The sequence below is a fragment of the Salvelinus namaycush genome, unplaced genomic scaffold (assembly GCF_016432855.1).
Source record: "Salvelinus namaycush isolate Seneca unplaced genomic scaffold, SaNama_1.0 Scaffold951, whole genome shotgun sequence".
In the NCBI taxonomy this organism is placed as follows: Eukaryota; Metazoa; Chordata; class Actinopteri; order Salmoniformes; family Salmonidae; genus Salvelinus; species Salvelinus namaycush.
Genome location: NW_024061699.1, coordinates 1085 through 73173, shown reverse-complemented (window position 1 = coordinate 73173; position 72089 = coordinate 1085). Strand labels below are relative to the sequence as shown.

At 43.0% G+C, this 72089-nt stretch overlaps 1 protein-coding gene across 1 annotated transcript; it reads right to left on the bottom strand.

The window, feature by feature from the left end:
• Nucleotides 1–53436: 53436 nt before the first annotated feature.
• On the bottom strand, nucleotides 53437–63205 carry LOC120043547 (angiopoietin-1-like; the record flags this gene model as incomplete). Its single annotated transcript, XM_038988105.1, has 5 exons — nucleotides 53437–54569; nucleotides 55402–55532; nucleotides 58835–59001; nucleotides 62291–62392; nucleotides 63059–63205. Coding segments are annotated over 5 exons (708 nt in total), but the record flags the coding sequence as incomplete, so codon positions are not given.
• Nucleotides 63206–72089: the final 8884 nt, after the last annotated feature.

Sequence of the window (72089 nt, the reverse complement as noted above, 5' to 3'; positions counted from 1 at the left end):
GGTCCTTCTAGTCTACTGCTTCCTCTTAGAACTGTATTTATACCTGCTGAACATTCCATCAGCTCTAGATGGAAGGTGCATGACAAGGAACACCTTTATTAACTTACTATAAAATGAATCATGAAACAATTACAAAGATTTTACTGACTTACAGTTCATATAAGGAAATCAATCAATTGAAATAAATAAATTAGGCCCTAATCTATGGATTTCACATGACTGTGAATACAGATATACATCTGTTGGTCACAGATACCTTGACAGAGTTGATCAGGCTGTTGACTGTGGAATGTTTGTCGCACTTCTTTTCAATGGCTGTGCGGAGATGCAGGACTTTGGCGGGAACTGGAACACTGTAACGTTCGTCTTTCGGGGAGAGAGTGGACCAAGACGAAGCGGGTGATAAATACATGATGATTTAATAGACAAGACGAACACTGACACGAAAGACACTTGATCATTTACAAAACAACAAACAACGTTAAACAGACCTGAACTTGTGAACTACATATAACGAAGAACGCCCGAACAGGGAAAAACGAAACAGTACCGCGTGGTGTAACAAACACAGACACAGCAACAATCACCCACAAACAAACAGTGAGAACAGCCTACCTTAATATGGTTCTCAATCAGAGGAAACGTCAAACACCTGCCTCTAATTGAGAACCATATCAGGCAACACATTAAACCCAACATAGAAACACAATAACATAGACTACCTACCCCAACTCACGCCCTGACCAACTAAACACATACAAAACAACAGAAAACAGGTCAGGAACGTGACAAACACGCTGTCATGCACGTTGATCGGGGGCATTCCAAACATGCTCTGTGGGTGACATGTCTGGTGAGTATGCAGGCCATGGAAGAACTGGGAACCAGGAATTGTGTACAGATCCTTGCAACATGAGGCCGTGCATTATCATGCTGGAACATGTGGTGAAGTTTGCAGATGAACGGCAGGATAAAGGGCCTCAGAATCTTGTCACGGTATCTCTGTGCATTCAAATTGTCTTTGATAAAATGCAATTGTGTTCGTTGTCCATAGCTTATGCCTCCCCATACCATAACCCCACATACACCATGGGGCACTCTTTTCACAAAATTTACATCAGCAAACCACTCGCCCACACGACGTCATACATGTGGTCTGTGGTTGTGAGCCGGTTGGACGCACTGCCAAACGATCTAAAAACAACGTTGGAGGCGGTTTATGGAAGAGAAGTTAACATTACCTTATCTGGAAACATCTCTGGTGGACATTCCTGCGTTTAGCATGCCAATTGCATGGTCCCTCAAAACTTGAGACTTCAGTGACATTGTGTTGTGTGACAAAACTGCACAATTTAGAGTGGCATTTTATAGTCCCCAGTACAAGGTGTATCTGTATAATGATCATGCTGTTTAATCAGCTTCTTGATATGCCATAGATGACACATGGATGGATTATCTTGGCAAAGGAGAAATGCTCACTAACAGGGATGTAAACAAATTTGTGCACAACATTTTAGAAAAGTAAGGAACATTTATGGGATCTTTTATTTCAGCTCATGAAACATGAAACCCACATTTTACATGTTGCATTTATATTTTTTGTTGAGTGTAAAGTAGTTAGTTCACATAAAGATGTATGTAATTCATATGAATGAAATCATCAACATGTATTGATCATATCTTTATTAATGCGGCAGAAATTAACTTTAATGCAGTATCCAAATCCATATGATGTATTGATCACAATATAATAGCCATATCTAGGAAAACCAAAGTGCCAAAGGCTGGGCCTAATATAGTGTATAAGAGGTCATACAATACGTTTTGTAGTTATTCATATGTTGATGATGTAAAGAATATTTGCTGGTCTGTGGTGTGTAATGAGGAGCAACCAGATGCTGCACTTGACACATTTATGAAATTGCTTATTCCAGTTACTACTAAGCATGCACCCATTAAGAAAATGACTGTAAAAACTGTTAAATCCCCTTGGATTGATGAGGAATAGAAAAATTGTATGGTTGAGAGGGATGAGGCAAAAGGTATGGCAAATAAGTCTGTCAGCCCAACTGATTGGCAAACATACTGTAAATTAAGAAATCAAGTGACTAAGCTTAATAAAAAGAAAAATAACCTATACCATGAAACAAATATAAATGATATAAAGAATGATAGTGAAAAGATTTGGAGCACCTTAAATGACATTTTGGGGGAAAAAGCCAACACGGCTCCATCATTCATTGAATCAGATTGCTCATTTATCACAAAACCCACTGATATTGCAAACTACTTTAATTACTTTTCAGATAAACAAACTAAGGGATGACATGCCAGCAACAAACGCTGACACTACACATCCAAGTATATCTGACCAAATTATCAAAGACAAGAATTGTACTTTTGAATTCCGTAAAGTCAGTGTGGAGAGGTATTTAAAAAAAATTGTTGTCTATAAACAATGACAAGCCACCGGGGTCTGACAATCTGGATGGAAAATTACTGAGGAAAATAGTGTACGATATTGCTACTACTTCAAATTAAGCCTACTAGAAAGTGTGTGCCCTCAGGCCTGTAGGCAAGCTAAAGTCATTCCCTACCCAAGAATAGTAAAGCCCCCTTTACTGACTCATATAGCTGACCAATCAGTCTGTTGCCAACCCTTAGTTAACTTCTGGGAAAAATTGTGTTTGACCAGATGCCGGGGTGGTAGGTAACTTAGTGGGTAGAATGTTGGTCCAGTACCTGAAAGGTTGCTGGATCGAATCCCCGAGCTGACAAGGTAAAAATCTGTTGTTCTGTCCCTGAACAAGGCAGTTAACCCACTGTTCCCCGGTAGGCCGTCATTGTAAATAAGAATTTGTTCTTAACTGATTTGCCTAGTTAAATATTTGTATTTCATTTTTTAAATACAATGATATTTCACAGTAAACAAATTGACAACAGACTTTCAGCACGCATATAGGGAAGGACACTCAACAAGCATGGCACTTACACAAATGACTGATGATTGGCTCAGAGAAATTGATGGTAAAATGATTGTGGGGGCTGTCTTGTTAGACTTCAGTGCAGTTTTTGACATTATCGATCATAGTCTGCTGCTGGAAAAACATATGTGTTATGGCTTTACACCCCCTGCTATAACGTGGATAAAGAGTTACTGTCTAACAGAACACAGAGGGTGTTCTTTATTGGAAGCCTCTCAAACATAGAACTAGGTAGAAGCAGGAATTCCCCAGGGTAGCTGTTTAGGCCCCTTGCTTTTATCAATCTTTACTAACGACATGCTACTGGCTTTGAGTTAGGCCAGTGTGTCTATGTATGCAGATGGCTCAACACTATACACATCAGCTGCTACAGCAACTGAAATGACTGAAACACTTAACAAAGAACTGCAGTTCGTTTCGGAATAAGTTAGTCCTAATTATTTTTGAAAATAAAAGTTTTGTATTTGGAACAAATCGTTCACTAAACGCTAAACCTCAACTACATCTCATAATGAATAATGTGGAAATTGAGCAAGTTGAGGTGATTAACTTCTCTAGGGTAGGGGGCAGCATTCGGAATTTTGGATGAAAAGCATGCCCAAATTAAACTGCCAGCTACTCATCCCCAGAAGATAAGATATGCATATTATTAGTAGATGTGGATAGGAAACACTCTGAAGTTTATAAAACTGTTTGAATCATGTCTGTGAATATAACATAACTTATTTATCAGGCGAAACCCAGAGGACAAACCATTCAGATTTTTTCTTTTTGATGTCACTCTCTTTTCAATTAATTTTCATTGGGAAACCAGATTTCTAAGGGACATGCTTGCAGTTCCTACCGCTTCCACTGGATGTCAACAGTCTTGAGAAATTGGTTGAGGTTATTCCTTTGTGTAATGAAGAAGTACGGCCATTTTGAAAGAGAGTCACTCGACGTGTCCTGTTTGTTAGAGGCGCGAGACCAGAAGGCACGCTACAGTTTGTTTTAATCCTGTATTGAACACAGATCATCCCGTCTTCAATTTTATCGATTATTAACGTTAAAAAATACCTAAAGTTGTATTACAAAAGTAGTTTGAAATTTTCTGGCAAAGTTTACAGGTAACCTTTGAGATATTTTGTCGTCACGTTTGAGCAAGTTGGAACCTGTGTTCTTCTTGATCAAACGCGCCAAATAAATGGACATTTTGGATATATATCGACGGAATTAATCGAACAAAAGGACCATTTGTGATGTTTATGGAACATATTGGAGTGCCAACAACAGAAGCTCGTCAAAGGTAAGGCCATAAATTATATTTTTATTTCTGCGTTTTGTGTCGCGCCTGCAGGGTTGAATAGGCTTATCTCTCTTTGTTTACAATGGTGCTATCCTCAGATAATAGCATCGTATGCTTTCGCCGAAAAGCCTATTTGAATTCTGACATGTTGGCTGGATTCACAACCAGTGTAGCTTTAATTTGGTATTTTTCATGTGTGATTTAATGAAAGTTTGATTTTATAGTAATTTTCATAGTAATTCATTTTTATTTGGCGCTCTGCATTTTCTCAGGCTTTTGGCCAAGTGAGACAGTAGCGTCCCGCCTAAACTCAGATTTTTGGATATAAATATGAACTTTACCGAACAAAACATACATGTATTGTGTAACATCTCCTTAACTTTAGCCTGCACCCCATTGAGTCCAGATGCCATGACTGCTGCGCCATCAAAACACTGTGCCACAACTTTATCCAGACTACATTCATTTTCCTCCAAGAAACGGAAAATAAGAGCGGCAATGTCATCAGCTCGCTTGCCGCTTGTCACATCTTCAAATCGGATAAATCGCTCCTTGACTCCTGTGTCTGTCACATAACGCAGGACGAGTGAGAGCTGTGCTGCATTTCCCACATCTGTTGTCTCGTCCACCATAACAGCAACAAAGGGAGCTTTTTTAATCTCCATTTTGATCTCTTCTCCCATCACTTCAGCAATAGCATAAATTAGGTCATTTTGTATTTTGCCTGACGTCCCAATGAACACTTTGTTAGTGGACAGGTGGTATTGTAAATCTGTGTTGCTTTCAGAAAGAAAAGAAAGAAGCTCCACGTAGTTCCCTTTGTTTGTGGAGTCAGCACTTTCATCGTGTCCCCTAAATGAAAGTTCCTGTTTACCCAAAAACATGACACAATCAATGAGTCTTTTCAATATTTCCCTATTTTTCTTCACCTTTTCATTGTCTAGCTCCGTTGCCCTGCGCGCTTGTTCGTTGAGCTGTAGATCCACTCAGGTGTCCCCAAAAGTTTTCAAAAGCACCATTGCTTGTAAGTGCCCAGCCGTACTTTGGTGTCTCGTTGCTGCCTTGGTTAGACAACTCAAGTTTGCAAAGTGTCATGAATGTCCTGATCAGGTCAGGTTACAGGAGACCACAACCCTACAGATTATCTCTCAACCCCAACAGAGGAGGAGAGATCTAGGGGTCTGAAGATGTGGGGGTTTTATGACCCCTCACACCCATGGTAATTCTGAGACCACGGACAACATTCCCTTGTCCCTTCCCTCTCACTATGGAGAACCAGCCTCAGAACTGTAAACATGCAATAAAGGGACTTTGGAACAATGGTTTCCGTCAACTACAATGGTGGTCATGACGATAGATGGAATATGAAAATGTATGTCATTTTTGTTTTGTTATTAAAGGTTAATAGATTACGTTATTATGAAAACATTGTAACGTTAAGAGTTTTCCTCGTATATGCTTGATGTTTATACATTGTACGTTGTCTGGAAAATGTCCAAATCAAAGAGAATGTTTCGGTAGAGATGAAATGTGAAGTTAGTTGTCTAAAATTGGATTTGAGTAAAATCTATACCTTGCCCCTCAAACTTGGTACGCCCAGAGAATTGCCCTGAAGGTGGTTACGCCCACTTCTGACCCGAGGGTATAAAACCTGTGAGTGCAGAATTAACAGATTAGACTAAGTGACCCGAGCTGCAGCCAAAGGTCTAAAAGGTCAACGAACCCAAAACGCAACAAGTTTGAAGACAAATAAATATTTTTCTACCCAAGCTACGGATGAGTAGCGGTGTCTAAGCGGGTGAATACAAGCCGAACCACCTAGCCTCCACTCCCCATCGAATCGTGGTATCTACACTCTTTCATCTTTACGCTGTGAGCTCTGGGCTACAGAGCTATCTGTCCTCCGAAGACCCCTTCCAGAGCGAGGACAAAGGAACAGGCCAGTAAAGCCAAAGGACACGGACATCGTGAGGACACCTAGAGAGGTGCGCAGGAGAAGTGCGTCATTGAGCAGCTTGAACGGTCCACGCGGGAAAATCGACGGAGACCCTCCACAAGTAATTACATCATTATATTCTGACTCATAACAGCGGCAGTTTGGGGCAAAGCTAGGGTTAGAATGAGCATAGCTGACAATTTCACCCAAATGTATATTCCTCTTGTGTACTTTCTCTCTTTCTCTCTCTTTTAAATCCCCATTTTGGGTAACACGCGCCCTAGTGTGTTGGCCCGTTATACTAAGTTCTAATCAATAGCTTAGAATGTGTTTTTGTGTATGTGTATCTTTTATCATCATTTTAGCTTTTTAGTAAATAAACATTCAACTAAGATTGGTGTGGTGCGAATTCATTAGTGAGACCCGAGTCCGTGCAGAATCCCGGGCTATACGACGTTCAGAACGAGACTGTTAGAGGCAACTGGTTAATTAGCGGCTGTGGTAAAATCGATATTCTGATATTCTTTGAGTTAATTTGGGAAATAGAAACTCAATAAAAACTAGTTTTCCCATGGTGCCCCAGGTTAATGAGTTAATAATTGCTTGATTCAGTTAATCAAGTAATTAGAAACTTGTAATCATTCGATGAGCAACAGTCGCCACATTAACTAATACAACGTCACGACAAAAGCCAGTGTGGCTCCAAACACCAAATCGATCACTTGCAAATAATAGGCATTCCCAGCAGTACAGTTTGCAGTGCTTCTCGGAGCCTGTGAGCCATTGATAGAGCTCGTAGTTGGAACTTTGAAAGTGGCGAACGAACCCCTTTCCCGCCTGTGACAGGCTTTGTAGCGTCGGCGTCGGGCGACCTCTCCTTACAATGTCTAACTTTTCTTGAAAAGTTCGTCTTGAGAATGGCGTTATAATTATATCCTCGACCAAATCGATATCTTCTCCTCCTTCCGCCATTGTGGGTTGTGTAAGGAATTGTATTAGATATTGGTAACTTGTTTTAACAACTTCTCAACATTAGCTATGGTTGACACAATATACACACTCCCTTTTATATTGGACATAAGCTGGACTCATTGGACACATGCACGACACCCACAACTCCCCTCCCCCATGACAATCACTCAGACACACACAACTCAGGGTTGGAGCTCCAGACAAAGAACTACCTCAGGAACCAATGGAACGTGGACACCAGGCCTGTACAGGAATACCCAAGACCCAGATCGTCCAATCGGAAGGCCAGACTCGCAGATCAACCTACTTTGCTTGTTGTCTATATATAAAACTGTACTACTGTGGAAACTCCCTCTTTTCCTGACGACCCCATACGGATCAGATAGAAAGAGCCGTGCTGCACGCTTTGCATAATATTTTTACACTTGAATAAACCTGCCTTATTATAAAATTATCCACCTCGTCCTATTGTCTCCTCTTGTTCTCCTGTCAACAGTAAACGTTTTACTAACAAACTTGGTAAGCAGAGGATGGTCAAAACATATTTGAATTCGGCCCAATAGAAAATTCATCGGACAGGAGACGAGAGGGAGAAAGATTCAAGAAGGAGAGGTGACCCGCTCGAGGGAGACGTCGGCGATTCAACTCACCCAGGAAACTGATCAAAGAGCTCGAAAATATTAAGGTAAGCAGAGCCGGTTTAATCAAAATCTGCATATTGTATTATAGCCAATATCTAAATTTAATGATCAGAAGTACTGAGGTGAGTGAATTGTTGCTAAATTTATGTGGAATTGTTTAGAATCTAAGGCATTGTGTAAAGATATTTGCGAAGTATAAAATCAAGTCGAATTAGTAATCTGGAACTAGTTGAATTATTCTTCAACTAGGAGTATCGGGGATAAATCTAAGCTTGAGGCTGATCAAGTCGAATTAGTAATCTGGAACTAGTTGAATTATTCTTCAACTAGGAGTATCGGGGATAAATCTAAGCTTGAGGCTGATCAAGTCGAATTAGTAATCTGGGACTAGTGGACATGGCACACCACTAGGAGCATCGGGGATAAATCTAAGCTTGATATAGGAGTAATGGTATTAAACTTGAAACTCAAAGTGTTGAAATGTAATGACGCCGTTCAAGTCGAATTAGTAATCTGGGACTAGTGGACATGGCACACCACTAGGAGCATCGGGGATAAATCTAAGCTTGATATAGGAGTAATGGTATTAAACTTGAAACTCAAAGTGTTGAAATGTAATGTAGCCTGTTCAAGTCGTATTAGTAATCTGAGGCTAGTGGATATGGCACTCCACTAGAAGCATCGGTGATAAATCTAAGCTTGGCGTATTGGGATTCAAGTCGCATTAGTAATCTGGGACTAGTCGAAATATTCTTCAACTAGGAGCATCGGTGATAAATCTAAGCTTGAAATAGGAGTAATGGTATTAAACCTGAAACTCTCCAAATTAATGAGAGTGATTGAACGTTCCACGAGACCGATTGCTACTAATTAGCCATATGCTAGGTTGAGGCTGTGTTTAAGTGACCGCCGAGTGATGTTGTTTAATGATGGGGTTAGTGTACAGGCCACAATCTCATAAGTCTCGTGGAACGCGCCAATCAAATGTATGTGCAGGTTTGAAGTTGATTTGGGTTAAAGTCCTGCCCCTGGCGTTGCTGGCCATGATAGCCTCTCCAGGTGCAGGCACCCATCTCTCTCCTCATGAGACAATGGCTGGAGGAGTCATGCTGGGTTCACCAAGGAAGGGAGGTCATATGCCCGCCCTTGATGTACAACAAATTGTAATGTTTGATAATTGACGGAACTTTCTGCAGCTCTCTCCACACAGATTCACAAGGTCCAACGGGGAAGCAGAAGGGAGATCTGGCACACGGAAGGTAAAAATTGGTGACTGGGTGGGGTTAATGTCCACAAGAGAAAGTGGCTAGAACCCAGGTGGACTGGACTGTACGAAGTGGGGGAGGTTACTTCACACTCAGTCCAGGTCAAAGGTAAATCAGGCGCACCTTGGCACCACCTCACACATTGCACTCCAGCCCCAATCCCTTCTAGAACACTGACAGAAGTCAGAGCTGATTTAAACAGCTTAAATTCGATTCCAAAGGAAGACATTCCTGACTCAGGTGATGCGGAATCAAACTCCGTCTCCCCTGATAAAGGAACCTCGCCCAGTTAGAGGGATATTTCTCCCTCCCTGGGCAAGGCTAGGGATATCTGGCCCCTTATTTGTGATATTCCTACTGATATTTGGGGTGTCCCTGGGCACTTTCACATGGTTAATAGAATAACTATAACCGGATCCCCATGGATGTATGTCACGGACACTCTAGTCTAACTAGGTAATAATAGATTAAAAAATTTAAAAAAAATTAAAAAATTTAGAAAACAATAGTTAAAATAAGAAACTAAAATGGCTCAAATTGAGAAGGTTGAATAAGAGGGGGTGGAGAGCTGTGCAGAGAATGGACAGAAGATGGCAGTATTGCAGCACCCAATGGTCTCCCAGCCGACTGGTTGAATGCTGGTGACATAATTTTGTTTTTTGGAGTAAACATTAAGGTTAAGGGTTTCCGTGTACTCAGAGATAAGATATCTTAAAAGAATACACTCATATGGGAATAGGAGTTTTACTTTCTGAGTTTTATTTAGGCAAGGGACTTTGAGAAGATAAAGGGTTCTTTTGGTATGTTTAGATATGGAACACGAATGTAGGTGTAACATTTTGACCTGTTTTCTGTTTCCATTGCATTTTCCGGCGACTTGATCACTCGCGGGGAAATGTGGTGAGAATAATGAGATTGTGTCATTTGGGATACTAGTTTTGAGGTAAATTGATTATAATAGAGTTTATAACTCTTGACCATAAGGTAAGCATTTGTATTGGCCATTAGAAGATAGAGATAGGTTAATTAAGGTTATGTTAGGACTTTAAAGGTTGACACTATAAGACCTGTTGTTATTTTTAAATCCATGCAGATAAAGTCAAAACAGTGAGACACTTAGTTAATATTGTAAAGGAACACATAGAAAAAGGCAGACAGATGGGTCTACCCCGCACTGTTGAGACCTTGAAGGTTTGAGAGCAGAGTGGGGAGGGTGGACCAGGAAATGAGCAAGGTGGGCTGTGAAATAAGATAGGAGGGAAATGGGTTAACATATATAAGCAGCACAGATACATTTCAAAGTAGAAAGGTCACTTGACAGAGAATTGGAAAAGAATAGATATGGATGTGCGCCCAGGGGAGAATTGGATATGCGGGGAATAGAAGGGACGTTCCTATAATATGATGTACAAGGTTATTATTTAGAGTAGGTAAGGTTGATACCTGGCCAGAGCCAGGTATCAAACGAAGGAGGGTACATTGTGGACTGGGAAAGGATGGGGCCCATTGGATAATAAACTTATTTAAAATTAAACATTTATAGCTAAAAAATTAGGCATAGAAGTTAAATATATAATCAGAAAGAACAAATGAGGAACTGTTTGTTAACCAAACCTGTATGTCCAAGAGTTTATACATTGCAGGTGAATCAAGGGAGAAGGTGAATCACTCGACCTGGGGGCATATCGCACTTGGAGGGTGAGACACACTGACACTGCCGAATGAACACAGAGTTAAGGAGAAGAACCGTTGCTAATAGAGCTCGGGGATCAACTCCTTAATGAAGAATTCCTGACCCTGACCTCTCAACCCTGTGTACGTTCATAGAAGTGAAAGTGTTGCTTGATCTCTGGCTGATGATGTGTTCTCTGGGAGAGGGTGGGGTTTTACAGGACTGCTTGTAGTCCTGAGCTGTTTGATCAGGATACGATGGGGATGTTACCATCGCGGTGCTGCCAGAACCACCACCAGTTCCAACGGACCAGGGTTCAGCCGGTCTCCTCCACCACTTCAAGACCAAGTCCCACGCCATCACCTAAGCTCTCCAATCTGGTACAGATAATAAATATAAAAGACATTTCAGATAGTGAACATTTGGGGACTGAAACTGGTTATGAGGAAAGGGAGAATATGTGGTTGGCCTACAAAACACTTAATAGAAAGGACTGTGTCGTATGTGGACATGCCAGACCTATTCTGGCTGCTCACCCATTTGTCCTAAGTAATGGGGAAGGTTGGATGTGCATATTGGAAAAGTTCAAGCCAAATTCAACCCTGTGTAAGACTCTGAGTCTTGTGTTCCCAGTGGTCCCTCCCCAGAAGGTACCGTGGGGAGTTAAGGCATATGGGGGACATAACAGCTGTATCACTGGTACAGGTAGAGGTATAGACTATGGAAGGCTCCCTGCTACTACCTGCATCACTAATACCACTATTAACTAGAGGTGTTGCTGATGTATGGTGGATGTGTGGACCTGCCAGGCGGTTGACCCTATTTTTGAAAGGAAATTGTCGTTGCTCATGTGTTTTGGCCAGTCTGATACCACCATTGCCTATTATTATAGCTAATCAACTTCTGGGAGCTACACAGGACACAGAGGCTTGGGACCAACCCAGGAGACGGCAGAAACGTGACGCTCCTTGGTCCGAGGGTACAGATAACATGCACACCAACCTGTTGGGGGTCCCAATAGGGGTCCCCCACGAATTCCAGACATTAACCAGGAATGATGGCCTGTGGCATCTGATGCCCATCATTGGCCCAGCTATTGTTGATGCTAAAACAAAAGGTCTGGATCAATTATATCTACTATAATTAATGATGATTTGTCAAACACACCCACACAGGACTTACAGGGATGGCTGAACAATTGGATGCTGCCTCACAAACCAGTAGACACAATAGACTAACACTGGACATAAGTCTGGCCAACAAGGGAGGTGTAACAGTGTTGCACGTTTGTTCCTAACAATACTAGTCCGGATGGGAGCATTTCAAAAGCTCTGAGTGGGTTGGCAAGGTTATCAGTGGAGATGAAGGGTCTTGCAGGTGTGGAGGAGAGTGGACTGTTCCCCTGGCTGGGTGGTTGTTTTGGTAAGTACACTGCAAGGACGATTACTGGATTTCTGACACTAGTTGTGGTTTTTCATTTCTGTGTTGCCTGTATCATACCTTGTTTGAAGAAGTTTGTTACAGATGTGTAAGGGGCCTCTGGTTGATGCTCCAGTTGGAGAGGCTGATACGAAAACGAGCTTCCGCAGGAGAGTGGGCTGACAGAGGAGGACCCTTGGTTTGCTGTAGATGATGTTGTTGAATGAATAAAAAGTGATGTTTGTCCTCCCTGTTGTGAAGGTTTGAAGTTCCCGGGTGGCGACGAGCCCACCTGGTACAGGTTGTATAGAGGGATGGACCGGAGGGTTTAACATATTCTCGTTTTTTGGTTTACTAATGTGTGGTTGGCCACTCCAGGGGTAGTTATTGGAGTGGTCTCCTTTTTGGTCCTTGCTCATTTACGACTCAACTTACATTGATGCTATTGGTGCCCCTAGGGGGTGCCAGATGAATATAAACTGGTGGACCAAGTGAAAGCTGGGTTTGAATCTTCTGTCTGTTGGTGGTGAACAGTTAATAAAAATGTGGACAGAATTAACTACATTCATTTTAATGTCCAGAAACTGGGCAATTGGACTCAACAAGGCTTCGAGGCGGTCCATGGACAATTGGCAGCTACGTCCCTGATGGCATTTCAAAATAGAATCGCGGTTGATATGTTATTGGCTGAACGGGGGGGGGGTCTGTGCAAATGTTTGGTGAACAGTGTTGTACTTTCATTCCCAATAACACAGCTACGGATGGGAGTCTGACAGTAGCATTGGAGGGACTTCGTACCCTTAATGGTAAGATGAAACAGCATTCTGGAGTGGACACTACTATGTGGGACTCATGGATGGATGCTTTTGGTAAATATAAGACGCTGGTTTCCTCCATCCTAGTATCAATTTCTGTTTTTGCGGCCATTCTTGTACTTTGTGGATGCTGTTGCATTCCATGTGCGCGCACGCTTGCTAGCCGTGTTATAACTGCAGCCATAGACCCTAATCAGGAAAGGGCCCAAATGTTCCCATTGCTTGAGGATGGGGAAGCTGGACCTGTCTATCTATTTGAGGACTAAGATACTTTTATGTCACGTCTCTTGTGAGACGTGAAGAGAGGGAATTAAAAAATTTGTCCCTTAGCTTTGTCTTTTTATATACTTTTATGTCACGTCTCTTGTGAGACGTGAAGAGAGGGAATCAAAAATTTGTCTTCTGACAAATTTTATCCTTTAGTTTTGTCTTTTTATATACTTTATGTCACGTCTCTGGTGAGACGTGAAGAGGGGGATTTGTAAGGAATTGTATTAGATATTGGTAACTTGTTTTAACAACTTCTCAACATTAGCTATGGTTGACACAATATACACACTCCCTTTTATATTGGACATAAGCTGGACTCATTGGACACATGCACGACACCCACAACTCCCCTCCCCCATGACAATCACTCAGACACACACAACTCAGGGTTGGAGCTCCAGACAAAGAACTACCTCAGGAACCAATGGAACGTGGACACCAGGCCTGTACAGGAATACCCAAGACCCAGATCGTCCAATCGGAAGGCCAGACTCGCAGATCAACCTACTTTGCTTGTTGTCTATATATAAAACTGTACTACTGTGGAAACTCCCTCTTTTCCTGACGACCCCATACGGATCAGATAGAAAGAGCCGTGCTGCACGCTTTGCATAATATTTTTACACTTGAATAAACCTGCCTTATTATAAAATTATCCACCTCGTCCTATTGTCTCCTCTTGTTCTCCTGTCAACAGTAAACGTTTTACTAACAGTTGAAAAAACAGCTTAGTAGTACGCGAATTAATTCGTTTATCAAATTCAGTTTCATAGTTCTGAGGTTCTGCATAGACCTGCCCATAGGACCTGCCTCTCAATATTGGTAATCCAATCAAAAGACGTGCACGCACTACGCCTGCTAGCTGGCTCCTGTGTGACACTGGAGCCAGCCAGCAGGCGTACAATAGCCAACTCTAAAGCTGATTGGTTGACACTAAATTTTCATTTCCATTCACTTTAAGCTACAAGCGCCCGCACTGTTGATTCTGAAGGCCTGAGGGCAGATTTTAGACCCCTGGCAACACATGATGGCTGAATATGATTGGATAAAAGATCTAACATAAAGACCAGCCCTCCAAATCTCAACCTGGGGCTGGAAGCAGAGCAACCAAGAGGAAAGCTATGAAATGAAGAATATAACTCTTACTCTGGGGAATAATTTAATACATATTTGTGGGAAAATATATATTTTTTAAAATTATATTCTGATGATGTTTAGGCCAGCAGAGAAGGCCTTGCTGGCCCTGACGGCCCACCACTGGCTAAAATAACATTGGCAATATATTCACTATATTAATAATAAAAATGTATGTATACATCATTTTAATTTTACCAACACATTTCTCAAAGATCTTTAAATTTTGAATAAAGTGCAGATTAATTAACTAAAGCACATTCTGCAATGATTGAATCCATCAGTTTTGTCTCACGCATTGCCAAGCAGCTGACCAAGAACACTGACGGAGTGGAGGCTGCTGAGGGGAGGACTGCTCACAATAATGGCTGGAACTGAGCAAATGGAATGGCATCAAACACATGGTGATCATGTGTTTGTTGTATTTGATACCATTCCACTAAGTCGGCTCATGCCATTACCACGAGCCCATCCTCCCCAATTAAGGTGCCACCAACCTCCTGTGGTGACAAACAAGATTGAGAACATTCTGCCGAAGATAGTCATCATTACAAAGGACCGTTCATTACACTCAGTTTCACTTTCACTCCATTTCACTTCAAATGGTAAAACTTGAAATAAGTTTGTTAATAATGTTTTTCATTGTAGTTCACAAAAACAAGTGAGTCATTATACCTGTCAGGTCAACCACCCCTAGGGGGGAAAAGAAAATACACTTTTTGGAATTGAGAAATGTGACCTAACAAACAACATTTACACCTGCTGAACATTCCATCAGCTCTAGATGGAAGGAGCATGACAAAGAACACCTTTGCTAACTTCCTATAAAATGAATCATGCAACAATTACGAAGATTTTACTGAGTTACAGTTCATATAAGGAAATCAGTCAACTGAAATAAATAAATTAGGCCCTAATCTATGGATTTCACATGACTGGGAACACAAATGTGTTCACTGTCCATAGCTTATGCCTGCCCGTACCATAACCCCACCGCCACCATGGGGCACTCTGATCAAAATCAGCAAAGCGCTCGCCCACACGACGCCATACACGTGGTCTGTGGTTGTGAGGCCGGTTGGACGTACTGCCAAATTAACATGAAATTATCTGGCAACAGCTCTGGTGTACATTCCTGCATTTAGCATGCCAATTGCACACTACCTCAAAACTTGAGACATCAGTGATGTGTGACAAAATTGCACATTTTAGAGGGGCCTTTTATTGTCCCCAGCACAAGGTGTATCTGTATAATAATCACGCTGTTTAATCAGCTTCTTGATATGCAATACGTGTCACATGGATGGATCATCTTGGCAAAGGAGAAATGCTAACTATTTTTGTACGTATGGAACATTTCTGGGATCTTTCATTTCAGCTCATGAAACATGGGACCAACATTGTATATGTTGCTTTTATATTTTTTGTTCAGTGTACAATAGTTAGTTCACATGAAGATGTATGTAATTCATCTCTAATGAATAAAACAACAACATCTGGACATTCTGGAGTCCTACATTGACAGTAAAATATAAGAACTATAGTCTGTTGTCAACCCAAAGTTTGTGACAATCACTGGATTATGTTGCATCATGCATTCCTGCTTGGACATGTTAGATGAAACAACTTGAATTCCCCAGTAGTTTATTATGTATACTTCTTAATAAAGCAATAAGAATGACTCAATAAGATGATTACTCGGGGCTGGTGCCCCCAACTGTAAAATGTTGTGACACCAGAGGAAAATGTTAGTCTGGAGCTCTATAGTAGTAACACTTAGGATAGATGTTCAATCAGGGGAACACAGGATTTAAAATATAGCCTAAGTTGTTAGATTTGCTTTTATAAAGTATAAGGCTTAAGCAGACAGCCAGGTAGACTGAGAACAAGAAGAAGCACAGAGTGACAGCAGAGAAGATGCCGAGACAGATAGACAGCACAACAGGAGGCAAACCAAATGTGACTCACCACCTGGATTCGGTCTTATGTAGCAACATTTGAAACTGGCCTTTTTACATTGGTAAAAAGTAGAGACTCAGAGCTACAAAATGATATGTCATACACTGCATTTTTGAGAAACAATGGGAAAGTAATTATGCTTTGAAAGCTGATAAACTTGTTAACTCACTTTTGAGAAAAGGGACTTTTAATATTTTGGTACCTACTGGAGAACTCTCCTTTGTCTACACCCATTCAGCATTGTTCACACACTCTTAAGCCAGCCCCACCCATCTCTTTAAGGATTCACATGTGAGGTCATATGCTAAACAGTGAGTAATGTAGTAAAGATTAATACTAACAGTGGTAGTAACCAACAATATGGAAACATTCCAGGTAAACAGAAAGTGTCCAGATAAAAATACTTAATAGATATTAGATGACTCTTACCCAGACACACTTGTCTAAATTGATTGGTCATGTGAAAGAAACGCTATAACCCCCAGCCACATCATGTTGTGTAAAAAGTATTAGTGTCATACTTGAGTAAATGTAAAGATACCTTAATAGAAAATGACAAAAGTAAAAGTCACCCAGTAAAATACTACTTTAGAAAAAGTCTAAAAGTATTTGGTTTTAAAAATACTTAAGTATCAAAAGTAAAAGTATAAATCATTTCAAATTCCTTATATTAAACCAGACGGCCCAATTTTTTTATTTATGTTTTGTTGACGGATAGCCAGGGGCACACTCCAACACTAATGTACAAATGAAGCATTTGTGTTAAGTGAGTCTGCCAGATCAAATGCAGTATGGATGACCAGGGATGTTCTCTTGATAAGTGTGTGAATTGGACAATTCTCCTGTCAAAATGTAACGAGTACTTTTGGGTGTCAGGGAAAATGTTTGGAATTATTTTCTTTCGGAATGTAGTGAAGAAAAAGGAAAAGTTGGCAAAAATATAAATAGTAAAGTAAAGTAGATACCCCCCAAAAATACTTAAGTAGTATTTTAGACTGTGGTGGAGCTTGTGCATGGTCCGCCTGGCACAATACCAGAGCACAAACTTGTTCTTGTTTTGGCCACTACAGTTATCCCAATTCAGGTCCAACTGTGTTTCCCCAACTCTGTAGTTGGTGACGAAATGGTGCATGCAGTTGTGCTGCTGCCTTTGGTGGATGACAAGCCTTCATCAATCAAGTAGTTGACTTGTTGTGGTATTCCTTCACAGCAGACACCAAACAAGCCACACTTGCGAGGAGTTAAAAAGTAGATGGGACCTGGCTGCATAGGGTCAGACGGATAGTGTGCCTGCAAACAACAAAAGAACATTGTGATAAATTACAATTAATTGTCTCACCCCTGTCAATCTGTCTTTACAAAGCTCAGTGAAAGGTATTTTCCTGCCTCCCATATATATATATATATATATATATATATATATATATATATATATATATATATATATATATATATATATATATATATATATATATTTGGTGTGTATATCTATCTAGCCATCTATGTCCTTAATCAGTTTAAAGGAGGAAATGTTGCTTACTTGTTGCTTACTTACATGCAAAATCAAAGCTGTAATGCATCCTGATGACTTTGCTTGCTGGTTCAGTAGGGGCCCCCAGAGACAACTGCAGGTCTTGACAGGTGGTCTTGCAGTCAGAAACCATCTTCTGGTCGACAGACCGCTCACTCTGAACAAGCAGGAGATGCTGCTCTTGCTTCTTCAGCTTGGCTGATTTAACAGCTTCTGGCAGATTGGCAGATCTGAGGACCTGATAGTTGTTCATCTTTCACTGCCAGTAGAGGTCTGTCCTGGTCTTATTGCTCGAGATGTGGGGCAGCAATTTTCTCCACAGATTCCTGAAGGAAGACAGCCAGAATACACGTACCTCTGGAAAATACATAAATAATGTGAGATCAATAAAAGTAGTGCCAATCATGTTGGAGGTCAATTAAATAATCAAAATGTGTTTATGCTTTACATACCAAGTATTGTCATCGATTCCTTGTAGACACGTATTGGTTAGAGCCTGTAATTAAGCATTTCACTGTAAGGTCTACACCTGTTGTATTCGGCGCACGTGACAAATAAACTTTGATTTGATTTGATGTTCAGGACCAGTTTATTACTGGCCACCGATTCCAAAACAGACTGCAACTCTTTGTTAAGGGTTTCAGTGACTTCATTAGCTGTGGTTGCTGATGCATATAGAGTATGGTTGAATCATCAGCATACATGGACACACATGCTTTGTTTAATGACAGTGGCAGGTCATTGGTAAAAATAGAAAAGAGTAGAGGGCCGAGAGAGCTGCCTTGTGGTACACCACACTTCACATGTTTGACATTAGAGAAGCGTCCAAAAAAACATCAGAGTTATATTAGATAGATATCTCTGAATCAACGATATGGCAGATGTTGAAAAGCCATAACACATACGTTTCTTTAACAACAGGTTATGGTCAATAATATCAAAGGTTGCACAGAAATCTAACAGTACAGTACCCACAATTGTATTTAACCAGATAGGCCAACTGAGAACAAGTTCTCAATTACAACTGCGACCTGGCCAAGATAAAGCAAAGCAGTGCAAAAAAAACAACAACACAGAGTAAACAAACTTACAGTCAATAACACAAAGGAAAATAAATAGAAATGTAAATGTACAGTGTGTGCAAATGTAGAAGATTAGGGAGGTAGGCAATAAATAGGCCCTAGAGGCAAAAATAATTACAATTTAGCAATTAAACAGTGGAGTGATAGATGTGCAGATGATGATGTGCAAGTAGAGATACTGGGGTGCAAAAGAGCAAGAGGGTAAGTAATAATATGGGGTTGAAGTAGTTGGGTGTGCTATTTAAAAATTGGCTGTGTATAGGCACAGTGATCAGTAAGCTGCTTTGACAGCTGATGCTGAAAGTCAGTGGGAGGTATAAGTCTCCAGCTTCAGAGATATATTCAATTTGTTCCAGTCATTCCAGTCATTGGCCAGATGTATACAGAATGGTGTGGTCTGCGTAGAGGTGGATCAGAGAATCACCAGCAGCAAGAGCGACATCATTGACATATACAGAGAAAAGAGTCGACCTGCGAAGTGAACACTGTGGCACCCCCATAGAGACTGCCAGAGGTCTGGACAACAGGCCCTCCGATTTGACACAATTAACTCTATCTGAGAAGTAGTTGGTGAACCAGGCGAGGCAGTCATTTGAGAAGCCAAGGCTATTGAGTCTGCCGATAAGAATGCGGTGATGGACAGAGTCGAAAGCTGCTCTGACAGCTGATGCTTAAAGTTAGAGAGGGAGATATACGTCTCCAGCTTCAGAGATTTGTGCAATTCATTCCAGTCATTGGCAGCAGAGAACTGGAAGGAAAGGCGGCCAGTTTCTGCAGGGGGTGCTGAGATGTTGGCCACAGTAGGGGTAGCCAGGTGGAAAGCGTGGCCAGCTGTGGAAAAATGCTTATTGAAATTATCGATTTGATTATTGACAATCGTCTTATTATCAATTTCTTTCAACCATTCATCAGTAATTTGTGTCAGCGCAACACATGTTGAGTGCCCTTCTCTATTAGCATGCTGGAAGTCTGTTGATCATTTGTTTGCAGAGAAGTAGCATTGTATTTGGTCAAACACCATTTTTTCTAACAGTTTGCTAAGAGCTGGCAGCAAGCTGCTAGGTCTGCTTTCAGAGCCAGTAAAGGCTGCTTTACCACTTTTAGGTAGGGGAATGACTTTGGCTTCCCTCCAGGCCTGAGGACAAAGACTTTCCTCTAGGTTCAGATTAAAGATTTGACAGATAGGAGAGGCGATAGAGTCCGTTAGCAACCTAAGTAGCATTGCATCTAAGTTGTAAATGCCAGGAGGCTTGTCATTATTGATTGATAACAATACTTTCCCACCTCTCCCACACTATCTTGACAAAATTCAAACTTGCAATGCTTTTCTTTCATTATTATTTTTTTTTATACATGAGTACGATGGTTCACTGTTGATTGTTGGCATTTCCTGCCTAAGTTTGCCCACTTTGCCAATAAAGTAATCATTAAAATAATCTGCAATTGATTCATTGAAAGAAAGAGTTGAATTTGTGTTTCTGCCCATAATTTAATTTAAAGTACTCCAAAGTGTTTTATCATCATTCTTGATATCATTGATCTTGGCTTCATAATACAGTTTCTTCTTCTTCTTTTTGTTGAGTTTAGTCACATCATTTTTCAATTTGCTGTGAGTCAGCCAGTCAGATGAGCAGCCAGACTTATTAGCCACTCCTTTTGCCCCATCTCTTTCAGTCATACAGTTGTTCAGTTCCTCATCAATCCATGAAGCCTTAACAGTTCTAATAGTAAGTTTCTTAACAGGTGCATGTTTATCAATAACTGGAAGAAGCAATTTCGTAAATGTATCAAGTGCAGCATCTGGATGCTCCTTATTAATCACATCAGACCAACAAATATTTTTAACATCATCCACATAAGAGTCACAGCTAAATATTTTGGATGATCTCTTGTACACAATTTTAGGCCCAGCTTTTGGAACTGTGGCTTTCCTGGATACAGCCACTATATTGTGATCACTGCATCCAATAGGTATGGATACATCTTTAGAACAAAGTTCTATAGTATTAGTAAAAATGTGATCAATACATGTGGGTTATCTTGTTCCTGTAGTGTTTGTAAACACCCTGGTAGGTTGATTAATAACCTGAACCCGATTACAGTTTGCAGTGAGACGCTTCCTCTTGAGCGGACAACATGATGAAAACGAGTCAATATTCAGGTCCCCAAGAAAGTAGACCTCTCTGTTTACATTGCATACACTATCAAGCATTTCACACATATTATTTAGATACTGACTGTGAGCGCTTGATGGCCTATAGCAACACCACATAAGAAAAGGCTTTAGATGTGCCAGGTGAACCTGCAACCACAACACTTCATTAACACTTGACATAGGATCTTCTCTAAGCATTACAGGGATATGGCTCTGAATATTTACAGCAACACCTCCCCCATAAGCATTCCTGTCTCTTCTATAGATGTTATGTCCTTGTATTGCTATTGCTGTATCATCAAATTAATTATCTAAGTGATTCTCAGAAACGGCAAATATATTTATTCTATCTGATGTAAGCAAGTTACTGATTTCATGAACCTTATTTCTAAGGCTACATATATTAATATGGGCATTTTTCAGCCCTTTCCTAGGTAGCTTATCAGATATAGACATAATATAGAAAATATCAAACAAAGCAAGAGAAAAAAACACATTCAGCAGCCCATTAATCAGTTTGTGTGTGTAAATGTGTGTGTGTGTGTGTGTGCTGTGAGGTTGAAGATGATTTCCTATTGAGCTGACATATGCAGTTTTTCCCTTGAATGCAGTCTCCACCAACGCAGGACATTGCCTTTACAGTTCAATCGCGCTATAAAGGGGAACTTCCGCGATACGGATTGAATTGAGACGTAACTGAAAAAGACAATTTGAAGTGAAAACATAAAACGTATTAATTCATTATTATAATTCAGAATTGTATTGTTATTACTCATGCATTGCCAAACAGCTGGCCAAGAACACTGACAGACAGGTTTGAGAACATTCTGCTATCAGGTATGACTCAGATGCAGACAGTGTAAAAGAAACCCCAGGGAACACTCAAAAGGTGATAGGCCCGTGGCAGAGCAGGGAAGGGTGTTGCAGCCGTTTTCGACCCACATGTGTTCTTGGGTGAAGCAGGAGAAAATGATGATGTCGTCAAGGTAGATGAAGACAAACCGGTTCTACATGTCTCAGAGAACATCATTAACCAGAGCCTGGAACGCAGCAGGGGCATTGCTGTTGCTGAGGCCAAATGGCATGACCAGATACTTGCAGTGACTGCTGGTCGTGTTGAAGGCAGTTTTCCACTCGTCCCCTTCCAGGATCCACACTAAGTGGTAGGCATTCCGTATGGGGAGGCAGAAGGACAGAACATTTAGAGGCAATAGGGCCAAAATGTTTATTTCTTTAGAGTCTAAAACAATGGGTGGGTGGTATAAACTGACATATGGAATTGTTTTAAAATTGTCACACTATGGATCATTTAGCTATTTGATTTAGAAATGTAGGACCCCTTTAGGTATCCCCACATTTTTAAACAATTATTTGATAAAATTATACAAATATATACCAAAATCAGATGAATTTGAAATATATTGTCTATGTATTTTTTTATTGACCTGTCACGCCCTGACCTTAGAGATCCTTTTTATGTCTCTATTTGGTTTGGTCAGGGTGTGATTTGGGGTGGGCATTCTATGTTTTTGTTTTCTATGATTTTGTATTTCTATGTTTTGGCCCGGGTATGGTTCTCAATCAGGGACAGCTGTCTATCGTTGTCTCTGATTGTGAACCATACTTAGGTAGCCTTTTTCCCTCCTTTCAGTGTGGGAAGTTAACTTTGTTTGTGGCACATAGCCTTAAGCTTCACGGTTGTTTTTGTATTGTTTATTGTTTTTGTCGGCGTCGTTCTTAATAAAGGAATATGTACGCTCACCACGCTGCACCTTGGTCCTCTTCATTCGACGGCCGTGACAGAACTTCCCACCACCAATGGACCAAGCAGCGTGGCCAGGAGTATGAGACAACCTGGGAAGAGGTAGAGAGGTGGTCGGTCGACCCAGGGAGAGTGCCAGAGCCCGCCTGGGATTCAATTGAGCAGTGCGAAGAGGGATACCGGAGAATGGAGTCGGAGAGACGTACACGGTTAGCGAGGAAGCCCGAGAGGCAGCCCCCCCCACTTTATTTTTTTTGGGGGGGCACACGAGGAGATTGGCTGAGTCAGGTTGGAGACCTGAGCCAACTCCTCGTGCTTACCGTGGTGAGCGTCGTACTGGTCAGGCACCGTGTTATGCGGTGAAGCGCACGGTGTCTCCAGTGCGCATTTACAGCCCGGTGCGCTACATCCCAACTCCCCGCATCTGCCGGGCTAGGGTGAGCATCCAGCCAGGACGGGTTGTGCCAGCCCTGCTCTCCAGACCTCCAGTGCGCCTCCACGGCCCAGTGTATCCGGTGCCTCTGCCAAGGACAAAGCTTCCTGTATGTCTCTCCAGCCTGGTGAGTCCTGTGCCTGCTGCCAGAACCAGGCCTCCTGTATGTCTCCCCAGCCTGGTGAGCCCTGTGGCAGCTCCACGTACCAGACTGCCCATACGTCTCCTCACTCCAGTGATGATCCATGGCAAGAAGCCTCCAGTGATGATCCATGGCATGAAGCCTCCAGTGATGATCCATGGCAAGAAGCCTCCAGTGATGATCCATGGCACGAAGCCTCCAGTGATGATCCATGGCAAGAAGCCTCCAGTGATGATCCATGGCAAGAAGCCTCCAGTGATGATCCATGGCACGAAGCCTCCAGTGATGATCCATGGCAAGAAGCCTCCAGTGATGATTCATGGCACGAAGCCTCCAGTGATGATCCATGGCAAGAAGCCTCCAGTGATGATCCATGGCTCACCACGCTGCACCTTGGTCCTCTTCTTTTAACAGCCGTGACAAATATATGCAAAGTAATACGCATTGGATATATTTACCATATCATATGGAGACAGAAACATACACCTTTTACCTTATCATAAGTAGACATAATTGCAAATGAATAAATCTTTTCAATAGAAATAAAAACAAATATTTAGTTACGAATTGAACTTTAATTAAATGAGTTGACTCTTCACATGGGGTGATTTCACTGAACAACAAAAGAAAGGGATTATTGAATGATCCCCATTGAACCATCGCGTCTCCCAAAAACGTTTTCAACATACATCTGTAAAATGATAGTCTAGAAACTAAAGCTTTGGTTGTCTTCCTCTCAGGCTTCCATGTCTTCTCCCTGGACCTCCTCAATGTCCACCTCTTGAACATCAGACTCTGAGGCCTCATTTTCACTGTCACTTTCCAACCTTTTTGGGGATGGCTCGTTGTCAGGCAAAAGAAACCTCATATTTGCCCGGATGGCCACCAATTTTTCAATCCTTGTATTGGTCAGCCTGTTGTGTGCTTTGGTGTGTGTGTTCCCAAACAAGGACCAATTGCGCTCTGAGGCGGCTGATGTTGGTAGGATTTGGAGGATGATGGAGGCAACAGGGGAAAGAGCCTCGGATCCTAATGTCCCTTCCACCAGGTGGGTGATGAGATAAGCTGAGCATGATGACTCCTTGCTGTCCCCAGTCCGCCTGGCCTTGCTGCTATTCCAGTTTCAACTGTTCTGCCTGCGGTTATGGAACCGCCACCTGTCCCAGACCTGTTGTTTTTCAACTCTTAATGATCGGCTATGAAAAGCCAACTGAAAATTATTCATGATTATTATTTGACCATGCTTGTCACTTATGAACATTTTTGAACATCTTGGCATAGTTCTGTTATAATCTCCACCCGGCACAGCCAGAAGAGGACTGGCCACCCCTCATAGCCTGGTTCCTCTCTAGGTTTCTTCCTAGGTTTTGGCCTTTCTAGGGAGTTTTTCCTAGCCACCGTGCTTCTACACCTGCATTGCTTGCTGTTTGGGGTTTTAGGCTGGGTTTCTGTACAGCACTTCGAGATATTAGCTGATGTACGAAGGGCTATATAAAATAAACTTGATTGAAACTTGATTGATAAGCTGGCACGACTGCCATATTGCATCTCCATCCCAAAGCCCTTGCTTGGACGTGTACTTTGCCAGACTGCCAAGAACCTTGCCCTCATCCAGGCCAAGGTGGCGAGACACGGTAGTGATGACACCATAGGTCTTGTTGTCCTCTGTACTAGACAGGATGCTCTTGCCAGCATACTTGGGGTCCAACATGTACGCTGCAGCGTGTATGGGCTTCAGGCAGAAGTCTTCATGCTTTTTGATGTATTTCAGAACTGCAGTTTCCTCTGCTTGGAGTAAAAGTGAAGTGGGCAGGGCAGAACGGATTTCTTCTCTTACATCTGCAAGTCTGAACATCAGACAGGATGGCATTGTCACCCTCAATCCGTGCAATGGCTACTGCTATAGGTTTCAGGCTGCTTACCCCTCTCTCCCAAAATACATTATCCAGGAGGATCCTCTTGATGGGGCTGTCCATATCGGCAGACTGTGATATGGCAATTTCTTGGAGAGACTCCTTCCCCTCCAGGAGACTGTCAAACATGATGACAACACCACCCCAACGTATGTTGCTGGGCAGCATCAATGTGGTGCTCTTATTCTTCTCATTTTGCTTGGTGAGGTATATTGCTGCTATAACTTGATGACCCTTCACTTACCTAACCATTTCCTTGGCTCTCTTCACTTGAACTCTGTTGAACTCTGCATCCAGCAATTGAGTAGATAAAGCATGTCTGGTTGGAGGGGTGTATGCTGGGTGAAGAACATTCAGAAATGCCTCTTCCAATACACATTGCCTGTGAGCATCAGAGGTGAACCAGTTGCATACACATCTCGAGCAAGACATTCATCAGCATTTCTCTGACTACGTTCCTCCATTGAGTCAAAAAAACTTCTGATTCCAGGAGGACCATGAGCTGTTGCTATCGATAAGGTGTCTGATTCATAATTTTCACCTCGAATAGAAGTAGAGGGACTTTTGTCAGAGGTTGCTTGTTGTGAGCGCTGAGGGAACTTTATGAACTTGGCCAGATGATTCTGCATCTTTGTTGCATTCTTCACATATGATTCGGCACAGCATTTGCAAATGTACACAGATTTTCCTTCTACATTAGCAGCAGTGAAATGGCTCCACACATCAGATAGTACCCGTGGCATTTTCCTGTAAAGAATAGAAAAAAATGAGTAAAAAAACAACAAATACAATTCCATGTACAGATAAATAGTTCAGTTAGATTAAATAACTCCTTTGTGAGATAAATGTTTTAAAATAAAACATATCTGGAAACAGGTGAATTAACACTCCTCAGTTAGCAGGCTCAAGCAAGCTAAAACCCACATGGTAGCAAAAACTAACTAGCAGAAATTATTAACAAGTTAGAAATTATTTAAACACACTTTGCTGTAGGCAACTATTTACTAGTTAACAAAAAATCATGTATGTCATATAAAATATGGTTAACTGACAGATGGCAGCAACTTTCTGCTATCTCTAACATTTAATGTGAATGTTTCATAACTCTAAAACACACCTGTGTGTGGAGATATATCTCTCTCCTGTCCGGCAGGAGAAACAGATACTGACAATTTGAACAGTTTCCTACAGCCTGCCTGCCTGCTGAATATAATGGAATGGGGATATATCTCTCTGTCACTGAGCTTTAACATCAAAACAACAGGAAAGTCCAACCCAGATCCAGAAAGTGTCGCCTAAGTTCATGATCTCACTGCAGTGTCGAGCCTGTTTGACTACTTTATGGAGCAGAAAAATGATTGGCATTGCTTTTAGGGAGAATATGTTGATCGGCCCCCAAGTAACGGTACTTTTGTCATCGACACAAAGTTCAACAAAGGCCCCAATAGATGCTGCATATTAGTCCAAATCTAGGAGGGGTATAAGACATACATTATTTATCTCTATTAAATATTAAAGTGTGGTGAGACACACTTAGAAACCTTGCCTTAAACATAATGATTTAAAACACAGTACACTCCACACACACACACACACACACACACACACACACACACACACACACACACACACACACACACACACACACACACACACACACACACACACACACACACACACAGGAATGATACGTGTAACATTGTCTGCATGGCGTTTCAAAGTTGTACAGAAAGAAAATAACAACAAGTGTTCTGAAGTGTATCCAGTCTAGGCCTCTCTGCCCACTGTGCAGACTAAGAGAGCAGTAGACTGATTCACAACGTGTTAACAGATTGCAAAGGAATACCTTACCCATACAAGAACAATACACAACAGAGACGAATTAAAAGAGACAAATGAAAAGAGAACAATGAAAGAGACAAATTAAAGTATTTCAAAAGCACCACGTCCTCCCTTCAAAGAAAATCGTTTTTAGGCTTGATGATGATACACTATCAGCACTATCAGCAAAACACACTGACAGACGAAAGATGCATTATTTTATATCTTTCTTTCTTGGATTTCTTTGGGGGAAGCCTGGTTGCCCTTGGCATCCATGAATACACACCACTGATAGGAATTTTAAAAAGATATACACTAAACAAAATAACAATTACATTAATATGCCAAAATCCAGAACAGCTGGTGCTCTCGTGCATGCTTCAGTGTTGCTTGCCTTGAAGCGAGCATCAAAGGCTTTTAGCTCATCTGGTAGGCTCGCATCACTGGGCAGCTCGCGTCTGAGTTTCACTTTGTAGTCCATAATAGTGTTCAAGCCCTGCCACATCCGAAGAGCCGGTGTAGTAGGATTCAATCTTAATCCTATATTGACGCTTTGGCTGTTTGATGGTTCATCTGAGGGCATAGCGGGATTTCTTATAAGCATCTGGATTAGTGTCCCGCTCCTTGAAAGAAGATGCTCTAGCATTTAGCACGGTGCGGATGTTGCCTGTAATCCATGGCTTCTGGTTATGGGATATATACGTACGGTCACTGTGGGGATGATGTCGTTGATGCACTTATTGATGAAGCCGATGACTGAGGTGATGTACTCCTCAATGCCATTGGATGAATCCCAGAACATATTCCAGTATGTGCTAGCAAAACAGTCCTGTAGTGTAGCATCCGCGTCATCTGACCACTTCTGTATTGAGCGAGTCACGGGTACTTCCTGCTTTAGTTTTTTTCTTGTAAGCAGGAATCAGGAGGATATAATTATGGTCAGATTTGTCAAATGAAGGGCGGGGGAGAGCTTTGCATGCATCTCTGTGTGTGGAGTAAAGGTGGTCTAGGATTTTTTTCCTCTGGTTGCACGTGACATTCTGGTAAAAATTTGGTAAAACTGATATAAGTTTGCCTGCATTAAAGTCCCCGAACACTAGGAGCGCCGCTTCTGGGTGAGCATTTTCTTTTTTACTTATGTCCTTATAGAGTTGGTTGAGAGCTGTCTTAGTGCCAGCTTCGTTCTGTGGTGGTAAAAAGATGGCTACGAATAATATAGATGAGATGTCACGACTTCCGCCGAAGTTGGTCCCGCTCCTTGTTCGGGCGGCGTTCGGCGGTCGACGTCACCGGCCTTCTAGCCATCGCCGATCCACTTTTCATTTTCTATTTGTTTTGTCTTTGTCTTACACGCCTGGTTTCAATCCCTCAATTACTTGTTCATTATTTAAACCTCTGTTCCCCCATGTTTGTTTGTGAGTGATTGTTTATCTGTTCATTGTATGCGCACGTTCGGCTGGTATCGCTGGGTTATGTTAAACCCTTATTTTGTATTTCGTGTTAGTTTGTGCCGTGTGCTTTTGGGTCGCCAAATAAAGGCTCCGTTTTGCTACCAACTATCTGCTCTCCTGCGCCTGACTTCCTACAGCCCTTCACGCATACCATTACAGAATCACTCACCCGTAAATGGAGTCAGCAGGAGCAGACGGTCCCTTTCACGGTCGAGGAGCGCGCCCAGCAGCACGCGACCTTGTTGCAACATCTGGGCACCGCCATAGATCGCGTGCTGCAGACGATGGATAGATGGGAAAGAGAAGGAGGTCTTCCAACGCCTCCACCAGCCCCACTACAGCAGGCCCCACTGTCCACCCCTCCTTCACCCGGTTCCAGCGGGATTTGACTCTCGCTCCCGAGGGAGTATGATGGGGCGGCTGCCAGATGCTAGGGGTTCCTACTCCAGCTGGAGCTCTACCTGGCGACCGTCCACCCGGCTCCTTCGGGATGTGAGAGCGTGTCCGCCCTCGTCTCCTGCCTCTCAGGCAAAGCCCTGGAGTGGGCCAACGCCTTAAGGAGTGAAGGAGACACGGCGTTGGACCATTACGCAGAGTTCACCCGAGGGTTGAGCGGCGGGTGAACGTCTGTTCCACCTGAGGCAGGGGATGAGGAGCGCGCAGGATTTCGCTTTGGACTTCCGGACCCTGGCCGCCAGCGCGGGATGGTACGACAGGGCCCTGATCTATCACTACCGGTGCAGTCTGCGCGAGGACGTCCGTCGGGAGTTGGCCTGCCGAGACACCACCCTCAAGTTGGACCAGCTGGTGGACCTGTCCATCCGGCTTGACAACCTGCTGGCTGCCTGCGGACGTCCAGATCGGGGCCTGTCAGATCATCCCCCAGCACCTCCGCTCCGACGCCCATGGAGCTGGGAGGTGCTGCACTTAGGGCGACCGGAGGAGGGGCAATTCCCTGCACCATCTGTGGCCACAGAGGGCACACTGCTGTTCGGATTTGGGGGTTTCTTCAGGGAGTCGAGGCAGCAGGCAGGGCACTCTCGTGTCACCCCAGGTGAGTCGGCACCAGGCTCCGGAGCCCCCTGTTGCTCACATGTATGTGTTTATTAAATTTCCGGAGTTTTCCCCGCATTCCCAGCATAAGGCGCTCGTAGATTCAGGCGAAGACCGCTCATTTGCCCATAGTTTAGGGATCCCCCTTGTTCCTGTGGATATGCCCTTCCCTGTGCACGCCCTAGATAGTCAACCATTAGGGTCAGGGCTGATTAGGGAGGCCACCTGGCTGCGATTTCACCTGGCATAGGAAATGTGGTCTCTTGTCAGGACAGTGTTGTTCAGAGGAGCTAGCCAACAACACAGCTAACACAATCACATCAAACTGAAGCTGGAAAAACTACATACTAGCTGCACTTCGTTTCATTTGACCTGCTTTCTATTGACATTTCTTTGTATATATCCATAAATATTATGCCAGCTGATTCATGATTTCGACTGGCTGAGAAATGCGGCCTGCCTGTCTGTCTTTTCCCGACACGTTCATTACTATGGAACAGCTTGAATATTGAAACAATGTTGCAAATGTCGGAGAGACAGACCCCAAGGTTTATGCAAATCTCCGCTGTTGAAAACGAAATGTTAGTCAAAAAGAAACTTGAGGTAATGTCTAGATGCTTTTTATAGTGGAGATCAAGTTTATAAATTGCCTGGCTGGGCTGAGGAGACAGTGGATTGCGCAGGCAAATGGAACAGAGTAAATAGGCATTTGTCACACTCTGACCTTAGTTATCTATGTTTTCTTTATTATTTTGGTTAGGTCAGGGTGTGACGAGGGTGGGTATGCTTGTTTTGTATTGTCTAGGGGTTTTTGTATGTCTAGGGGTTTTGGTAAGTCTAGGTATATGTATGTCTATGGTGGCCTGACTTGGTTCCCAATCAGAGGCAGCTGTTTATCGTTGTCTCTGATTGGGGATCATATTTAGGTTGCCATTTTCCCTTTTCGTTTTGTGGGTTCTTGATCTATGTTTAGTTGCCTGTCTGCACTATCCATATTAGCTTCACGGTTCGTTTTGTCATTTTGTTTGTTTGTTTGTTCAGTGTTCGTTATTTTATTAAAGAAGAATGTACGCTTACCTCGCTGCGCCTTGGTCTCCTCCTTACGACGGCCGTGACAGCATTTTAACGTTATAGATTTTTTCGGTAGTAACTTGTGGACTAGACACCGTCTGGAATGCGGTTTTAAGGCTGGAATGCGGTTATAATCAATCAGCATTCAGAATAAGACCCACCCATTGTATAATCATAAATAAACAATGCAAACAACAAAGTGGATGTGTGTTTGATGAAGGTTACTATGGAGTGTCACAGTGATCTTTTGGTCTCCATACCATGTGGATGTATAGCAGACTTAAAACAAAAAAATATCACTACGAATATTCTTAATGACAATGTCACAAGATGTAGCACAGTCAAACACAAGTCACTTATGAATTAATTGATAAAGTCCTGTTTTGCATTTATTTATTCGTGATGAGGAGGGTTCCCAGATAGGAGCCTAGTATTAACACACAACGCCTCTCCCCACTGCTCTCTCAACCTGTCCCTGGCCATGCACTCCCCTTCAGTTTGTTACAGGGTGAACTTAAGTGTCCATACTTACATTTCTTAGCAGTATTAACACGTGTATAATATTTTGTTTTGATGTAATTACATCGCCTGTTACATTGGTTGTTAAGACTATATAAAAGTTGTAGTTAAGCCTCGAGCTGTTTTCACATTTTCCTTTGCCTTTCCCCATGATCTTTGTCTGTCTATATGCTGCCATCTGCTGGTACAGTTTAGACATCACCACAGAACACATTTATTGCTGTCACACTGAGGACATGGTGATGGATATCGAGTTTCCAACTGGAGAAAGTAGTAACTAATCAATGATTGAAAACTACATCAACAACTGTCTGATTTAGTGAAGGTACATTAGGCCAGGACTATGGTCCTTATTGGACATGCACCAGCAGGTTCAGACAGTGGTTAACTGAACACACACTGTTCTGTTTGACCAAAAGGCACACTGTACTGTATCTGTTTGAGCAAGGGTGCGACTACAGTCTAGTAAATTAATCATCTACAGCTAACCTGCATCATGCACACCTTTTGAAGTGAGACAACGCCTGCTGTCATTGCCCTTACGAAAAAAGATTGCAGTCAGAGTGCAGTATGACTGCAGTTAGAGTGCAGTATAACTGCAGTATGCAGCAATTATTGCGTCTGAAATAACACAGCCGACTGCAGTTACTGCACTTTTACCTCAGTTTCAAAACTACAATCAGCATTCTACTGGCTAGGTCTCTCTTCAGTCTTTGGCTGTAGATTGTTCCTGCTCGGGTCCTCTGAAAAACAGAACCCTATAAAAACATTACCAACCAAAGGCAATACTTTCTGGCAGGCCTGATTTACCTACCATCAAAAATAAGTTCCTCTTTATGCAACCACTCTCAACTCAGTGACTTTGCCTACATACAGTTGGCTTTGTTATACGACAACAGAATAACATTCAGAGAGGTCCTAGACCCTTATTATCTAAAATAAACAAAAACTAGTTGTTTCACAAATTCACAGATGTCACGGCTGTCGTCCTCTTCTTCCTCTGAAGAGGTGTAGCAAGGATCGGACCAATACGCAGTGTGGTAGGTGTCCATGTTTTAATAGGGAAAACTGAACATGAACACAAATACAAAAACGTGACCAAACCGAAACAGTCCCGTGTGGCACAAACACTGACACAGGAAACAATCACCCACCAAATACCCAAAGAACATGGCTGCCTAAATATGGTTCCCAATCAGAGACAACGATAAACACCTGCCTCTAATTGAGAACCAATCTAGGCAACCATAGACTTACATAAACACCTAGAATGAACACAACCCCATAAATCTACAAAAAAAACCTAGACAGTACAAACACCCTAGACGAGACAAAAACACACAAAACACCCTCGTCACACCCTGACCTAACCAAAATATTTAAAGAAAACAAAGAATACTCAGGTCAGGGCGTGACAACAGAGTTCCGCAGAAGTCTTGTTGCCTACTCAGGAAAGACCATGGCTATTTTTCCACCTTCCATTGATTAGTTTTCCACTTTCCATTGATTAGAGTTGCACACTGATTAGAGATTTTCTTAATTAAGAGGGCCAGGATCCAAAAGCGGTAGTTCGATGTTGAAGATGGAAGGAGCAGCGACGCGCACTGTGATAACGTCTACAACAGTGGTGGTGGTGTTGGTCCATGTCACATCCTCGGTGATGTGGATGCCGAGGAACTTAAAACTAGTGACTCTCTATACTGCAGTCCGGTTGATGTGGATCGGGGCATGTTCCCACCTCTGCTTCCTGAAGTTAACAATCAACTACTTTGTTTTGCTGACTTTGAGGGAGAGGTTGTTGTCATGACACCACAATGCCAGCTCACTTACCTCCTCCCTATAGGCTGACTCGTTGTCGTTGGTTATCAGGCCTATAACCGGGCTGTCGTCAGCAAAGTTCATGAGGGAGTTGGTGTTGTGCAAAGCCACACAGTTGTAGATGAACAGGGGGTACAGCAGAGGACGGAGGACACCCCTGGGGCACCCCTGAGTTAAGAGTCAGTGTAGAGGTGTTGTTGCCAATCCCCACAGCCTGTGGTCTACCCCTCAGGGAGTCCAGGATCCAGTTGCAGAGAGGGATGTCCTAACTGCAACACAAACATATTTGTGTCCAAGTTCAATATAATAATTTATTGAAATCACTATGGCAGTGGCTTTTACCATCTTTCTCACAATAACTGCCATCAGAATTCATGGAGGGAATCAATACTGCGTTGTTGATTAAACAAACGAAACACATTATGAAGATCAGACATTTTATATTGTTCATACCTTGTATCACATGGCTAATTGTACCCTTATCATAGGGGCACAATTAGTTGTGATAAAGGGAAGAGTTTGTCATTTGCTGAATCCCGTTACTTTTATACATATTTGCATTCTATTCGACCTGTATATTTTATGTGCATTTTATACACATTTTGTATAGGCTAATGACGGTTTTTCACAGATGGTGACATGACATTGTACTGAACACTACACTGAAGTGAAGGTTCAATTATTTAACATTGTTCAAGGAAATGTAACTGGAGAAAATGAACATAATTTTAACCTACTTCCTGAAATATAGGCTACTTTCTGTAGTTTAGGCTACCTGCTGTAATATAGACTACTTCCTGTAATATCGACAACTTTCTGTAATACAGACTACTTTCTGTAATGTAGACTACCTTCTGTAATATAGAATACTTTCTGTAATATCGACAACTTTCTGTAATACAGACTACTTTCTGTAATGTAGACTACCTTCTGTAATATAGAATACTTTCTGAAATATAGGATACTTTCTGTAATATAGACTACTTTCTGTAATATATACTACTTTCTGTAATATAGACTACTTCCTGTAATATCGACAACTTTCTGTAATACAGACTACTTTCTGTAATGTAGACTACCTTCTGTAATATAGAATACTTTCTGTAATATAGAATACTTTCTGTGTAGACAGACATTGGTTCTCAGTACAGTGTTTTATTTTTCTTCGGAAAGGGAAGTTGCTTAAAAACAAGGTCAGTTTCATTGTCCCTTTTCCTTCCAGCATCAGAGGAGAATGTGACCAAGAGAGTCTCCTCTTCCACTTAGACCAGACATTATTTTTTCCTGTGACATGAAGCAACCAATGAAACATTCTTGTCTTTTAGTAACAGGAAGGGAGGTTTGTGTTACGCCCTGAAAAAGGAGAGAAATAATCACGAGTGTGATACGGAATTGTTTCTTCAATGAAAACTTTAGTGCAATGAGAAAAGACCACCGATTTCCCCGGGAACTTGAGTGGAGACCAGAGCAATCGATCTCAGGCTCATAGATTAAGAGCATTTAGTAGATCACAGATTAACACTTTTACCCACGACAAAATAAAGTAATCAACATAACGTTTACACATTCCTCTCACAATTCGTACCCTTTGTACGCTTGACGGATTTTAACACAATTATATGAATAATATCAATCTCTATCAACTAATACTGAATGCATGATCTTCTTAACCTTAGATGTTTTAAGATCCTCACATACTATGAACTTAGTAATCATTTTTAATGTATAACAGGCTATGAGTATTTCCTTTAACCTGTCACATTTGCAGTGCAACAGAGGACAAAACGTTCCATTATTTACGGTAGCACGCAGTATAACAAACTGCATCTATAGATTTATCATGATCAATGTGTGATGACATTCTTTCAGAATGCTGTCAGATCAGATAGGTGTCTGTCAGCTGCAGGGTTAATTTCTGTTCCGGAAAAAAACTATGAAAAATCATATAGCTGTTGTACTGTTTTCACTCTACACTGCACTGGATCCTGTGCATATGATTTGATTTAGGCTATATTATTTCCTTTCATTGTAATGTCTTTCTACAGTATGCCATCAAGATAAGCACAGCAAATGCATTTAAATACATGATAAGGTAGACACCACTAGACTACAGCCATCACTGACTATGTGTGTGTCCCAATTGGCATCCTATTTACTTTCTACTGGAGCCCTATGGGCCCTGTTAAAAAGTAGTGCACTATAAAGGGAATGGGATGCCATTTGGAATGCTGGCTATATGCTTCCCTGTCCCCTCAGGTGTTTGGTCTGCTGGTATGGATGCTGATAGCAGGGACGGAGTACTTCCATGTGTTTGCCTTTGGGTGGGTCATGTTTGTGGCCATCTTGTACTGGGTCCTGACGGTCATCTTCCTCATCATCTACCTGACCATGGCTTACAACAGGATCCCTCAGGTCCCCTAGACAACTGTGGTACAACACATACTATGACACATAATACAACAGTGTCACGCCCTGACCATAGAGGGCTTTTTATGTCTCAATTTTGGTTTGGTCAGGATGGGATTTGGGTGGGCATTCTATGTTCTTTTTTCTATGATTTGTATTTCTGTGTGTTTGCCCGGGTGTGGTTCTCAATCAGAGGCAGCTGTCTATTGTTGTCTCTGATTGAGAACCATACTTAGGTTGCCTTTTCCCACCTGTATATGTGGGTAGTTGTTTATAAGTAGTTGCCTGTCAGCACTCATTTTTGTATAGCGTCACGGTTCGTTTGTTATTTTGTTAGTTTGTTTAGTGTTCGTTCTTTGAAATAAAGAAGTATGTACCCATCCCACGCTGCACCTTGGTCTCCTCACTTTGACGGCCGTGACAAACAGCACATTCCACGCTGCACCTTGGTCTCCTCTCTTTGACGGCCGTGACAAACAGCACATCCCACGCTGCACCTTGGTCTCCTCACTTTGACGGCCGTGACAAACAGTACATCCCACGCTGCACCTTGGTCTCCTCTCTTTGACGGCCGTGACAAACAGTACATCCCACGCTGCACCTTGGTCTCCTCCCTTTGACGGCCGTGACAAACAGTACATCCCACGCTGCACCTTGGTCTCCTCCCTTTGACGGCCGTGACAAACAGCACATCCCACGCTGCACCTTGGTCTCCTCCCTTTGACGGCCGTGACAAACAGCACATCCCACGCTGCACCTTGGTCTCCTCCCTTTGACGGCCATGACAAACAGCACATCCCACGCTGCACCTTGGTCTCCTCCCTTTGACGGCCGTGACAAACAGCACATCCCACGCTGCACCTTGGTCTCCTCTCTTTGACGGCCGTGACAAACAGTACATCCCACGCTGCACCTTGGTCTCCTCTCTTTGACGGCCGTGACAAACAGTACATCCCACGCTGCACCTTGGTCTCCTCTCTTTGACGGCCGTGACAAACAGCACATCCCACGCTGCACCTTGGTCTCCTCACTTTGACGGCCGTGACAAACAGTACATCCCACGCTGCACCTTGGTCTCCTCTCTTTGACGGCCGTGACAAACAGTACATCCCACGCTGCACCTTGGTCTCCTCCCTTTGACGGCCGTGACAAACAGTACATCCCACGCTGCACCTTGGTCTCCTCCCTTTGACGGCCGTGACAAACAGCACATCCCACGCTGCACCTTGGTCTCCTCCCTTTGACGGCCGTGACAAACAGCACATCCCACGCTGCACCTTGGTCTCCTCCCTTTGACGGCCGTGACAAACAGCACATCCCACGCTGCACCTTGGTCTCCTCCCTTTGACGGCCGTGACAAACAGCACATCCCACGCTGCACCTTGGTCTCCTCTCTTTGACGGCCGTGACAAACAGTACATCCCACGCTGCACCTTGGTCTCCTCTCTTTGACGGCCGTGACAAACAGTACATCCCACGCTGCACCTTGGTCTCCTCCCTTTGACGGCCGTGACAAACAGCACATCCCACGCTGCACCTTGGTCTCCTCCCTTTGACGGCCGTGACAAACAGCACATTATTTGCAACTTGACTGATTGAGGTTGTTTATTATATATCTAGTAATTGAATAAATGTGAACTATTTATGTAACAGAAAACCAATGGAGTTAATTAACTGCCTTGATGGTTTTGGGGGAGAGAGCAAATAGATGAACCAAGTCTTTATGAATGTGATCAAATGAAACCATTCTATAATGTGTACTACCCTACAGTATCTGAGCCAGCCAGGAATCCTGTTGTTGTCATTCTACAGGGTCTGTTCTTCAACAGTAGTACTACAGTGATGTACGTGGTGTTCTACAGGGTCTGTTCTTCAACAGTAGTACTACAGTGATGTATGTGGTGTTCTACAGGGTCTGTTCTTCAACAGTAGTGCTACAGTGATGTATGTGGTGTTCTACAGGGTCTGTTCTTCAACAGTAGTGCTTCAGTGATGTATGTGGTGTTCTACAGGGTCTGTTCTTCAACAGTAGTGCTACAGTGATGTATGTGTTGTTCTACAGGATCTGTTCTTCAACAGTAGTGCTACAGTGATGTATGTGGTGTTCTACAGGGTCTGTTCTTCAACAGTAGTGCTACAGTGATGTATGTGTTGTTCTACAGGATCTGTTCTTCAACAGTAGTGCTACAGTGATGTAGGTGTTGTTCTACAGGGTCTGTTCTTCAACAGTAGTGCTACAGTGATGTATGTGGTGTTCTACAGGGTCTGTTCTTCAACAGTAGTGCTACAGTGATGTATGTGTTGTTCTACAGGATCTGTTCTTCAACAGTAGTGCTACAGTGATGTAGGTGTTGTTCTACAGGGTCTGTTCTTCAACAGTAGTGCTACAGTGATGTATGTGGTGTTCTACAGGGTCTGTTCTTCAACAGTAGTGCTACAGTGATGTATGTGGTGTTCTACAGGGTCTGTTCTTCAACAGTAGTGCTACAGTGATGTATGTGGTGTTCTACAGGGTCTGTTCTTCAACAGTAGTGCTACAGTGATGTATATGTTGTTCTACAGGGTCTGTTCTTCAACAGTAGTGCTACAGTGATGTATGTGGTGTTCTACAGGGTCTGTTCTTCAACAGTAGTGCTACAGTGATGTATGTGTTGTTCTACAGGGTCTGTTCTTCAACAGTAGTGCTACAGTGATGTATGTGTTGTTCTATAGGGTCTGTTCTTCAACAGTAGTGCTACAGTGATGTATGTGTTGTTCTACAGGATCTGTTCTTCAACAGTAGTGCTACAGTGATGTATATGTTGTTCTACAGGGTCTGTTCTTCAACAGTAGTGCTACAGTGATGTATGTGGTGTTCTACAGGGTCTGTTCTTCAACAGTAGTGCTACAGTGATGTATGTGGTGTTCTACAGGGCCTGTTCTTCAACAGTAGTGCTACAGTGATGTATGTGGTGTTCTACAGGGTCTGTTCTTCAACAGTAGTGCTACAGTGATGTATGTGGTGTTCAACAGGGTCTGTTCTTCAACAGTAGTGCTACAGTGATGTATGTGGTGTTCTACAGGGTCTGTTCTTCAACAGTAGTGCTACAGTGATGTATGTGTTGTTCTACAGGGTCTGTTCTTCAATAGTAGTGCTACAGTGATGTATGTGGTGTTCTACAGGGTCTGTTCTTCAACAGTAGTGCTACAGTGATGTATGTGGTGTTCTACAGGGTCTGTTCTTCAACAGTAGTGCTACAGTGATGTATGTGGTGTTCTACAGGGTCTGTTCTTCAACAGTAGTGCTACAGTGATGTATGTGGTGTTCTACAGGGTCTGTTCTTCAACAGTAGTGCTACAGTGATGTATGTGGTGTTCTACAGGGTCTGTTCTTCAACAGTAGTGCTACAGTGATGTATGTGGTGTTCTACAGGGTCTGTTCTTCAATAGTAGTGCTACAGTGATGTATGTGGTGTTCTACAGGGTCTGTTCTTCAACAGTAGTGCTACAGTGATGTATGTGGTGTTCTACAGGGTCTGTTCTTCAACAGTAGTGCTTCAGTGATGTATGTGGTGTTCTACAGGGTCTGTTCTTCAACAGTAGTGCTACAGTGATGTATGTGGTGTTCTACAGGGTCTGTTCTTCAACAGTAGTGCTACAGTGATGTATGTGGTGTTCTACAGGGTCTGTTCTTCAACAGTAGTGCTACAGTGATGTATGTGGTGTTCTACAGGGTCTGTTCTTCAACAGTAGTGCTACAGTGATGTATGTGGTGTTCTACAGGGTCTGTTCTTCAACAGTAGTGCTACAGTGATGTATGTGTTGTTCTACAGGGTCTGTTCTTCAACAGTAGTGCTACAGTGATGTATGTGGTGTTCTACAGGGTCTGTTCTTCAACAGTAGTGCTACAGTGATGTATGTGGTGTTCTACAGGGTCTGTTCTTCAACAGTAGTGCTACGGCATATGATTGCTGTAAATAAGTGTGTTAGCTAGCATACACTGACGTACCGGTAATGGTCACATAAGCCCACTGCTAACACAGTTGTCTTCATGCAAGAGATTTTGCCATGGACAGCCATCAATACCGTTAAGCCCTGCATAACTAACGTGCTATTTCCTATTTAACAACAGGTATTTACACATGTTATATTTTGTATTGTATTTTTTGTATTTTGTTCGCCCAGTATGAAAATGTGATGCAAGGGATTTTGCCATGGACAGCCATCAATACCGTTAAGCCCCGAACAACTAACGTGCTGTTTCCCATTTAACAACAGCAACAGAAATAAATGATGCTCAACTGGGACCACTGGCTGATGTGATTTATTTGGACAAAACACAACACAAGGAGACTATGATATATGTAACAGTACTCTTCTTGCGTTGTGTACAATCAATCCTCGACACAAACTCCAACGTGTAGCACCAGTCATGGAGATTTATTCTGATAGGAACAGCACAAAATTGCACGTCATGCAATGCACGGCTCACCATCCAACTCTGCACTCACGCACGCTGGTTTGGTGCTTGTTCACTGGGCATGTAGTTACCAAAATAATACAATTACAATATACAATATAATATCTTTAACAATGTACCTGATAGGAACAGCACAAAATTGCACGTCATGCAATGCACGGCTCACCATCCAACTCTGCACTCACGCACTGTACAAAATATATGAACCCCCCCCACCAGACACAGTAAGTTGCTAGCTAGTACTGGCGGGAATTCTTTACAACAAAATGCACAACCAATATTCTCCAAAAAACACTGCATCTTATGTGTGATGTTCGAATAACATTTACAAACCGGTTGATATAAATTGTACATTTAAATCATCACTTGGGAGTATAAAAATCACTTTTGACGTACAGTGCTTTGCAACCAACAACTTACCGCTGGTTTGGTGCTTGTTCACTGGGACGATTCTAACTGAAACATCCTCCCTCGTAAGCAAGCTACGCAAACCAGCCAATAAGATGCCATGTTGAGTAGGTGAAGGCAAGACAAAACTAAAACCAAAAACCCATTGGCTTAACAATAAAGTGGCAAGGGGAATCACCAATAAAACCCTGTTACACTCCCCCCTACTGAATTCCACTTGTAAAGAAAAATAATAAAAATACAAAACGGCACTGTGCAAACATACCAGATACAGAGACACTCAACATATGTACAGAATAATCCAGAAAAAAAAATGATATATTTTTATACTACCTAATAGAGAAACTAAAAGGTAAAGCTGTGTATACCAAGGATGCAGACCCTGCTTTAAATCAGTCACTAAATATTCCAGTCATTAGACTATTCTCCTTGAGAATTAGAGTGAAAAGCGGTTGATCAATCCCCTTAGCCCTCATAGGTAAACATGCCTGTTACATGTTAAGTACACTCAGTGACTTTAAAACATCCAAGTAATAAAATAAACTACCATAAGAGAGTTGATCATATCCGTCACATTACCATCCTGCAACCTCTAATCATGGTCACAATGATGTAAAAGCAAAACAAATAAAAGATGTCAATACCATTGACCCTCTATTCACATATTAAACCTTCAAGAGCTAACTGTCTGCTGATTCATAATCTCAATCAGTCTTGACACTGGTTTAAATAGTCTTCCTGCCCTTGACCTAATACGACCCCGACTACCTTCAACTGCATAAGGGGTAACAGTGTTTTGTACTGTTGCAATAGTGGGTCTGTCAACACAGTCCGTCTGTAACTGATCAGGTAAGGAATGGTCCGAGTTTGGTAGGTCAGTACGGATATCGTAAGTAGACTGGTCAATTAGCTCACTCACTACACTGTTACGGTCTCGGTCAGATTCTTGAAGACTCTCTGACCGAGGCAGACCTTCCAGCTGCAGTATATCTCCCACCGAATCCAAAGGTGGAATATCCTGAGCATCCAAGGATCGCGCATCACCCTCCAGGCTTGTGTCACCTGTTCCTTCAGAAGGCAATTCTGACACCCACACTCTTGTTCTGTACTCAGCATCATCATCCACTGCAGTGTCCATGGCAGCTGAGACCATAAGGCTGTCATTCATGCCCTCAGACTCTGTTAATCCAGACATGTCTGTTCCCTCATCAACGGCAGCATGGGGAAGAGGAAGGAAGTTGACTGGCATTATCAGGTTGCGATGTACCGTCTTCTCCCGTCCAGTGGAGCTGTTCTGAATCTTAAAAGTGTGGCTGTCAGCATTCAACCCAGTGACAAGGTAGACAGTATCCTCCCAACGGTCAGCGAGCTTCCGCTTTCCCCGCTCCCCCTTGTTAGCCAGCAACACTCGATCACCAATCTCCACTGGTGCTCCTCTGACTCTTTTGTCATAAAGGTCAGCATGCCTCTTCAACTGCTTCGCTGCAGATGCCTGTGCTGTATTCATGGCTTCTTTCAGATCTCTCCTCAAAGACTGAACAAACTGGTCATAGTCGACAACTTCTGGGTTCTCTATGACAGAGCCAAAGACTATGTCAACAGGCAGTCTTGGCGTCCTCCCAAACATTAGCAGGAAAGGGGCAAAGCCTGTGGTCTCGTGGATTGTACAATTGTACGCAAACGTGAGGGACTTCAGCGCCTGAGGCCATCTGTGCTTTGCTCTCGTTGGCAGGGCCCGGATCATGTTTCCCAACGTCCTATTCATCCTTTCGCAGGACCCGTTCCCCATCGGATGGTACGGCGTGGTGTGAGACTTCTGAACACCTGCAACACTCAACAGTTCGGCTATTAAAGCGCTCTCGAAGTTGGCTCCCTGGTCTGAGTGTATACGGCGAGGCATCCCGTAGACACAGAAATAGTTGTTCCACAACTGATGAGCTACTGACTTAGCAGACTGGTTCGGACACAAGAAGGCATGAGCCAATTTGGTAAAGTGGTCAGTAACAACGAGCACATCCAAGGACTTGTTTGAAGAATCTTCTGCAGACCAGAAGTCTATGCACACTAGTTCAAGAGGCTCAGTTGTTATTATGCTCTCAAGAGGAGCTCTTGCTTCCGGATCAGGAGTCTTGCTCACGACGCATCTCCTGCAGCACTTCACATATGCCTTTACCTCCCTCTCCAGGCCATGCCAGAAGAACCTCTGTCTTGTCAGGTAGACTGTTCTCTGTTGGCCCTGGTGACCAGCTTCATCATGGACACCCTTCAACACCATTGCTTTCATGGAGGCTGGAACCACATACAGATACGTTTTCCTCTTTGTAACCACATTCCTTGAAACACGATACAGTACACCCATCTTCATGGTCAACTTGTCCCAACTTCTGAGAAGACACAAAACCTCAACAGTCTCATGGGAACGCTCTCTCCGGGATGGCCTTCTCCCCCTCTCCACAAAGAAGATCACTCTGCTGATCACGTTGTCATCACGCTGCTTACTCATCAGTCGGTCATGTGGCAGAACATCGACATCGGTCTGCTCTGATGGCATAACAGCCTGTGGAAGCTGTGGCAACAGCAGTGCATGTGAGCCCACTTCATCCCCCCAGCACCTGTGTGAATGAAGAACAGCTGCAACTTCATGTCTTGATAAAGCACCAGATGGGGGGTCAACAGTAGCCTGACAGCTAATGACCACTTCGTTGGAGTCAGAGGATTTGTCAAAGGGGTGGCTGGACCAGCGAAACACATCTTGCACTCTGTCTGTGCGCACAGCATCGGCTTCAGCTAGTAAGGTCTCGTACGGGACCCTTGTCAGGCGATGGAGTGCACTGGGTCGTACGAAGGGCTCTCTGCTCAAAGCATCTGCAACAACATTTCTTTTTCCAGGGATGTACTTGATGTCAAACTCGTATGGTGCCAGCTTGGCGACCCATCTCTGTTCACAAGCATCAAGCTTTGCTTTGGTCAGAATGTATGTCAAGGGATTATTATCCGTCCATACCGTGAACTGCTGTCCCTGTAGCCAGTGGTGGAACTTGTCACAGATAGCCCATTTCATGGCAAAGAACTCGAGCCTGTGCGCAGGATACCTCGACTGCGCATAACTGAGGGACTTGCTTGCGAAGGCTATAGGTCTCGCTGTAGCTCCCTGTTCCTGCACCTGGGACAGCACAGCACCTAAGCCATTGCTGGACGCATCCACCGAGAGTAGAAAGGGTTTTTCGAAGTTGGGGTGGGCCAACAAAACCTGGTCCAGTAAGGCTTGCTTTAGCTGGAATAAGGCCTGTCTGCATTCTGTTGTCCAGTCGGCAGCCGTCAACTTCCTGACAGGTGAGCGTCGCTTCTTTTTCCAGCGTGGAGCCTTGTGTCCAGTAGTCAATCCAAAGAGAGGCTTTGCAATGGTCGAGCAACCTTCAATGAACTGTTGATAATACACCACCATCCCAAGGAATGACCTCAATTTCTTCTGAGATGGAATGTCAGTGCCATCTTCCATCAGATCAGCTTCTGTTACTCCTGTAATGGCCCTCACCTTCTCAGGGTCTGTAGCTACACCATCCGCACTAATGATATGCCCCAGAAACTTCACAGACCTCTGCAGAAAGTTACACTTTTTTGGCGCCAACTTCAGGTTGTGAGCCTTGAGACGCTCAAAAACCATTTCCAGGCGCTGTATAGCCAGATCTTCAGTGGGCGCATAGACCAAGACATCATCAAGGTAACACAGCAGGCTAAGAAAGTTCTGATCTCCAAAGATGTTTAGCATCATCCTCATAAAGGTTGCAGGACTATTACATAACCCCTGTGGCATACGATTGTATTCGTACAATCCAAATGGCGACGTAAAAGCTGTGAATCTCCGGTCATCCTCATGCACTTCCACATTGTAGTAGCCAGAGGTAAGGTCCATTGTCGAGAAAAAAACATTTCCACCTAAAGCAGCCCGCGCGTCAGCCTGGTGAGGGAGTGGGTGGGCGTCTTTGATGGTGCGAGCATTGAGCAAACGAAAATCAGTACAGAGTCTCAGGTCTCCAGACTTCTTCCATACAAGGACAAGGGGAGAGGCGAACTCACTACTAGACTTCCTTATGATTTCACGTTCTTCCATCTCATTCAATGCTTGTTTGAGCTTCTCATAATGATTTGGTGAAAGGCGTCGGTAGGGCATCCGAAAGGGTTTCTCATCACTCAGTTGAATGCGGTGAAGACATCCGGAAGCTTTTCCACAATCCAACTTGTGCCTGGAAAAAATAGACTGGTACTCAGCTATGAGCTGGATGAGTTTCTTCTTACCAGCAGGAGACGCTTGACAGGAGTCGACATCAATATCAGACAAACCTAAGTCACGTAAGACCTCAGGATCGCTTGAACTGTCAGGTCCGTCAGTATCGTGAAGTTGGCTGGAACCGTCATCAGTCAGTGTCAAGTCATCTTGGCAGTCAGTGAGTATATCAGCCGTTCTCTGCACTTGCTGCTGTAAAGCTGCTGATGAATCATCATTCACACACGAACAGTCAAAGTCCTCTAGAGCCATGCAAGGAAAGACATCGGCTAGAGTGGCGTTTCGTCTCAATGTCACGGTCTTCTGAGAAGGGTTTATCACTCTAACAGGGAGCCACCCATCCCCCCGCAATAGAGCTACTGTCCTCCCTACTAGTATTGACCTTGGTGTTGACCTTGAACTGCTGGGCTCAATGAGAACAGCACTGCCCGCTGATAGATTCTGAGTGTTTCGTAGTCTGCCCCAGACTAAGTGCTCCTGCATAGGCTCTAGAGTCACCGCCCCTTTTAGTCTCACAGTTCCAACTTTGTCAGGTACTTCACTGTCTCTCCATCTCTCCACATTAGCCATCATATTGATTAGCTTGCTCTCCTCACCCCCGTCACACCCAGGAGTATAAACCCTCTTCCAGAGATCTCCATCCGTCTTCAGGTGGCGAATCAAGTGCTTTAGGAGATTGCTGCCCAAGATGAGGTCATCACTCTGGCCTTCAACCACCAGTGTAGGCACGGCAACTACACATCCGTACACCTCCATCTCCAGCTCACATACTCCCAAAGGCTTCGTCTTCAACCCACCACAACCAACCAAGACTACCTCTGTAGGACTCAATGATGGACTTTTCAACACTCCTGCACGCAACAGTTCAGGTAAGACCCTAGAGCTCAAGGTACAAGCCATGGATCCACTGTCAAGCATAGCTCTCATTTCCACTTCTCCTCCTATTAACACCTTGGCATAAAATAAATCATCATATGCGGAAAGTCTCTGTGTGTTCTGCATTATGATACTCTTCTCAGTCTCCATTTCGTCACAAACACTTTTATATACAGACTCCAAATCAACAGCTCTCACAGATGGGGACTCTACAAAAGGCCCAACACTCTCCCCTTCTACATGTAGGCCTACTAGTTTTCCCGGGAGCTGAGCAGTGGTTACTGTAGGGACTCCACCAGTTGTGCTCAGAGCTGCGGCCTTGGGGCACTGAGAGCGTGCGTGGCCAGCTACATGACAAAGAAAGCAGAGGTGATTGGCCCTGCAGTGAAAGTAAGTATCATGTCCAGCATCCCCGCACACGTTACATGGCCCATTAGACTTCACTTTGCTCCTATTCCCTTTCTGGAATTTATGGTCAGACTGTTGTGGCCTCTGCTCCAGCACACGCTCCAGCATTGCAAGGATACGTTCCATCGGCTCAGCTGAGCCCTGAATAGTCTGGGCTGGGTAAGGCAACGTATTGGGTACTTCCATGTGGGGCCTCACAGCAGGCATGGTGATCGGCATGACAGCACCAACTTCCTGCTTCATTGTTGTGATGGCTGGGGTCACCTTAGATAAGTGAGAGTACCTCTGCTCCCTCCTGTATTCATCCAACCTCTCATGAACATCTGCAGCAGTCCACTGCTGTAATGGCTTGCACTTAAAGATAAGGGACAGTTCAGCGTTAGGGCAATGTCTGATGAACATGACTGTGAGCTCACGAGATGGGTCTTCAACCCTTTTTTTCTGTCTCTTTAGACAGTCTTCAGCAACCTCCATAGCCCTGTTCAGTCTGAGCCAATATTCAAATGGTTGTTCATCAGTCAGAGGTAATGTGGCATAAAGGTCAGCGAGGGGCATGCTTGAAAAAGCAGTGTCACTAAAATGTTGTTTCAGTATGTCAAAGATGGGACTCGGGCCTTTAGATAAATCAACGGAGGGATTGCTGCGTATGCCCACTTTAACAACATCGCGGGCCCTTCCCATAAGCCTACCCATAACCTCAACAGCTTGGTCCATCACAGATACATCCCTCTTACGCATGTAAACCATGACCATATCCTCCCACTCATGCACTGTGCACTTTTCAGAGCCATCCCCCCGAAAGTACACCGGTTCCCTGATATCAGACTTCAATACCAGGTTCAGGCCTGACACATCCAAACCCCTAGAGCTGCATGCATTCCCCATAACATTGTCCCCAACATGTCCAACAATTCCCTTTGACTCCAAACAGGAGGCAATGTTCTCCCCAATGGAATGACCAATCTGCTGTACTATGTCTGCAATGAAATCCATGGAGACCTCCCCACTCCCTGTATTTGGCAAAACTCTGTCATACACATCCTTGGGCGTTTCCATGGGTACACTATCATCAAAACTCCCAAAACCCTCCAGTTTAGGCATAGGTGTAGAAGCAACTGGAATTTTGCCTGAACCCCTACCAACAGATGGTGACAGATTAAATGACAGGAAACCCCTACCTCTCCCAACACCTTCCATTTTAACAATGGGAAATCAACACACTAATAAAAATGTAACTAGCAAAAAAAATGCATATATATATTTCTTTCTTTAACCTCACGTCAAAATCTAACCTATATCTAGTACACTGGTAAAACTCACCCTACTTATATCAGATATACTTTCGAATTGCAAATAAACAAGTAACACAAAAGTTATATCGTTTATCTGTGAAGTGTCTCAGCCAGAGAAATCATCAATTTCGAGAATAAAACGTTGATGGCGCCCTCTTGTGGCGAAATGCGATATCGCCATAAACTGCACCAGCAACGTCTTATCTGATTCTTCAACGGCAACCACGGCGAAGTTCTGAGATGGAAATCCAGCGAAGGATGATCCGATCCAGAAGAACGGTCACGGCACCACTGTAACAGTACTCTTCTTGCGTTGTGTACAATCAATCCTCGACACAAACTCCAACGTGTAGCACCAGTCATGGAGATTTATTCTGATAGGAACAGCACAAAATTGCACGTCATGCAATGCACGGCTCACCATCCAACTCTGCACTCACGCACGCTGGTTTGGTGCTTGTTCACTGGGCATGTAGTTACCAAAATAATACAATTACAATATACAATATAATATCTTTAACAATGTACCTGATAGGAACAGCACAAAATTGCACGTCATGCAATGCACGGCTCACCATCCAACTCTGCACTCACGCACTGTACAAAATATATGAACCCCCCCCACCAGACACAGTAAGTTGCTAGCTAGTACTGGCGGGAATTCTTTACAACAAAATGCACAACCAATATTCTCCAAAAAACACTGCATCTTATGTGTGATGTTCGAATAACATTTACAAACCGGTTGATATAAATTGTACATTTAAATCATCACTTGGGAGTATAAAAATCACTTTTGACGTACAGTGCTTTGCAACCAACAACTTACCGCTGGTTTGGTGCTTGTTCACTGGGACGATTCTAACTGAAACATCCTCCCTCGTAAGCAAGCTACGCAAACCAGCCAATAAGATGCCATGTTGAGTAGGTGAAGGCAAGACAAAACTAAAACCAAAAACCCATTGGCTTAACAATAAAGTGGCAAGGGGAATCACCAATAAAACCCTGTTACATATACATCTGTTACACATAGTCACTTAACAAATTTCCTCGACCTACCTGTACCTCCACACATTGACTCGGTACTGGTACCCCTGTATATAGCCTCGTTATTGTTATGTACATTTGTGTTACTTTTTGATTGATTAGATTTTTTTATTTTATTTTATTTAGTAAATATTTTATTAACTCTATTTCTTGAACTGCTTTGTTGGTTAAGGGCTTGTAAGTAAGCATTTCACAGTAAGGTTGTACATGTGACAAACAATTTGATTTGATTTTATATCGAAAAGATCAAGCAAAGCAAGATAAAAAAAATACCATCAGCAGCCCATTATTCATTTGGTGAGTGTAAGTGTGTGTATGTGCTGTGGGGTTGAAGATAACGTCCTATTGAGACGAATGATGCAGTTTTCCCTTGAATGCAGTATCCGCCAATGACAGAACATTGCCTTTATATTGCAATCGCGCTATAAATGGGAATTTCCATGATGTTACGCATGCCTCTAAGAAGAGGGAACGCAACTCCCTGCTGCAACTCAACTCTCCGCGAAGCGAAAGAGGTATGGACCGTATGTGCGAGAAAGGACGACAAAGGCAGAATTTACCGTTACTAGGATTTATTTCCTACACAGTAATATGGGGAAAAGGGGCTGGACGGAACCAAAGGAAAGAAAGTAAATATCAAAGCTCCCCCTCTCCTATCTAACCTGCCTACCCACTTAACTTACCTAACTTAGCACCACCTGGTGCCCTAACCAAAATACAGGGGGTGGTCCGCCCAGGTCTTACCTAGTGTGCCTAGACATTGAATATACTACGGGTATATGTATGCCCTCGGGCCTCTTGCCTAAGCACTCCCTAAGTGCCTTCCCCTTCCCCCCTGGGAACAAATGAAACAGAATAATTATTAACAATTTCACACACACTTTACAACAAAACTGAGTAAACTAACTCAGGCCACTAAAGAAGCTTTGACAAAGCAACAAACACAGAACTCTTTATAATGATTTCTCCAAAACATTCAATCTCCCTCTAATCTTTTCTCCAAAATATTCAATCTCCCTCTAACCTCCAATCATTTCTCTCTCCTTCTGAACAGAACACTGGCTTTTATATCTTCTGGTGGCAATGGTGATTAGAGTCAGCTGCTTCTTGACGAGGGGGCGGAGTCAGCTCCAATCATCAATTAGCCTGGTGTCGACCAATCAGCTGGTTGGGGAGGCTTCCAGGAAGCCATCTCCTGAAACACACACACTCAAATACAACACAGAAACTGGGGAACGTAACACATGATACAGATTTAATTGAGCCCTAACTGAAAAAGACAAGTTGAATTGAAAACACAAAACGTATTCATTCATTATTATAATTCAGAATGGTATTTTTATTACTCATGCACTGCCAAACAGCTGGCCAAGAACACGGTGACAAACAGGTTTGAGAACATTCTGCTGAAGGGGGGCATCAATACTTAAGACCTTTCATTTCACTCAATTCAACTCTCACTCCATTTCACTTCAAATGGTAAAACTTGAAATCATTTTAACCTGGTATTTATAGTATTTCACAAAAACAACTAAGGCATTTTACCTGTCAGGTTACCTGTCAGGTCAACCACTGTTTCCTGGGGGGAATAAAATAAAATAAACATTTGAATTGTGAAATGTGACTTTACAAACCATTCTTGAACGTGAAATGTTATAAAACAGCTTTAAAAATTTTAACCAACTCTTGTTTCCTATAATCAGCACTAAGCTACTGCCAAATAGATGTCCGATTATTGAATTTAAATGTAGAAGCAATAGGGCCAAAATGTTTATTTCTTTAGTCTAAGACAATGGGTGGGGGGGTGTAAGCTGACATATGGAATTGTTTTAAAGTGGTCATACTATGGATCATTTAGCTATTTGATATAGAATTTTAGGACCCCTTTAGGTATCCCCAAATAAATAAATACAAAAATTATATTGATTTTGGCTGCTAAAGCCCATAGAAATGCATTGAATAACACATTCATAAATGGCAAAAAGGACAGTCCAAAAATAAATGATGAGAATCAAGGTTTTGAAGTGTCTGTCCTAAAACTAGGAGATATTAAAAATCTCAGGAAATAAATATATGCACAGATTTAACCCATTTTCTGTGTAGGCACAAAACGAGCTTCATACTGTACTTCCATTAGATGTTTTAAACCGGTTCCGGTTACCCTCCTATCTGTAGATGCACAGTACCTACAAGATTTACCTCTTTTGGCAGGAATATCTTAGCCAACCTCAGTTGAACTTGTTGGCCAATTTAATATGCAAATATGCTGTTTTCAATCAGGATCTCATCGATCACTGCCTCATTGCCTGCATCCGCTATGGGTCCGCGGTCAAACAACCACCCCTCATCACTGTCAAACGCTCCCTAAAATACTTCTGCGAGCAAGCCTTTCTAATCGACCTGGCCCGGGTATCCTGGAAGGATATTGACCTCATCCCGTCAGTCGAGGATGCCTGGTCGTTCTTTAAAAGTAATTTCCTCACCATCTTAAATAAGCATGCCCCTTTCAAAAAATGTAGAACTAAGAACAGATATATCCCTTGGTTCATTCCAGACCTGACTGCCCTCGACCAGCACAAAAACATCCTGTGGCGGACTGCAATAGCATTGAATAGTCTTCCCGATATGCAACTGTTCAGGGAAGTCAGGAACCAATACACAAAGTCAGTCAGGAAAGCAAACGCTAGCTTTTTCAAACAGAAATTTGCATCCTGTAGCTCTAACTCCAAAAGGTTTTGGGACACTGTAAAGTCCATGGAGAACAAGAGCACCTCCTCCCAGCTGCCCACTGCACTGAGGCTAGGTAACACTGTCACCACCGATAAATCCACGATAATTGAGAATTTCAATAAGTATTTCTCTACGGCTGGCCATGCTTTCCTCCTGGCTACCCCAACCCCGGCCAACAGCTCCGCACCCCCCGCAGCTACTTGCCCAAGCCTCCCCAGCTTCTCCTTTACCCAAATCCAGATAGCAGATGGTCTGAAATAACTCCAAAATCTGGACCCATACAAATCAGCTGGGCTAGACAATCTGGACCCTCTCTTTCTAAAATTATCCGCCGCCATTGTTGCAACCCCTATTACCAGTCTGTTCAACCTCTCTTTCGTATCGTCCGAGATCCCTAAAGATTGGAAAGCTGCCGCGGTCATCCCCCTTTTCAAAGGGGGTGACACTCTAGACCCAAACTGTTATAGACCTATATCCATCCTGCCCTGTCTCTCTAAAGTCTTTGAAAGCCAAGGTAATAAACAGATCACTGACCATTTCGAATCCCACCGTACCTTCTCCGCTGTGCAATCCGGTTTCTGAGCTGGTCACAAGTGCACCTCAGCCACGCTCAAGATACTAAACGATATCATAACCGCCATCAATAAAAGATTGTACTGTGCAGCCGTCTTCATCGACCTGGCCAAGGCTTTCGACTCTGTCAATCACCGTATTCTTATCGGCAGACTCAACAGCCTTGGTTTCTCAAATGACTGCCTCTACTGGTTCACCAACTACTTCTCAGATAGAGTTCAGTGTGTCAAATCGGAGGGCCTGTTGTCCAGACCTCTGGCAGTCTCTATGGGGGTACCACAGGGTTCAATTCTCGGGCCGACTCTTTTCTCTATATAAATCAACGATGTCGCTCTTGCTGCGGGTGATTCCCTGATTCACCTGTACGTAGACGACACCATTATGGCCCTTCTTTGGACACTGTGTTAACAAACCTCCAAACGAGCTTCAATGCCATACAACACTCCTTCCGTGGCCTCCAACTGCTCTTAAACGCTAGTAAAACTAAATGCATGCTCTTCAACCGTTCGCTGCCCGCACCTGCCCGCCCAACTAGCATCACTACTCTGGATGGTTCTGACTTAGAATATATGGACAACTACAAATACCTAGGTGTCTGGCTAGACTGTAAACTCTCCTTCCAGACTATTATTAAACATCTCCAATCCAAATGAAATCTAGAATCGGCTTCCTATTTCGCAACAAAGCCGAATTCACTCACGCCGCCTAGTGAAACTGACTATCCTACCAATCCTTGACTTCGGCGATGTAATTTACAAAATAGCCTCCAACACTCTACTCAGCAAACTGGATGCAGTCTATCACAGTGCCATCCGTTTTGTCAACAAAGCCCCATATACCACCTTCCACTGCGACCTGTATGCTCTAATCGGCTGGCCCTCACTACATATTCATCGCCAGACCCACTGGCTCCAAGGTCATATATAAGTCTTTGCTAGGTAAAGCTCCGCCTTATCTCAGCTCACTGGTCACTATAACAACACCCACCCGTAACACGTGCTCAAGCAGGTATGTCTCACTGGTCATCCCCAAAGCCAACACCTACTTCGGCCACCTTTCCTCCAGTTCTCTGCTGCCAATGACTGGAATGTATTGCAAAGATAACTGAAGCTGGAGACTTATATTTCCCTCTCTAACTCTAATCATCAGCTATGTGAGCAGCTAACCGATCGCTGCAGCTGTACATAGCCCATCTGTAAATAGCACACCAGTATTGCACACCAGTATTTCTACTTGCACATCATCTGCACATCTATCACTCCAGTGTTAATTTGCTAAATTGTAATTACTTGCTACTATGGCCTATTTATTGCCTTACCTCCTCACGCCATTTGCACACACTGTATATAGACTTTCTTTTTTTTCTATTGTGTTATTGACTGTACGCTTGTTTATTCCATGTGTAACTCTGTGTTGTTGTTTGTGTCGCACTGCTTTGCATTATCTTGGCCAGGTCACAGTTGTAAATGAGAACTTGTTCTCAACTAGCCTACCTGGTTAAATAAAGGTGAAATTTAAAAAAAATCTATAAATAAATATTTCATATCTCTAAAACACACCTGTGTGTGGAGACAAAAATCTCCCATCTGGCAAGAGAAACCGATACGGACATTCAGAATGGTTCCCACCCACAGCCTTCCTGCCTGACACGCAGCCTGCAGAATAGAATGGAATGGTGATGTCTGTCTGTCTGTCTGTCTGTCTGTCACTGACCTTAACGTCATAACAATAGGAAAGTCCACCCCAGAGCCAGTAGTTCACATCACCTAAGTTCATGAAGTCACTGCAGTGTCTAGCTTGTTGGACTACTTTATAGAGCAGAAAAATGCTTGGCACTGCTTTTAGGGGGAATATTTTTAATTCATTTTTAATTCAAAACTTTTGTCATTGTTACAAAGTTCAACAAAGGCCTCAATAGATGTTGCAAATTAGTACAAATCTAGGAAGGGTATAAGAGCAACAATGCTTTTAATACTGAAAACTTACATGAAAGTGAAGACATCAATTATTTATCTCTATTCCATTAAATATTACAGTGTGGTGAGACACACTTAGACACCTTGCCTTAAACATAATGATTTAAAACACAGTACACTCCACACACACACACACACACACCAGCAATCCACTATATAGGCAAATAATATCCATAACAGTGTTCTGAAGTGTATCCAGTCTAGCCATCAGGCTTCTCTGCCCACAGTGCAGACTAAGAGAGCAGTACACTGATTCACAACGTGTTAACAGGAATACCTTACCCATAGAAGAACAATACACAACAGATACATGAAAGAGACAAATGAAAAGAGACAAATGAAAAGAGACAAAATGAAAAGAGACAAAATGAAAAGAGACAAATGAAAAGAGACAAATGAAAAGAGACAAATGAAAAGAGACAAATGAATAGAGACACAAATGAAAGGGAGACAAATGAGAGCGAGCCAAATGAAAGTCTTTCAAAAGCACCAAGTCTTACGTTCATATCCTCTTCATGTAACCCACTTCTACAGTTTGATTCATTGCAGAGCTGGTGCTCAAGCATACTGTCTCAAACTATCAATGTCTTTCAAGAGGACATGTAAGCACCAGAAAGTCAGAATCCAAGTTCCTCATAGAAAGCAAAATGATGTTGGTAATTTTTAAGTCAAAGTACAAACAATTATCCCACCTTGTATTTTGTGTTTCCGTCACACCTGTTGTGACTTTCTTTTCTGCATCAGGACAGTACTTTATCGCATAAAAACAGTTGGATGGAAACATGGCTAATGATGCCAATATGTCTATGGACAGCGTACACAACGACAGTCACCAAAAGGTCATCTCAGAAGTCTGCTGGTCGTATCATCATGGTGGTAGCACGGAGAGAGTAACTAGACCCTTTGAAGTAGTGCCACCTAATCCCATTCAGTTTACCCATGTTCTGACCATGACTGTAGTACATCCCGTTCAGGTTCGATGGTCCACAGGCATCGAACCACCAACCTGAAGGCATAGAGAGAAACGCAGAGAGAAACAAAGAAAATAGATTTTAGGCTTGATGATGTTACACTATCAGAGAACTATCAAAGTCATAACTGTGTGACCTCCCTGTAACCTCTGATTATCTCTGGATAGCTTTGTTGCAACGCCAAGTAGTCAACACTAGAGCAGACTCCAGCACTCCTCTCTTTGGAAAGCTTTGCCCCATTCTGACCTCTGACCTTTCATTACAGGTGAGAGCGGAGTATGAGGGCAACTAACAAAACATAAATAGTCTACAACAATCTCTGTGGGGGGGGGGGGGACCAGGTTTGGGAAATGCTGGTCTAGACATTGATAAGAGGATAAAGACATGTATGTTTGTCATGTATTTTCTGATGTACATTCTTGATCTAAATCCTGATGAGATTGTAGCTTCTCATTCTTAATAGGAATTTCACTGTCATTTTGATTTATTCTGCTGGCCAGTTCCCTGGACTTCTAAACCAGCCATGGCATGTGTCAATCATTATGTAAAATGAGGCTGCCACCTGGCTTCACCAGCTGAGATACCATTCTCTGCTTTGATATGTCAGTAACAGTGCTGAATACATACTAACTGGCTCTGGCCTGCTCTGTAGTTCTTCTAGACCGGAGATAAAGTGGGTGAGGGTGACAGGGAGGTCAATGGGTTGAAAATGTTTTACCAAAATGACAAATGCTTCACCTAGCATAGTCTGGGTGGGTGGTTGTTGTTGTCTTATAGCTTCTACTTATCAAATTGTTTCAGTTCTACAGGAGTACATACCGAGTGCATGTGTTTAGAGGTTAATGTGGACTTTAACCTCAGACATACCCCCGGTGAGCATGAGAGCACATTTGCAGATGCAGTTGTCGTTGTCCATATCCTTGGTACTGAAGTCTGCTCCGTTGATGACCAGGCTGCTCTGTCTGCCTGCCGTTCCACTGTGACTCTTCAGGAACAGCCTGACACAGTCGCCAGGGAAACACAGAGGGAAATAAAGCAGAAACACAATGCTAGTGCCCTTTAGCAGCTGGAGAATGCTTTGTTCTTGTTCTCACTGTGTGCACGCTGGAGGACAGAAATTCACCACCACGCTGTTCTTCTAATGTAAATAATATGTACCTCCCCTTGCAACCTGGTCTCAGAGCATTTCATATTATTCTGTACATAAATCCGAGACACTCCATTTAATATTATATGTTTCGTTTCGTATGGTTACATGAGACAGATTGTTACTTAAGGCAAAAATGTACCTCCCCTTGTTCTCACTGTGTGAACGTTTGAGGACATAAATTCACCACCACACTGTTCTTCTAATCTACTTCAAGGAATATGTACCCTTCCAAATAAGTGTCTTTGAAATTCTCGTACACTATATTAAAATCCAATCACACCTGTTGCTTTCATAAAGAAAATCCTGGTTTATGAGGACATTGTTGGTTTCCTCGTTTGTCTCAAGCCGTATGTGTACTTCCCTGCGCATCCTTTGCACTCCCTCCTCCTGCATTGTTTGGCCCTATCTACTGTACTGCATGTCAAGCAGCGGCAGCTCCAACTGTGGTTTATGAGTCAGACATCTTTGATGTCTTTCCAGAACCAGGTGATGGATAATTCACGCAAGAGAGAGGCCCTATTCTTAGTCAGTGGTCTTGTATACTATGTCTATGTTGAATACTGTGTCTATGTTGAATACTGTGTCTATGTTGAATGCTGTGTCTATGTTGAATACTGTGTCTATGTTGAATACTGTGTCTATGTTGAATACTGTGTCTATGTTGAATACTGTGTCTATGTTGAATGCTGTGTCTATGTTGAATACTGTGTCTATGTTGAATACTGTGTCTATGTTGAATACTGTGTCTATGTTGAATACTGTGTCTATGTTGAATACTGTGTCTATGTTGAATACTGTGTCTATGTTAGACCATCATAGATACAGTACAACAGTCACTTTGAGAGGGTTGATTAGTTCAACACATCAGGCCTCACAGCACGAGACCACATTTCTATGATCTTAACGTATTTAACAAACATTGTTCAATTAATTCATCTATTACACAAATATGAATGACACAGATAATGAAATAAATTAATACATTTCACAATTGAACTTGACCTGAACACTGGTGTCCATCAATTATAACGTCTCTATCTGTGGTCCCTCTGTGTGGTCATATATCTGACCCATCAAAGTGTCAGGCTGATCATTAATGTGGCTTGGCTGCTATGGTGACCAGGTATTTGGCTCCTGTACAGTGACTCTGTGTCACATTAAGTACTGTAGTTATGGAAGGCAGCTTGGCTCTCTGAAACCCAGTGTGTCTGAAGAGCTGCAAAGTTGCTTAGGAGCCATGAACAGGGCGACCATGTCTATCGGCGCCATCTTGCTATCAGATGTGTGTGTATTGTTATGTATTGTTGGATACTACTGCACTGTTGGAGCTAGGAACACCAGCATTTAGCTAGGTATTACTGCACTGTTAGAGCTAGGAACACAAGCATTTAGTTAGGTATTACTGCACTGTTGGAGCTAGGAACACCAGCATTTAGCTAGGTATTACTGCACTGTTGGAGCTAGGAACACCAGCATTTAGTTAGGTATTACTGCACTGTTGGAGCTAGGAACACCAGCATTTAGTTAGGTATTACTGCACTGTTGGAGCTAGGAACACCAGCATTTAGCTAGGTATTACTGCACTGTTGGAGCTAGGAACACCAGCATTTAGCTAGGTATTACTGCACTGTTGGAGCTAGGAACACCAGCATTTAGTTAGGTATTACTGCACTGTTGGCGCTAGGAACACCAGCATTTAGCTAGGTATTACTGCACTGTTAGAGCTAGGAACACAAGCATTTAGTTAGGTATTACTGCACTGTTGGAGCTAGGAACACACGCCGTGTGTACACAACCAGTAACATTTTATTGGATTTGAGCTGTAGGCCCATTTAACGCCACACTCCATAGAATATGTTTCCTTTTAAAGGCTGTGATCTTCCTCTATAAGCCATGTTTAAAATAATGGTCATTATTTACATACATTCCCAATAACGGATTACACAGTATATACTGACTGCTATGTACTGTAAATTACTTTTCCATTTCCACTGATGGACTCTGTTAACTCTCCCTCTCAATACTACTCAAAAGTTCCTCTAATAGCTCTTTGTACATCCTTCCATCCTTCCTTGTTTTTAACTGGTCAGTACAAGTGTGAGCCAGGTAAAAAAGAAATGGTACAAGTGTGTTCGTTTGTGTGATCACACGTCCGTGTGTGGGTGAACTAAATCAGATTGAGAATAAGTTTGCTGGTTATCATTCTAGGAAATATAATAATTCCCTTTTACGATCTTACATTTTATTTAGTTAGTAATGGCATTGTGAAATGAGGCAGAGCCTCTCTTTCCCTAAGAAGCTGTGTGACAATAGTTTGTTTTGGACCATCTCCAAGACAAGTATTACAGAATGGCAATGAAATAAGAATCTAGAGACCAAAATTGATTCCATTCCAGAACGCAAAACATTTTCCAGTATGTTTTTGAAGAGACAATAAATAAAAAAGTAAGAATTATGATCTGCTGAAGTCCTAGAAGCCTCAATCAGAAGGTTATGGACAAAGAAGTCAAGCAAACTGAAAAATGTATACATTAATTGATTACAAATCATGATCAGAGTCACCAGTGCCTCACCATCGTTACTGTGATGGAAATACAACACCAAGCACATCATTGTCAGTGATAGAACAAAGTCCAATATCTCATTCCCACTTCATTAAAAATATACTGCAGTTCCTCAAGCAAGTAAAGGCAACCACAGTTGAGTAGTTGAGTGACTATTTAAGTAGGAATGTGGGCGTATGTAGTGGGGAATGTCCTATGATCCTAAAAACTGTACTGTAGGTACGATAGAATGCGCTGAGATATGACAAAACTTCATTTCCTCCACTTAGGGTACATACAGATGTAGGATCTTAATTTGAGCCAGTTTGCTAGAGCAGGAAAATAATCCTGCAGCAACAGGAAATGTGAATTATGTGGATTATAATTAATGGAAATTTATGTCAGGGTTGAAACATTTTTCTTTAGGGCAAATCAAGTCTGAGTTTTCAAAGTGGAAATTACAAACTTTAGAAGATTTTTTTAAACTCAACTCAGCATTTCCTTCTGTGCAGGAAAATTCTCAGCAACAAAAGAGTGATCAAATTAAGATCCTACATCTGTAGCTGATATCAGCACTCCTACTGTGAGACTCTTGCTGGTATCCTACCTGTAATTCTGCTTCTCGCTGCCGATATAGAAGCGGTCGTAGTGGGAGAAGGCCTGCTGTCCGTCCCAGTCGGTCACTTCCACCCTCAGGTTGTAGGGCCTCTGACTGGTCAGCAGGAACACAAACTCATTCCCCAGCCAGTGTTCTCCAAACAGACTCCCAAAGCCCTGCAACAACACAACAGCACAGCAACACTTGTGTACGTAAGCCTTGTCTCCTGTTACTGTAGTGTAAGGCAGCTTGATGTACAAGTATACCCCTTAGACAGGACACCTTGACAAGACACCTGCCTTGTCCCAGCAACACATGGAGCTATAGAAAAATAATGAATGTCATATCGGGTTCTTCTACACAAGATCACAAAAAGGTAGAACCTTAAGACTGTTAGAGGGATGTTCTACTCAGTGAATCTTTATTCTCTTTTTTTTAAATAAAAAGTGTGGAATTGAGGGAGACAGACAGATGAGATAAAGATACATTTATTTATCTAGGCAAGTTAGTTAAGACTGACTTATACAATGATGGCTTAGGAACAGTGGGTTAATTGCCTTGTTCAGGGGCAGAACGACAGATTTTTACCTTGTCAGCTCGGGGATTTGATCCACCAACCTTTCGGTTACTGGCCACGCTCTAACCACTAGGCTACCTGCCGCCCCTATAGAGAGAGATATATAGAGATATATAGATAGAGAGATATAGCTAGCGAGACATAGACAGAGAGGTATATAGATAGAGAGGTATAGAGATATATAGATAGAGATATATATATATAGAGATAGAGATAGAAATATATAGATAGAGAGATAGATATAGCCTCCAGTATTTATGCTGCAATAGTTTGTGTCGGGGGGCTAGGATCAGTCTGTTATATCTGGAGTATTTATCCTGTCTTATACGGTGTCCTGTGTAAGTATGCCCCCTCTAACTCTCTTTTCTCTCTCTCTCAGAGGACCTGAGCCCTAGGACCATGCCTCAGGACTACCTGGCCTGATGACTTGCTGTCCCCAGTCTACCTGCTGCTGCTCCAGTTTCAACTGTTCTGCCTGCGGCTATTGAACCCTGCCTTGTTCACTGGACGTGCTACCTTGTCCTGGACCTGCTGTTTTCGACTCTCTCTCTCTCTCTCTCTCTCTCTACCGCACCTGCTGTCTCTAACTCTGAATGATCGGCTATGAAAAGCCAACTTACATTTACTCCTGAGGTGCTGACCTGTTGCACCCTCTACAACCACTGTGATTATTATTATTTGACACGGCTGGTCATCTATGAACGTTTGAACATCTTGGCCATGTACTGTTATAATCTCCACCCGGCACAGCCAGAAGAGAACTGGCCACCCTTCAGAACCTGGTTCCTCTCTAGGTTTCTTCCTAGGTTGCTGCGTTTCTAGGGAGTTTTTCCCAGCCACCGTGCTTCTACATCTGCATTGCTTGCTGTTTGGGGTTTTAGGCTGAGTTTCCGTATAGCACTTTGTCACATAGGCTGATGTAAAAAGGGCTTTATAAATACATTTGATTGATTGATAAAAGATAGAGAGAGATAGAGATATAGATAGAAAGATAGAGATATATAGATATATATAAAGAGATATATAGATATAGAGAGATAGGTTGGATTCTGTAGCACCAGTACTAGACCAGACCTTGGAATTCATCTTTCTTTACCAGAGACATTTTACAATATATCAACATTTGAATGGTGATCTAAGCACACTATGTTTAGACTCAACTTAAACAGTTTCCTCTCTCCTGTCATTTTCTCTCAGAAGTGTTCAATCAGAGGCCATTAGTGTCATTATGAAATACTCCCAACAGAGGGGTCACCGAGCGAACACATACCCGTTGAATGCCAGCGTCTTTGCCAGGCTATACTCCACACTTCCTTAGCCCCTGACTGGAGGACAGTCCTCTCTCGCTCAGCCCTGAGGCCGAGCCCTTTATAGCCACAGGGCTCTGTCAAGGCCTAATGGGGCTGGCAGTGGCAACACAGTTGATTTGTCCTAAATGGCCCATATTCATTTTAAAGTACAATACTTTTGACCAGGGCCCATAGGGCACCCTATTTCCACATAGGGCACCCTATTGCCCCATAGGGCTCTGGTCAAAAGTAGTGCACTATATAGGGAATAGGATGCCACTTGGGATGCACAAAGTCTGTTTTGTGCTATGCGTTTGTACATGCTCCTTTTTCTGTTGGAGTTTGACATATACATTCATATGGTGGAATGTTGTACAGATTCATATTTTCCCAAAAATCGACCAAGTTTCAATTCCGGGAATAATTCCTATTTATCCTGAGAGTCCTGGAAAATACTGCAAAAATCAGAAGTGCCCTTTTAAAACCAAGATGGTCACTATGGTTCTCCCCAAATAAGAGGGGTGCTGCGCCACTATGTAAAGATTTCAGAGCAAATTAAATGTACATTTAGTCATGATAGTTGTTCTATCTTTGATCGCCAGCGCATTTCAGAAGTAGCCCCACAGAGCACACTGAGTAAAGCGTTGTTTCTTTGTAACAGCAGTCAAACAAAAGTCAAGTGACCAAAGTTGCTAAACTTGATAGATAACCTCCTTCAATGAATGACAGAATATCTCCCATATTTGGCCTCAATCAAGTAGATGATTATACAGAAAGCAGATCAGCTCATGAATAACGGGGAGAGGAAGTGGAATAGTTTAAATATCAAGGTATCTTAACGAGGACTGTTTAAAAAATATCCATATCTTCTCTTACTCTCTATATCATTTGTTGATCACACATTCTCTATGAGACAGCACAGAGAAGGGGGGAAAGAGGTATTTTGACATGCATAGGTGAGAGACATGCTTTGATAATGCATCCTACAGAATAAAATGAGCTACAGGAGTGAGACAGGAGTCAGGATTTTGGGTTTCATTAGGATTGGGATTGGATAGGGAAATAGCCTAGGTTCTAGGATGAGAATATAGAATTTTCCCTTATGCCTTGTTAACAGACTTCATGCCTGTAACAGAGATGCCTGTGTAGTGAATTGTACATAGGCCTATCAAATTTGTGACTGTTTGAAGATTTACAATGACAGCTTAAAGAGGCACACGCTCTTTAAAAGGCTATACTGTAGGGTTTCCTGTGGGGTTTATTAACTGTATTCGGGTCGTGTGTGCAGTCCGGCAGTGTCAATTATGTGTGCGCTTTGAATTTATAGCGACTTTGTGTCAAATATGCTAGACTAAAGGCTTCAATGTGACAACCTGTTTGGTTAATGTCCAATAAATGTTTTTGTTAATCTTTTGCTGAGGGATTTCATTAGTGCAGACATTGGGGAATTTTATTGTAATTTCCCGTATTTTGGGGGTAAACGTGAAGAGTGTTCCCGCTAAAGTCCCGGGATCCCGATTACCCATGTTAATCCCTGGTGCTATGTATTCACCAACATCAGAAGAATGCTGTGAGGATATCCCACCCTGCCCTCCTCACCATCTTGTACTCCTTCCACGTCCTCTGGAAGTCCATGGTTCCATCTTTTCTCCTCTGAATGACGGACCATCCTCCCCCTGCTGCCTCCATGTTACAGTAAACCTACAGAGAGAGAGACAGAAAGACCGTGACATGAGTAGCTTACACACTACTCTCACACATGCAGTGCATATCATGACAATAAAGACTGTTTCATGTAAAAGGAGTGACTCCTGTAGATGAGGCTCCCTGGTCCTTAGTTTTGTGTACCATGGTCAGGCCACAATGACGGAATGTGTCCTAAGCCCAGGGACGTAGCTCAGTGTAACCATGGACACTGACAGCAGCACAGCTGATAATGGACAGCAACACTGTTGCCAGTCAGCCATCTGCGGCTTGGCAGGACACTACTGAGGAGGAGGACATCTGCTGTGTAGCTGTGCTGAAGAGGCCAGCCAAGAGTATTTCCAGCTCCAGCATATCACCCAGCCAGCCAATACCTGACATATTCCTGGGATATTGTTGTTGAATCTTTTGGCAAGCGGCTTTAGAGTACCGTATATTAAATGCTGCCACTTCACTTGCAAGTAAACTAAAGTAGGTTACAGTCAAAAAAAGTGCAGGCGTTTATTTTTTCATGTCTGTTTTTGCTGTTTCCATGCTGAGGTAAAGCCAGGCCTGCATATATCATCTAATATATGCCTCTATATTACACATTCTGCTAATAGAATTTACATCTCTTTTCCCCCTCTAATATTCATTGAAGATAATATATCAAGTTTTCCGTACCTTTTTGGTCTCCTGTGTGTTGATGTGAATAGTATATACTCCACTGTTGTTGAAGCCAGCTTGAAAGATTTCAGAGCAGTCCCGATACTTTCTCTCCTCATGAGATGAATCTCTCTGCTTAAAGGCAAGGTTGCTGTTTGGGACAACTGTTTAAATAGATAATGAAACAAGAGCAAACACATGATCAGCTAGGCTCCAATTTGAATGCATCCAAAATCCTTTGTAACCAACAGCCCAGACTGGGTCAGGTCCTATCAGAACAGGTTCTTATGTAATCAACAGCCCAGACTGGGTCAGTTCCTATTAGAACAGGTTCTTATGTAATCAACAGCCCAGACTGGGTCAGTTCCTATCAGAACAGGTTCTTATGTAATCAACAGCCCAGACTGGGTCAGTTCCTATCAGAACAGGTTCTTATGTAATCAACAGCCCAGACTGGGTCAGGTCCTATTAGAACAGGTTCTTATGTAATCAACAGCCCAGACTGGGTCAGGTCCTATCAGAAAAGGTTCTTATGTAATCAACAGCCCAGACTGGGTCAGGTCCTATTAGAACAGGTTCTTATGTAATCAACAGCCAAGACTGGGTCAGTTCCTATCAGAACAGGTTCTTATGTAATCAACAGCCCAGACTGGGTCAGTTCCTATCAGAACAAATTCTTATGTAATCAACAGCCCAGACTGGGTCAGGTCCTATTAGAACAGGTTCTTATGTAATCAACAGCCCGGACTGGGTCAGTTCCTATCAGAACAGGTTCTTATGTAACCAACAGCCCAGACTGGGTCAGGTCCTATTAGAACAGGTTCTTATGTAGTCAACAGCCCGGACTGGGTCAGGTCCTATTAGAACAGGTTCTTATGTAATCAACAGCCCGGACTGGGTCAGGTCCTATTAGAAAAGGTTCTTATGTAATCAACAGCCCAGACTGGGTCAGGTCCTATCAGAACAGGTTCTTATGTAATCAACAGCCCAGACTGGGTCAGTTCCTATCAAAACAGGTTCTTATGTAATCAACAGCCCAGACTGGGTCAGTACCTATTAGAACAGGCTATTATGTAATCAACAGCCCAGACTGGGTCAGGTCTTAATAGAACAGGTTCTTATGTAATCAACAGCCCAGACTGGGTCAGTTCCTATCAAAACAGGTTATTGTGTAATCAACAACCCAGACTGGGTCAGGTCCTATTAGAACAGGTTCTTATGTAATCAACAGCCCAGACTGGGTAAGGTCCTATTAGAACAGGTTCTTATGTAATCAACAGCCCAGACTGGGTCAGGTCCTAATAGAACAGGTTCTTATGTAATCAACAGCCCAGACTGGGTCAATTCCTATTAGAACAGGTTCTTATTTAATCAATAGCCCAGACTGGGTCAGGTCCTATTAGAACAGGTTCTTATGTAGTCAACAGCCCGGACTGGGTCAGTTCCTATTAGAACAGGTTCTTATGTAATCAACAGCCCAGACTGGGTCAGGTCCTATTAGAACAGGTTCTTATGTAATCAACAGCCAAGACTGGGTCAGTTCCTATCAGCACAGGTTCTTATGTAATCAACAGCCCAGACTGGGTCAGTTCCTATCAGAACAAGTTCTTATGTAATCAACAGCCCAGACTGGGTCAGGTCCTATTAGAACAGGTTCTTATGTAATCAACAGCCCGGACTGGGTCAGTTCCTATCAGAACAGGTTCTTATGTAACCAACAACCCAGACTGGGTCAGGTCCTATTAGAACAGGTTCTTATGTAGTCAACAGCCCGGACTGGGTCAGGTTCTATTAGAACAGGCTCTTATGTAATCAACAGCCCGGACTAGGTCAGGTCCTATTAGAAAAGGTTCTTATGTAATCAACAGCCCAGACTGGGTCAGGTCCTATCAGAACAGGTTCTTATGTAATCAACAGCCCAGACTGGGTCAGTTCCTATCAAAACAGGTTCTTATGTAATCAACAGCCCAGACTGGGTCAGGTCCTATTAGAACAGGTTATTATGTAATCAACAGCCCAGACTGGGTCAGGTCTTAATAGAACAGGTTCTTATGTAATCAACAGCCCAGACTGGGTCAGTTCCTATCAAAACAGGTTCTTATGTAATCAACAACCCAGACTGGGTCAGGTCCTATTAGAACAGGTTCTTATGTAATCAACAGCCCAGACTGGGTAAGGTCCTATTAGAACAGGTTCTTATGTAATCAACAGCCCAGACTGGGCCAGGTCCTTTTAGAACAGGTTCTTATGTAATCAACAGCCCAGACTGGGTCAATTCCTATTAGAACAGGTTCATATTTAATCAATAGCCCAGACTGGGTCAGGTCCTATTAGAACAGGTTCTTATGTAGTCAACAGCCCGGACTGGGTCAGTTCCTATTAGAACAGGTTCTTATGTAATCAACAGCCCAGACTGGGCCAGGTCCTATTAGAACAGGTTCTTATGTAATCAACAGCCCAGACTGGGTCAGTTCCTATCAGAACAGGTTCTTATGTTATCAACAGCCCAGACTGGGTCAGTTCCTATCAGAACAAGTTCTTATGTAATCAACAGCCCAGACTGGGTCAGGTCCTATTAGAACAGGTTCTTATGTAATCAACAGCCCGGACTGGGTCAGTTCCTATCAGAACAGGTTCTTATGTAACCAACAGCCCAGACTGGGTCAGGTCCTATTAGAACAGGTTCTTATGTAGTCAACAGCCCGGACTGGGTCAGGTCCTATTAGAACAGGTTCTTATGTAATCAACAGCCCGGACTGGGTCAGTTCCTATCAGAACAGGTTCTTATGTAATCAACAGCCCAGACTGGGTCGGTTCCTATTAGAACAGGTTCTTCTGTAATCAACAGCCCAGACTGGGTCGGTTCCTATTAGAACAGGTTCTTATTTAATCAATAGCCCAGACTGGGTCAGGTCCTATTAGAACAGGTTCTTATGTAGTCAACAGCCCGGACTGGGTCAGTTCCTATTAGAACAGGTTCTTATGTAATCAACAGCCCAGACTGGGTCAGGTCCTATTAGAACAGGTTCTTATGTAATCAACAGCCAAGACTGGGTCAGTTCCTATCAGAACAGGTTCTTATGTAATCAACAGCCCAGACTGGGTCAGGTCCTATCAGAACAAGTTCTTATGTTATCAACAGCCCAGACTGGGTCAGGTCCTATTAGAACAGGTTCTTATGTAATCAACAGCCCGGACTGGGTCAGTTCCTATCAGAACAGGTTCTTATGTAACCAACAGCCCAGACTGGGTCAGGTCCTATTAGAACAGGTTCTTATGTAGTCAACAGCCCGGACTGGGTCAGGTCCTATTAGAACAGGTTCTTATGTAATCAACAGCCCGGACTGGGTCAGGTCCTATTAGAAAAGGTTCTTATGTAATCAACAGCCCAGACTGGGTCAGGTCCTATCAGAACAAGTTCTTATGTAATCAACAACCCAGACTGGGTCAGTTCCTATCAAAACAGGTTCTTATGTAATCAACAGCCCAGACTGGGTCAGGTCCTATCAGAACAGGTTATTATGTAATCAACAGCCCAGACTGGGTCAGGTCTTAATAGAACAGGTTCTTATGTAATCAACAGCCCAGACTGGGTCAGTTCCTATCAAAACAGGTTCTTATGTAATCAACAACCCAGACTGGGTCAGGTCCTATTAGAACAGGTTCTTATGTAATCAACAGCCCAGACTGGGTAAGGTCCTATTAGAACAGGTTCTTATGTAATCAACAGCCCAGACTGGGTCAGGTCCTAATAGAACAGGTTATTATGTAATCAACAGCCCAGACTGGGTCAATTCCTATTAGAACAGGTTCTTATTTAATCAATAGCCCAGACTGGGTCAGGTCCTATTAGAACAGGTTCTTATGTAGTCAACAGCCCGGACTGGGTCAGTTCCTATTAGAACAGGTTCTTATGTAATCAACAGCCCAGACTGGGTCAGGTCCTATTAGAACAGGTTCTTATGTAATCAACAGCCCAGACTGGGTCAGTTCCTATCAGAACAGGTTCTTATGTAATCAACAGCCCAGACTGGGTCAGTTCCTATCAGAACAAGTTCTTATGTAATCAACAGCCCAGACTGGGTCAGGTCCTATTAGAACAGGTTCTTATGTAATCAACAGCCCGGACTGGGTCAGTTCCTATCAGAAGAGGTTCTTATGTAACCAACAGCCCAGACTGGGTCAGGTCCTATTAGAACAGGTTCTTATGTAGTCAACAGCCCGGACTGGGTCAGGTCCTATTAGAACAGGTTCTTATGTAATCAACAGCCCGGACTGGGTCAGTTCCTATCAGAACAGGTTCTTATGTAATCAACAGCCCAGACTGGGTCAGGTCCTATTAGAACAGGTTCTTATGTAATCAACAGCCCAGACTGGGTCAGTTCCTATCAGAACAGGTTCTTATGTAATCAACAGCCCAGACTGGGTCAGTTCCTATTAGAACAGGTTCTTATGTAATCAACAGCCCAGACTGGGTCAGGTCCTATCAGAACAGGTTCTTATGTAATCAACAGCCCAGACTGGGTCAGTTCCTATCAAAACAGGTTCTTATGTAATCAACAACCCAGACTGGGTCAGGTCCTATTAGAACAGGTTCTTATGTAATCAACAGCCCGGACTGGGTCAGTTCCTATCAGAACAGGTTCTTATGTAATCAACAGCCCAGACTGGGTCAGTTCCTATTAGAACAGGTTCTTATGTAATCAACAGCCAAGACTGGGTCAGGTCCTATCAGAACAGGTTCTTATGTAATCAACAGCCCAGACTGGGTCAGTTCCTATCAAAACAGGTTCTTATGTAATCAACAACCCAGACTGGGTCAGGTCCTATTAGAACAGGTTCTTATGTAATCAACAGCCCAGACTGGGTAAGGTCCTATTAGAACAGGTTCTTATGTAATCAACAGCCCAGACTGGGTCAGGTCCTAATAGAACAGGTTCTTATGTAATCAACAGCCCAGATTGGGTCAATTCCTATTAGAACAGGTTCTTATTTAATCAATAGCCCAGACTGGGTCAGGTCCTATTAGAACAGGTTCTTATGTAGTCAACAGCCCGGACTGGGTCAGTTCCTATTAGAACAGGTTCTTATGTAATCAACAGCCCAGACTGGGTCAGGTCCTATTAGAACAGGTTTCTTATGTAATCAACAGCCCAGACTGGGTCAGTTCCTATCAGAACAGGTTCTTATGTAATCAACAGCCCAGACTGAGTCAGTTCCTATCAGAACAAGTTCTTATGTAATCAACAGTCCAGACTGGGTCAGGTCCTATTAGAACAGGTTCTTATGTAGTCAACAGCCCGGACTGGGTCAGTTCCTATTAGAACAGGTTCTTATGTAATCAACAGCCCAGACTGGGTCAGGTCCTATTAGAACAGGTTCTTATGTAATCAACAGCCCAGACTGGGTCAGTTCCTATCAGAACAGGTTCTTATGTAATCAACAGCCCAGACTGGGTCAGTTCCTATCAGAACAAGTTCTTATGTAATCAACAGCCCAGACTGGGTCAGGTCCTATTAGAACAAGTTCTTATGTAGTCAACAGCCCGGACTGGGTCAGGTCCTACTAGAACAGGTTCTTATGTAATCAACAGCCCGGACTGGGTCAGTTCCTATCAGAACAGGTTCTTATGTAATCAACAGCCCAGACTGGGTCAGGTCCTATTAGAACAGGTTCTTATGTAATCAACAGCCCAGACTGGGTCAGGTCCTATCAGAACAGGTTCTTATGTAATCAACAGCCCAGACTGGGTCAGTTCCTATCAGAACAGGTTCTTATGTAATCAACAGCCCAGACTGGGTCAGGTCCTATCAGAATAAGTTCTTATGTAATCAACAGCCCAGACTGGGTCAGGTCCTATTAGAACAGGTTCTTATGTAGTCAACAGCCCGGACTGGGTCAGGTCCTATTAGAAAAGGTTCTTATGTAATCAACAGCCCGGACTGGGTCAGGTCCTATTAGAAAAGGTTCTTATGTAATCAACAGCCCAGACTGGGTCAGGTCCTATCAGAACAGGTTCTTTTGTAATCAACAGCCCAGACTGGGTCAGTTCCTATCAAAACAGGTTCTTATGTAATCAACAGCCCAGACTGGGTCAGGTCCTATTAGAACAGGTTATTATGTAATCAACAGCCCAGACTGGGTCAGGTCTTAATAGAACAGGTTCTTATGTAATCAACAGCCCAGACTGGGTCAGTTCCTATCAAAACAGGTTCTTATGTAATCAACAACCCAGACTGGGTCAGGTCCTATTAGAACAGGTTCTTATGTAATCAACAGCCCAGACTGGGTAAGGTCCTATTAGAACAGGTTCTTATGTAATCAACAGCCCAGACTGGGCCAGGTCCTAATAGAACAGGTTCTTATGTAATCAACAGCCCAGACTGGGTCAATTCCTATTAGAACAGGTTCTTATTTAATCAATAGCCCAGACTGGGTCAGGTCCTATTAGAACAGGTTCTTATGTAGTCAACAGCCCGGACTGGGTCAGTTCCTATTAGAACAGGTTCTTATGTAATCAACAGCCCAGACTGGGTCAGGTCCTATTAGAACAGGTTCTTATGTAATCAACAGCCCAGACTGGGTCAGTTCCTATCAGAACAGGTTCTTATGTAATCAACAGCCCAGACTGGGTCAGTTCCTATCAGAACAAGTTCTTATGTAATCAACAGCCCAGACTGGGTCAGGTCCTATTAGAACAGGTTCTTATGTAATCAACAGCCCGGACTGGGTCAGTTCCTATCAGAACAGGTTCTTATGTAACCAACAGCCCAGACTGGGTCAGGTCCTATTAGAACAGGTTCTTATGTAGTCAACAGCCCGGACTGGGTCAGGTCCTATTAGAACAGGTTCTTATGTAATCAACAGCCCGGACTGGGTCAGTTCCTATCAGAACAGGTTCTTATGTAATCAACAGCCCAGACTGGGTCGGTTCCTATTAGAACAGGTTCTTCTGTAATCAACAGCCCAGACTGGGTCAGGTCCTATTAGAACAGGTTCTTATGTAATCAACAGCCCAGACTGGGTCAGTTCCTATTAGAACACGTTCTTATGTAATCAACAGCCCAGACTGGGTCGGTTCCTATTAGAACAGGTTCTTATTTAATCAATAGCCCAGACTGGGTCAGGTCCTATTAGAACAGGTTCTTATGTAGTCAACAGCCCGGACTGGGTCAGTTCCTATTAGAACAGGTTCTTATGTAATCAACAGCCCAAACTGGGTCAGGTCCTATTAGAACAGGTTCTTATGTAATCAACAGCCAAGACTGGGTCAGTTCCTATCAGAACAGGTTCTTATGTAATCAACAGCCCAGACTGGGTCAGTTCCTATCAGAACAAGTTCTTATGTTATCAACAGCCCAGACTGGGTCAGGTCCTATTAGAACAGGTTCTTATGTAATCAACAGCCCGGACTGGGTCAGTTCCTATCAGAACAGGTTCTTATGTAACCAACAGCCCAGACTGGGTCAGGTCCTATTAGAACAGGTTCTTATGTAGTCAACAGCCCGGACTGGGTCAGGTCCTATTAGAACAGGTTCTTATGTAATCAACAGCCCGGACTGGGTCAGGTCCTATTAGAAAAGGTTCTTATGTAATCAACAGCCCAGACTGGGTCAGGTCCTATCAGAACAAGTTCTTATGTAATCAACAACCCAGACTGGGTCAGTTCCTATCAAAACAGGTTCTTATGTAATCAACAGCCCAGACTGGGTCGGGTCCTATCAGAACAGGTTATTATGTAATCAACAGCCCAGACTGGGTCAGGTCTTAATAGAACAGGTTCTTATGTAATCAACAGCCCAGACTGGGTCAGTTCCTATCAAAACAGGTTCTTATGTAATCAACAACCCAGACTGGGTCAGGTCCTATTAGAACAGGTTCTTATGTAATCAACAGCCCAGACTGGGTAAGGTCCTATTAGAACAGGTTCTTATGTAATCAACAGCCCAGACTGGGTCAGGTCCTAATAGAACAGGTTCTTATGTAATCAACAGCCCAGACTGGGTCAATTCCTATTAGAACAGGTTCTTATTTAATCAATAGCCCAGACTGGGTCAGGTCCTATTAGAACAGGTTCTTATGTAGTCAACAGCCCGGACTGGGTCAGTTCCTATTAGAACAGGTTCTTATGTAATCAACAGCCCAGACTGGGTCAGGTCCTATTAGAACAGGTTCTTATGTAATCAACAGCCCAGACTGGGTCAGTTCCTATCAGAACAGGTTCTTATGTAATCAACAGCCCAGACTGGGTCAGTTCCTATCAGAACAAGTTCTTATGTAATCAACAGCCCAGACTGGGTCAGGTCCTATTAGAACAGGTTCTTATGTAATCAACAGCCCGGACTTGGTCAGTTCCTATCAGAACAGGTTCTTATGTAACCAACAGCCCAGACTGGGTCAGGTCCTATTAGAACAGGTTCTTATGTAGTCAACAGCCCGGACTGGGTCAGGTCCTATTAGAACAGGTTCTTATGTAATCAACAGCCCGGACTGGGTCAGTTCCTATCAGAACAGGTTCTTATGTAATCAAACAGCCCAGACTGGGTCAGGTCCTATTAGAACAGGTTCTTATGTACAATCAACAGCCCAGACTTGGGTCAGTTCCTATCAGAAACAGGTTCTTATGTAATCAACAGCCCAGACTGGGTCAGTTCCTATCAGAACAAGTTTCTTATGTAATCAACAGCCCAGGACTGGGTCAGGTCCTATTAGAACAGGTTCTTATGTAATCAACAGCCCGGACTGGGTCAGTTCCTATCAGACAGGTCTTATGTAACCAAAGCCCAGACTGGGGGGTCAGGTCCTATCAGACAAGTTCTTAGGCAATCAACAACCCAGACTGGGGCAGTTCCTATCAAAACAGGTTCTTATGTAATCAACAGCCCAGGATCTGGGTACGGGTCCTATCAGAACAGGGTATTATGTAATCAACAGCCCAGACTGGAGTTCAGGTCTTAATAGAACGAGGTTTCTTATGTAATCAACAGCCAGACTGGGTCAGGTCCTATCGAAACAGGTTCTTATGGTAATCAACAGCCACAGACTGGGT